Source organism: Liolophura sinensis, chromosome 1 (genome assembly GCF_032854445.1).
Source record: "Liolophura sinensis isolate JHLJ2023 chromosome 1, CUHK_Ljap_v2, whole genome shotgun sequence".
Lineage (NCBI taxonomy): Eukaryota > Metazoa > Mollusca > Polyplacophora > Chitonida > Chitonidae > Liolophura > Liolophura sinensis.
Genome location: NC_088295.1, coordinates 3,123,901 through 3,188,484, shown reverse-complemented (window position 1 = coordinate 3,188,484; position 64,584 = coordinate 3,123,901). Strand labels below are relative to the sequence as shown.

The window sequence follows — 64,584 nt, the reverse complement described above, 5'->3', positions numbered from 1 at the left end:
CTGCATTTAATGCTTTTCCTGTTGGCAGTTCAAATCCAGCTCTAGTCAGATTATTTAAAGATTTCATATTTGACATCTGCCTAATAAATCTGACAAATGTATAACCCAGATGCGTGGTCTATAAAGAAAGAAGACTCCTCACTGAGTAGATATACTTGTATATTGATCCCTGGCTGTATATAGGAACTATATGTACACAGCTTTTTTTACCTGCTGATTTATAAGTATAGGTTTATCAAGGGATGTGTTTCAGTGTCTCTGAGATGCCTTATTGTGACAAAATTAGCATGAGAGGGAAAATTGGGAATGTAAAGGGCAGTTCCAGATGTCGTGGACCATGCCCTACAGCTGTTAAGCCGGCACTGCTTGTTGGATGGCCTGCGTTAAGATTATCCTCGGGAGACAAGTCTGCCTTGTACGTGTACAAAGCCTTCGGCTTTGTGTACAACTTCAGTATTTTAAGATGGTTTATGTTTCTTGATTACCATGACCTTATGAACAGATATAGAGTGAAGTTGGATCTAGGCATGTCGCATTGTAAGTGTTTTCTTAACCTCATACAGATACAAGTTCTCTGTTTTTATTTCAGCTGCCCCAGGGGAGGACAGGTGCTACTGGAAGAGGGCGTGGCAGGGCACGAGGAATTTCCCTCTGCTCTGTTAGCCTAGATGTACAACAACCGGAGGTTTGAACCAGCTGAAATCGTCAAAGACCAGGCCGGTGAGAGACTGTGCTGTGTTTCAGTGCCTAGCAATGATTGTTACCGTTTGTTTGTGCTTATGTATGTATTTATGAAATGGAATAGAATTTATTCTTGAATATGTCTCATACAGTATATTATCACAGCAGGTACATGTATGTGTTCATGGAGTGAACTTAGCAAGGTGATGAAATGAGTATTTGAAGATGTAACTCCTTAATATAGCCTTTCTTTCACTTACTGGGACACACAAAGTATGGGCTCAATCCTATCCATGGGACAGTAGCGAATTTGTACATTCCTGTAATCTTATAATATGTGATGCTTTGGTGACAATAAAAGGTCAAAGATGCCGGTGTGACTGTTTGTGCTGTATAACATTGATTGAAAAGCACTTGTCTTTCACGAGTATGGTGTGTATATCTGTACATCAGAACTACATTGGTAACCTGCCAAAAGTGTGTGGTTTGTTCACTCTAGCATGTCCTACATCCTTAAAACTTTGTACCTCCATCATAGTGAAAAGCATTAAACAACAATCCATAAATAAATGAATTAGCGTATTCATGTATAGGTGTACATGTACACTTGTGTGAGTAGCAGATGCATATTTGTCTGCATGCACAGAGTTTTACATCGTACTTCACCTTGTTTACAGCCATGTGATGATGAGGATTTATTAGATATGTCTACATATGCTGTGTCTTCTTGTGGCAGGGGCGAGACCATGACACCAAAGCACTGCTGCCACTGGAGTATCATGCCAAAGACACCAGACATGTCACCCCCACCCAGTCACTTTATACTGACCCTTGGCCAACTGTCCTGTTTTCTTTGCTCTAAAGAAAAGAAAACATAGAAATGATATCAAAATGAGATGAAAGATCGTGAAAACTTACTTGCAAATTTAATGCTTTTTTTTTTAGATTTTTCTTTCAGAAGAAAAGGGTATTTGAAGATATTTGGTATATATACTCTTTGCATAATAGTGTTTGAAATAAGGATGTGGTGCATGACCAATAAATGTATTTGAATGTAAATTTGTTATTTAAACACAAGCAAATGCATTTACTCTGAAGTATGATAATATTTATGAATATATTTAAAATATATGAAAAATATGATCAAAATCCAGGTTGAACACATTTATTAGCAGAAAAAAAACAAAATCAGGTGCAACTATATTTATTAAACATCTGTTTTTATCCACAATTAAAACATTATTTCACAAAGACAGTATATACCAAGAGATGGTCCCAGATACCCACCATACAAAAAAATATTTTCATGTTCTTTTTCTCTTTAAAGAACAATTGGCACAAATATTGAATACCATATTTACCACTTTTTTGCACTTTTGTACTTATTTTGATAATATTTATGAATGTATTAAAAATATTAATATTATCAAAATCCAGGTTGACCCATTTGTTAGCTGAAAAGACCAAATTCTGGTGCAAATGTATTCATTAAACATCTGTTCTATCCACATTTGTAACATTTTTTCGCAAAGACATTTTGTTCTTTTTTGTTCAGCCTCTGCCACACCAAAGGCACACCTGATGAAGGAGAAGCGACTGTCATCCTCTAGTCAGACCGTGTCCACAGAGGGTTTTAAAGTAGAATCTGGAAACGGTGATAGAATGCTACGTACAGCCTCAGCACCCTGTGTTGCCATCCACAGCCTCACTGAATTTCCTGCCTTAGTAAGCTCCAGACAAGACAAAAGAGCAAAGTTTTCTCCTACACCAGCTTCCCTAGTTAGTAAGCCGAGGCGTCCTGGCCAACAGAAACGCCGTCCAAGTTCTAGAGAGAGGGCGAGGAACACTGACCCAGGTGTGTGTGATTCTGAGGATCAGCTCACATCAGAAAACTCTGGCCTAGATTATGCCAGTGAGAGTGATGACAGAGTGGAGTCTTCCGTGACCAGTAACAGTGGTGACATAAAGAGGACTCTGAGTTCACATGCTGCACACAGTGTCCGGGGCTCACAGAGCTCTCCCACGCCTCACTGCTGTGCAGGGGGTGACCACTCTCAGGCTCTGCTGGACTTGAGTCAAGTACCACTGGCGAGGGCAGGTGATACAGATGACACCAGCAGCTTTGTGTACGTGTCGGACAGTGACAGCATGTGTGCCTCAGACTGTGGTGACATCATACCGGTGAACAGCTTTGAGACTTTACCAGAGTTTAACACAGAGTTTGGCATATCATCACTGAGGGATGTGAGTGATGTGACTCACATAGAGAAAACCAGTCTGTTCTCAGACAGTGCCATCAGGACAGTTCAGTTCCATCTCAATGCGTCACAGTCCAACAGGGAGAGAACACAGAAAAGACAAAATAGCTCAGAGACCGCCAGAGCTGACTGTGATTTGCTATCTCTGGTTGGTCAGGAGGCGTTCATAGAAGATAACTCAGGTCTTACTCAGCTCTGTTCTGAACAGGAAGTGGTTACCTCCCGTGGCATTGGCGAGACATTCAGTAATACTTGGCCTCCAGACAGGCTGGATTCCGTGCAGATTGGTGAACAGTGCCCATCACATTTTAGCCAGTCAGTATCCCTTCCATTGACAAATAAATGCAGTCAGTTGTCTAAGGCCAGATTATTAACTGAACATTCTGATGTGAGGCCTGAAGGATCCAAGGAATGTAGGATCAGGGAAGCATCCGGTGTACCTGTAAAATGTGGAGGCTCCATTAAACTGAACAGATCTGACAAACTCAAGAGTATTAAAAGACCCAGAGGATATGAAAGAAATGAGCCAATCTTTAAACTTCTGACCAAGATCAGAACCATCAGACATGTAAGAAAAAAAGGATCCATTAAACGTGTGAGAAGTGCAGGACCCTTTGAATGTTTGAAAAGTGAAGGATCCAATGAACATTTGAGAAATAAATTTGAACATATGAAAAGTGAAAGATCAAGCAAACAGATCAGAAATGAAGGATCCAGTGAACAAGTTAGATGTGAACCTAGTGAGCCTTTGAGAAATGAAGGATCTAGTGAACAAGTAGGAAGTGAAGGAAACAGTGAACATGTTAGATATCAACCTTGTAAACATGTGAGAAATGAAGAATCCAGTAAGCTTGTGAGAAATAAAGAACCTATTGAACATGTGAGAAGTGAAGAATCCCTTGATGATGGCAGGTGTGAAGAATCCATTGAACAAGTGAAACGTGAAGGATCCAGTGAACAATTGAGAAGTGAAGAATCTGTTGAACAAGTAGAAAGAGAAGAATCAAGAAATCAAGTGAAGAGTGAAAAATCAGATGAATATACTGGAAGTGAAAGATCCAGTGGACATGTGAGAAGTGAAGGATCCAGTGGACATGTGAGAAGTGAAGGATCCAGTGGACATGTGAGAAGTGAAAGATCCAGTGGACATGTGAGAAGTGAAAGATCCAGTGGACATGTGAGAAGTGAAGGATCCAGTGGACATGTGAGAAGTGAAGGATCCAGTGGACATGTGAGAAGTGAAGGATCCAGTGGACATGTGAGAAATGAAGGATCCAGTGGACATGTGAGAAGTGAAAGATGCAATCAGTATACAATGGCTGAAGGATTAAATAAATCTTTGAAAAGGGAAGCATCTGCCGAACAAATTAAACATGATGGATCCAGTGACCATTTACCAACTGAAGGATTCAGAGAACATATAATAAGTGAAGGATGCAGTGAATATTTGAAAAGTGATGGATCCAGTGGGCAAACACAATCATTAGAAGATGCTAACTGTTACATCAAGGATGTCTACAAGGAGATACCAAAAACTTCAACAGCACACTGCACCAATCAGGAGGAGGTTTTAACACATGGAAATACCGAGGTCTTACCTGTACCAGTCACACCTGTGGCTGATAGAAGCAACAAACATTTCTCCAGCAACTCCAGAAACCTACAGTCAGAGAGTATAGATAACCTCACTCACAGTGAACCTTTGACCTCTGTTGGTATGAGTAAAGGAAAGATTCATGAGATTAAAAACTTTAATGGTATGACAGAGGGTGAATCTGCCGAAGTAGATGATGTGACTCAGGCAAAGATTCATGAGATTAAAGACTTTAGTGGTATGACAGAGGGTGAATCTGCCGAAGTATATGATGTGACACAGGCAAAGATTCATGAGATTAAGGACTTCAGTGATATGACAGAGGGTGAATCTGCCAAAGTAGATGATGTGACTCAGGCAAAGATTCATGAGATTAAAAACTTTAGTGGTATGACAGAGGGTGAATCTGCTGAAGTAGATGATGTGACACAGGCAAAGATTCATGAGATTAAGGACTTCAGTGATATGACAGAGGGTGAATCTGCTGAAGTAGATGATGTGACACAGGCAACGATTCATGAGATTAAGGACTTCAGTGATATGACAGAGGGTGAATCTGCTGAAGTATATGATGTGACACAGGCAAAGATTCATGAGATTAAGGACTTCAGTGATATGACAGAGGGTGAATCTGCTGAAGTAGATGATGTGACACAGGCAACGATTCATGAGATTAAGGACTTCAGTGATATGACAGAGGGGGAACTCTCAGAAGCAATTGATGGTGTTTCCCTCAGTGGCCAGGACATGTGTGAAGCAGTGGCTAATTTGGCTGGTTACAACTCTGAGGCATCTAGGGGAGTTATCCTTCCAGTTCAAGGACTGAGGAGTACATATCCAGACTCATGTATAAGTGAGATGAACTGGAGTATGAAGGAGGGACACCTGATCCAGCTAGAGGGGCTGCCGATTAGTGCTGACCTCCAGGTGCTCGAGGACTTGGTGGCATCCTACGGGAGCATTCTAAGACGGGAGGTGCTGTCAGTGAACGGACAGCTCTTTGTTAGATACAGGTAAGAGGGCACTATAGAGGTACAATTTGTCTACAAAGACAGGTACTCTTGGTTAGAGAAATGTGTATTGCATAAAATAGAGGTATACTGTGTTCAATAGAATTTGTCTGGCGTACACATAGGCCTTAAAGGCTTCAACTGTTTGTCAGGTGTAGATATATGTAAGGTACATGTATGTCAGATATGGGCATGATTTGTCAGGTGTAGGTAAGGTACATGTATGTCAGATATGGGCATGGTTTGTCAGGTGTAGGTAAGATATCTAAGATATTGGCATGGTTTGTCAGGTGTACATGTGGGTAAGGTATGTCAGATATAGGCATGGTTTGTCAGGTGTACATGTGGGTAAGGTATGTCAGATATAGGCATGGTTTGTCAGGTGTACATGTGGGAAAGGTATGTCAAATATGGGGCATGGTTTGTCAATTGTAGGTAAGATATGGGGCATGGTTTGTCAGGTGTAGGTAAGGTATGTCAGATGTGGGTATGATTTGTCAGGTGTAGGTAAGGTATGCCAGATATGAGCATGGTTTGTTAGGTATAGGTAAGGTATGTCAAATATGGGGCATGGTTTGTCAATTGTAGGTAACATATGGGGCATGGTTTGTCAGGTGTAGGTAAGGTATGCCAGATATGGGCATGGTTTGTTAGGTATAGGTAAGGTATGTCAAATATGGGGCATGGTTTGTCAATTGTAGGTAACATATGGGGCATGGTTTGTCAGGTGTAGGTAAGGTATGCCAGATATGGGCATGGTTTGTTAGGTATAGGTAAGGTGTGCCAGATATGAGCATGGTTTGTTAGGTATAGGTAAGGTATGTCAAATATGGGGCATGGTTTGTCAATTGTAGGTAACATATGGGGCATGGTTTGTCAGGTGTAGGTAAGGTATGCCAGATATGGGCATGGTTTGTTAGGTATAGGTAAGGTATGTCAAATATGGGGCATGGTTTGTCAATTGTAGGTAACATATGGGGCATGGTTTGTCAGGTGTAGGTAAGGTATGCCAGATATGGGCATGGTTTGTTAGGTATAGGTAAGGTATGTCAAATATGGGGCATGGTTTGTCAGGTGTAGGTAAGGTATGTCAGATGTGGGTATGATTTGTCAGGTATAGGTAAGGTATGCCAGATATGAGCATGGTTTGTTAGGTATAGGTAAGGTATGTCAAATATGGGGCATGGTTTGTCAATTGTAGGTAACATATGGGGCATGGTTTGTCAGGTGTAGGTAAGGTATGCCAGATATGGGCATGGTTTGTCAGGTGTAGGTAAGGTATGTCAAGTATAGGCATGGTTTGTCAGGTATAGGTAAGGTATGTCAGATATGAGCACAGTTTGTCAAGTGTATGGAAGGTATGTCAGAAAAGGGCATAGTTTGTCAGGTGTAGTTAAGGTATGTCAGATATGGAGCATGGTTTGTTAGGTGTAGGTAACTGTAAGCTAGATATGGAGCATGGTTTGTCAGGTGGAGTTAAGATATGGGGCATGGTTTGTCAGGTGTAGGTAAGGTATGTCAGATATGGGCATGGTTTGTCAGGTGTAGGTAAGTTATGTCAGAAAAGGGCATAGTTTGTCAGGTGTAGGTAAGTTATGTCAGATATGGGCATAGTTTGTCAGGTGTAGGTAAGTTATGTCAGAAAAGGGCATAGTAAGTCAGGTGTAGGTAAGATATGTCAGAAAAGGGCATAGTTTGTCAGGTGTAGGTAAGTTATGTCAGAAAAGGGCATAGTTTGTCAGGTGTAGGTAAGGTATGTCGGATGTATGTTAAATAATGAAGTTAGGAAGTGTTTTTGTTCATTGGAAGCTCGAAAAAGTTGCACTGACTTCAAAAGCTGTTTCAAGATTGGTGCATTGCATTTTCATCCTATGATTTTTCACTTACCTAGTTATGTGTAATTTACTGCTGGTTGTACTGTTTCAGGTTAGAAAGTGAGGAAGCGTGTAATTTTGCTGTGGAGTGTCTTCATGACTCGGACTGCATTTATCCAGGTAATAGTAATGGTTGTTTTCAGCATCCCTACAATACCCATGACTAGGACTGTCATCATCATTCATGGTAGATTTGGTATTGATTATGCTGTTTAGCTCAGCTGGGTTTATCAGTGACAATAATGAACTGCTTGGAGATGGATTGTAGACTGGTGAGTGGTGTATACAGGGGCTGGTGAGTGGTGTATACAGGTGGTGCTGGTGAGTCCTGTATACAGGGGCTGGTGTGTGGTGTATACAGGTGCTGGTGAGTCCCTGTATACAGGGGCTGGTGTGTGGTGTATACAGGGGCTGGTGAGTGGTGTATGCAGGGGCTGGTGAGTGGTGTATACAGGGGCTGGTGAGTGGTGTATATAGGGCTGGTGAGTGGTGTACAGGGGCTGGTGTGTGGTGTGTACAGGGGCTGGTGAGTAGTGTATACAGGGGCTGGTGTGTGGTGTGTACAGGCTTGGTGTGTGGTATATACAGGGGCTGGTGAGTGGTGTATACAGGGGCTGGTGAGTGGTGTATACAGGGGCTGGTGAGTGGTGTGTACAGGGGCTGGTGTGTGGTGTGTACATAGGCTGATGTGGTGTATACAGGGGTTGGTGTGTGGTGTATACAGGGGCTGGTGAAGGGTGTGTACAGGGGCTGGTGTGTGGTGTGTACAGGGGTTGGTGATGGTGTGTACAGGGGCTGGTGAGTGGTGTATACAGGGGCTGGTGACTGGTGAATACAGGGGCTGGTGAGTGGTGTATGCAGGGGCTGATGAGTGGTGTGTGCAGGGGCTGGTGTGTGGTGTGTACAGGGGTTGGTGAGTGGTGTGTACAGGGCTGGTGAGTGGTGTATACAGGGGCTGGTGAGTGGTGAATACAGGGGCTGGTGAGTGGTGTATGCAGGGGCTGATGAGTGGTGTGTGCAGGGGCTGGTGTGTGGTGTATACAGGGGCTGGTGAGTGGTGTATACAGGGGCTGATGAGTAGTGTATACAGGGGCTGGTGTGTGGTGTATACAGGGGCTGGTGAGTGGTGTATACAGGGGCTGGTGAGTGGTGTGTACAGGGGCTGGTGTGTGGTGTATACAGGGGCTGGTGAGTGGTGTATACAGGGGCTGGTGAGTGGTGTATACAGGGGCTGGTGTGTGGTGTGTACAGGGGCTGGTGAGTGGTGTATACAGGGGCTGATGAGTAGTGTATACAGGGGCTGGTGAGTGGTGTATACAGGGGTTGGTAAGTGGTGTATACAGGGGCTGGTGAGTGGTGTATGCAGGGGCTGATGAGTGGTGTGTGCAGGGGCTGGTGTGTGGTGTATACAGGGGCTGGTGAGTGGTGTATACAGGGGCTGGTGAGTGGTGTACACAGGGGCTGGTGAGTGGTGTATACAGGGGCTGGTGTGGGAGGTGAATTATGAGAGGGATGAGGCCTTGCGTGTTGCGGATCTGTCACTGCATGTATCTAGTGACATAAAGGAGGATTTTAGCAATGTAATATTGACATTTTCGTGTCAATGATCTAGTTGGCATACATAATATAACACGGGATACAATTACAGAGAAATAATAGTAAAAATTGTGCATGTGTATGCCAAGGATAGGAGTCAACCCAGATAATGGGAGTAAAAACTTGGCATTATTATTCTCCAGGTATTGACAGATAATGTATGAATTTCACCAGATCAGGACAGTTGTAGACTAGCACATAGTTAATATCACAAAAGTTAATGGGAACCATTTCAGGATAGGGTTTCATTTTTCACTCAGTGACTACAGCAGATCTGGATACTTTTGATATGTTCAACTATGTTCAATAATGTAGTAGGTTAAAGAATAAGGGCGTATCTCATTTTTTATTGAATTAAACCCTCTTTTCTGTTACTTAGAAGCCACATCCGTCTTGATCTGCATGCGGGTATAAGCTAGCTACCATAGAACCTCGCTACCATAGAACCTCCTTGCTGTGGAACCTTGTTACCATCGAATGTTGTCAACATGGAACCCTGTGTTGGTTCCCTGTTACTTGGGAAACCTGTCACTGTTGATCCCTCTCATCATGGAATCTGTGAAGCCTTGTTACCATGGATCCATGTCACCTGGAAATCTTGTCACTGTGGATCCCTGTCGTTGTGAATCCCTGTCACTTAGGAATCTTGTCAATGTGGATCCTTCTCACCTTGGATGTCCGCTGTCATGGATCCTGTCACAGTGGATATTTTGTCACTGTGGATCCTTATGACATGGGAATCTCGTCACTGTGGATCTTTCTTACCATGGAACCTGTGATCCTTTGTCATTGTGGAGCTTTGTTACCACAGATCCTTGTCACCTTAGATCCCTGTCACTTGAGAATTTTGTCACTGTGGATACCTTTCACCATGGATCCTTGTCACCTTGGAATCTAGTCACTGTGGATCCTTCTCACCATATGACCTGTGAATCCTTGTTACAACTGTTGAACTTTGTTACCATAGATCCCTGTCACCTGGGAATTTTGTCACTATGGATCTCTGTCAGCATGGATCTTTCTCACCTTGGATCCCTTTCACCTTAGAATCTTGTGATTATGGATCCATGTCACCTGGAGCTCTTGTCACCACAGATCCTTGTCACCGAAGATCCTTGTCACCGAGGATCCCTGTCTCCTGGGAATCTTGTCACCTGGGAATCTTGTCGTCGTGGATCGCTGTCACCTTTAATCTTTTTTACCATGGATCCTTGTCACTTTGGATCCCTGTCACCTGGGAATCTTGTCACTGTGGATCCTTTTCACCTTGGATCTCTTTCACCTGGGAATATTGTCACTGTGGATACTTGTAGTTGTAGCTGCCACAGCTATAACAGTTGTCACCGTTTCGCAACATTTCATTTCTGATGACTTCTTTCTGAAGGTAGATATCTGCCCACGTGTGGCACTTCTGTTCAGCCTGTTAATGAGTTATCCAGAGGATCCACATATCCACATATATCAGAGGAGAAGTACAGGATACCAGGTTACTGACCAGATCAGGAATGAGTGATTGTGCTTCAAGAAGAAATTGGATATCTACACTGATTTTAAAATTTTAAGATTTTAAAAACTTTTTCACATAGACACGAGGCCTACACAGTCTTAACCCAGTGCCTTGTACGGTATCGTTTTGATGAAATGTACTTAAAGCTGAAAACTTTCAAAAACTTTTTAATCCAGTTGTAAAGGTATAAAACATGCAGGGAAATGCAGAAATGGGTGATATTTATTGTGATATGTTTTTTTTGTATCTCAAGCTTGTCTGGCTCTCCAGCTACAAGCGGTTACATGATGTCCCATGTGGCATGCTGAAATAACAAGTTATTATTATCACTTTTTCGTGATTGAGTTGAATTTTACGAAGGTAACAGGTCTCCACCAGGTGTTAGTCATTAGGGTTTGGCATTTTTCTTGAGGTACCTTGTTTTTTCTGGTTTTATATGTTTAGGATTTCCTTATGACACTTTTGATGCTAACATAGACCTATAACAGCTGAGTGACTAGGATTTCATTGTTGTTGCTTCTGAAGAGCTTTATTTCGAGAGAGTAAACGAAAGTGTAAGGCCTGGTGCAGCAGTTTGTCTTATATTTGGATTGAGTGCTTGTAATATTTTTCTTCTTGCGTGAAAGCAGAAAATATGGGTGTACCTAATGGGATTTAAGGCTTTAGGCAAAGTCAGTTGCTGGAGAGTTATTACGGTGCTTTAATTACATCATTGGTTTAATGGTGTAATGTTAACAAATGTACAATTTTTTGTTATTATTTCTCTGTAATTTTATCCACATTTATATTATTTCATTTGAATCTGTACCACAGTCTGAAACAGACATTCATTTTGTTAAACTATATCCACATTGACCAATCTATCAGCCTTGTGGTATCTGGTGTGCATTTTCTCTGAAAATAAGGTCATTGTTACGACTGCTGCGCCGTCCACGTGTAGAAAAACTTTAAATACACAGATATCATTCAATAATGATGGAACGTTTCTGCATTATGTACACGAATAATGTTTATTGTTTGTTTGATTGATACTTTACACGATACTAAAGACTTTTTCTCTAATACCAGTGTGGAGTAATCTTCCCCCCATTGACATAGTCACCGCTAAGACCGGATTCGAGGCTGCGAAGTTAGAGGCCCATTGGATGCTGGCAGACTAAAACTTCACAAGTGAGCCGAAGTGACCAGCGCTTTGATTTCATGAACCAGCCACACTCCTCAGGTTTGCTGCCGTATGACCTTGTAATATACAATATATCACCCATGGTGCTCCCGAGAAAAGGCAGGTTTGCTGCCGTATATCCTTGGATTACTCGGCGTAACGCCCAAGGTGTACCCTAGAAAAAGGGGTTTGGTGACGTATGACCTTGGATTACACAGTGTAACACTCAAGTTGTACCCTGGAAAATGCAGGTTTGCTGCCGTATATCCTTAGATTACACAGTGTAACGCCCAAGGTGTACCGTGGAGAATGCAGGTTAGTTGCCCTATATCCTTGGATTACACAGCGTAAGGCCCAAGGTATACCCAGGAAAATGCAGGTTGGCGGCCGTATATCCTTTAAGGCACAATGTAACGCCCAAAGTGTACCCGGGTAAATGCAAGTGTGCTGCCGTTTGACCTTGGGATACACAGTATAACACTGAAGGTGCACCCGAGAAGAGGTTGACATGACTCTGGAAAATGCGGCATCCAAGAAAAGACACCCCAGAAGGCTACACTTCGACACATCCTGTCTTTTCTCCTTAAAGTTAGACAGTTCACTCATTTTGGCCTCTGGTATTACTTCAGTTCAGTGAGGGGAAGAAACTTCACGAGACCTTTCCACGTCAAACCCGTGGAAAATTGTTGTTGTCCCAGCTGGCAGCCCGTTCAAGTCGGTGAACAAAATCCAGCTCAAGTGATTTGACTGTGACTTTGGTCTGAATGTTTACCTGACACTTAGGGAAGTTTTCGTTTGCCTGGTTTAATCCAATCATAAACCTGGCCTCATAAAAATTCAATATTCTTGAGTATTGATCTCCGATGAAAAGAAGAAAAAAACTTATGAACATACATTTATAGAGCGTATGGTCGCGTTCAGCCAGTCCAAATTTCGTGACAGGTGTGTTTATATGACGCCTTTTAAACTAATGGACTTTTCCAGGAGTAAGGAAATGCAGGCCAGGCGTCTCTGTTTACCTGTCTGGGGTGGTACTCGTGTGTGGAGTGGTTGCCGCTCAGTGTGGCGAGAATAAGGCTTAAGCAAAATACTTCAATGCTTTCAGTGATACTTGTCGGCGACTCGTTTTTTTCCGTTTTAACCATACGTGATTTACGTGTGACATCGGCATCACAGAGCCCAGTCTGTCACAAGGACACCATTGTAGACACAAGAGATCACTCCTCGCGTTTTTTGCCAAAAATACACGTATTTCTTTTGACAGTGCACACTTAATGATGATTTATTGAGAAACACATTTTAATGTACATCCAGAGCAATAACAGAGCTCTGCAGTTATTTAAAGTTTGAAATATGAATGACTTTCCAGCTGTACAGGGTTTCTATAGTTGTTTGTAAAAACTTCTACCAGCACCAACAGCCCAATAAAGAAGGGTTTAACATGATGAAAGTTTAGTTCTATCTAATAGGACAAAGTGCCATGACCGATTAGGTCAGATTAAGCTGGGGCAATCTTGTAAGATAATCTGACAAGGCCAGTGGAAATTGGAGGACGTCATCACATAACGACCCAGTAGGGTTAAAAATAATCTCCACTCTGAGTAGTAAGATTTTTGAAAAGATGTTTAACTGGACTTGAACGTTATCTATAATTTGTGTACTGAAGTTAAATTTCACTCAAGTCTGAAATAAACATGTCGTTGTGAGTTTTTCATCTCTGCTCTCGCGTCTAAAAGGCAAACGAAATAAGTTTACGGAGAATGTCCGTCGGTTGGCACAGTTTATGTGAACACAAAGGAAGGGAGTTTCCGCATTACTTATTTTCCAAACGTGTAGTAAGCGACTGTAACGTCAGCCATTAAAATTCCAGCTCTCTAATGTTTAAATTAGATGATCTAATTCAGAAATCTGGTGCTGCATTTATGCCCGTTGTGGCATTATACATCTTAATTACATCTCAGTATTTTCCTTTGAATTTCGTCTAAATCCCCGAGAGTCCAACAACATAATTGCCCTCTTGAAATCGACCGGTCTTTGAGTTTGACGGAGGGTTGATTAAACAGATCGGGGGGTTCGCGCCAGGCTGAATCAACCACGCTCCAGTGTTAATTGACTTCAGGCTATCGCCATAGCAACAGCCACCTACAGAGTCGCACTGGTAGTTCATCGGTCTGAGAGAGACTCGGCTTTACGAGTAGGCGAAGATCGGAGGCACCAGGTGTTCAGGACCGTTAGCATCACGATTTCACTCGTAATCTTTACAGGCCCCTCACACCCATAAGTTCCAAGTCGTATTTCGGTCTTTTCCCGCTGCTTGGAGGTAGCCTGTAGGAGCCTCAAGTGGTATAGATTTTGATAATTTGTTTACTTTTCAACTTGTGGATGTACCTTACCAGAGGCACCTGACATGACAGAACCATGTGACTTGACGCGATCAGTGTGACACGGGCCGATGGGGTACCTGTGAGACCGATCTTTACTTGGGGCACCTGAGAGTTTCGGACAGCTGGGGAGGAGACAATAATGATATTCTGGTTGCTGTTTTCATGATGTTGGCATGATATAAATATGGAGTTACGCCGTCTTCCGTGCCTGATGTTAACTCTAACTTTGTACGGATACCTGACCACAGGTGGGTGATCTTTAATCCTTTGTTTTTTTTTTGTGTTTTTTCTGCTTTTTAGAAAAACACAAAGGGATATTTTATCATGACTAGAAACAAAGATTTTTTTGTTCGGTATCACTGGCTGAAATCTCAACCTACAGTAGACGTTTCTCACTAATAGAATGGACGAAGAACGGTGAACGGAGAAACATTTGGCTGATGGTGTTGAGGACAACGAAAATGAATGAATATAGAATGTCAGAATAAACAATTAAATCATACCAATGGTTCACGTGTCAGGTTAATGGTTTCACTGAACTGAATTCGCTGAAAACTTTCTGTTCTGCCTTTCATAAATCGCATGGCAGGACCTATTTGTATCAATGTGTCATTACAATATTATTTAGACAATGCCGTTACTCACATTTCTGTACTTAAGAATATAAAGACACACATATAGACTGCTCCTTGTCGTAGCAGAAACCATTTACAACACAGTCAAATTTGGACATGAATCTCTTCGCTGCGGGTCGCTTGGGTACTGGTCTGACGAAATATTACATACAGATAACAACTCTTATTTACTGTTGGTTTTGATATAGGACTATTTATTTAACTGTTGAGGTTCCTCGCCGACTTTAATGATTACAGCACAGGCCTGTCCGCCATTGGCTGCACCCGCTGCAGCACGGAGTCGGGAGTTTTGTCATGTAGTTGACGAAGTGCCACCGTTTTTTTCTTGTGCCTATCTCTGCCTGGTGACCTCCAATCATAATCCTGAGAGCCGTCATATTAGTGAAAATTAACAAACGTGTTGACTAAGATGTAAACGAATGATAAATTTGTTCCGAAAAGCACATTTAATTGTTATAAAAAAGATTTCATGAAGTACCCTAAGAATGTCTAGGACTAACTCAATGACAACACCTTTTGAGTATTATTATTTCATTGCTCATCGCCAAAATGCTATAATAAGAACGGTTTATGGGCATTTTCATTTACAAATAAAAACATTCATCCAAAATGGAGCTCCGCTCGAATGTCAAGCTTTTACCTCACAGTTTACATTATTTATCATAGTTAAAAAAAACAAAACAAAAAAAAATATTGTTTTTTCTCTATTTTACATGCGTCTGTTACAGCATTGCTTGGGGTGTTGAACACCGGTGTATTGGGTCAAACTTTGAACGTCACAGGTAAGTACATGCTTGCACGTACACCAATGCACACTTCTCTTGTCGTTGTATTGTGTCAAACTTTGAACGTCACAGGTAAGTACATGCTTCCACGTCCATCAATGTACACTTTTCTTGTCGTTTTTAGTTTCCTGTTATGTATTCATTCGCAAGTATAAGTACACTTATACAACAACACAGGTCGATGGATGGATGGAAAACTACACCTGGCTTACTGTAACTTTTGTCGGTATCGTCTATACATACAGCAACACAGGTCGATGAATGGATGGAAAACTACACCTGACTTACTGTTACTTTTCTCGGTATCGTCTATACATATAGCAACACAGGTCGATGAATGGATGGAAAACTACACCTGACTTACTGTAACTTTTGTCTGTATCGTCTATATATACAGCAACACAGGTCGATGGATGGATGGAAAACTACACCTGACCTAAAGTAACTTTTGTCGCTATCGTCTATACATACAACAACACAGGTCGATGGATGGATGGAAAACTACACCTGACCTAAAGTAACTTTTGTCGCTGTCGTCTATATATACAACAACACAGGTCGATGGATGGATGGAAAACTACACCTGACTTACTGTAACTTTTGTCTGTATCGTCTATATATACAGCAACACAGGTCGATGAATGGATGGAAAACTACACCTGATTTACTGTAACTTTTGTCGGTATCGTCTATACATACAGCAACACAGGTCGATGGATGGATGGAAAACTACACTTGACCTAAAGTAACTTTTGTCGCTATCGTCTATATATACAACAACACAGGTCGATGGAAGGATGGAAAACTACACCTGACTTACCGTAACTTTTGTCTGTATCGTCTATACATACAGCAACACAGGTCGATGGATGGATGGAAAACTACACCTGACTTACTGTAACTTTTGTCTGTATCGTCTATATATACAGCAACACAGGTCGATGAATGGATGGAAAACTACACCTGACTTACTGTAACTTTTGTCGGTATCGTCTATACATACAGCAACACAGGTCGATGGATGGATGGAAAACTACACTTGACCTAAAGTAACTTTTGTCGCTATCGTCTATATATACAACAACACAGGTCGATGGAAGGATGGAAAACTACACCTGACTTACCGTAACTTTTGTCTGTATCGTCTATACATACAGCAACACAGGTCGATGGATGGATGGAAAACTACACCTGACTTACTGTAACTTTTGTCTGTATCGTCTATATATACAGCAACACAGGTCGATGAATGGATGGAAAACTACACCTGACTTACTGTAACTTTTGTCGGTATCGTCTATACATACAGCAACACAGGTCGATGGATGGATGGAAAACTACACCTGACTTACTGTAACTTTTGTCTGTATCGTCTATACATACAGCAACACAGGTCGATGGATGGATGGAAAACTACACCTGACTTACTGTAACTTTTGTCTGCATCCTCTATACATACAGCAACACAGGTCGATGAATGGATGGAAAACTACACCTGACTTACTGTTACTTTTCTCGGTATCGTCTATACATACAGCAACACAGGTCGATGAATGGATGGAAAACTACACCTGACTTACTGTAACTTTTGTCGGTATCGTCTATACATACAGCAACACAGGTCGATGGATGGATGGAAAACTACACTTGACCTAAAGTAACTTTTGTCGCTATCGTCTATATATACAACAACACAGGTCGATGGAAGGATGGAAAACTACACCTGACTTACCGTAACTTTTGTCTGTATCGTCTATACATACAGCAACACAGGTCGATGGATGGATGGAAAACTACACCTGACTTACTGTAACTTTTGTCTGTATCGTCTATATATACAGCAACACAGGTCGATGAATGGATGGAAAACTACACCTGACTTACTGTAACTTTTGTCGGTATCGTCTATACATACAGCAACACAGGTCGATGGATGGATGGAAAACTACACCTGACTTACTGTAACTTTTGTCTGTATCGTCTATACATACAGCAACACAGGTCGATGGATGGATGGAAAACTACACCTGACTTACTGTAACTTTTGTCTGCATCCTCTATACATACAGCAACACAGGTCGATGAATGGATGGAAAACTACACCTGACCTAAAGTAACTTTTGTCTGTATCGTCTATATATACAACAACACAGGTCGATGTATAAAAAAGATGTACACTTATCTTACAGTCATGTTTTGTATATTCTCTGCAGATGCATTAATAACACAAGGAATTGAATGGAAGGACACTACACTTACTTTACTGCAGTGTTGTCTAGTATCCCGTGTGCACACAGTAAGACAAGTACATGAATGGAAGAAACTAGTTCTACACTTATCTGTACGTAATTATCCCTGTGCATTCAGCAACACAGATAGATGGATAAAAGGAGCTAGGCCTACACTTATCTATCGTTAAAGTTGGTCACTACCCTCGTGTATTCAGCAACACAGATAGATGGATAAAAGGAGCTAGGCCTACACTTATCTATCGTTAAAGTTGGTCACAACCCTCGTGTATTCAGCAACACAGATAGATGGATAAAAGGAGCTAGGCCTACACTTATCTATCGTTAAAGTTGATCAATACCCTTGTGTATTCAGCAACACAGATACATGTATGGAAGGAACTAGGCCTACACTTATCTATCAGTAACGTTGTTCCCTACCCATGTGTATATATGAACACGCTTACATGAATGGAAGGAACTAGGCCTACACTTATCTATCGTTAATGTTGGTCACTACCCTTGTGTATTAAGCAACACAGATACATGAATGGAAGGAGCTAGGCCTACACTTATCTATCACTAACGTTGGTCACTACCCTTGTGTATTAAGCAACACAGATACATGAATGAAAGGAACTAGGCCTACACTTATCTATAAGTAACATTGGTCACTATCCCTGTGTATTCAGCAACGAAGATACATGTATGAAAAAGGTAGGCCTACACTTATCTATTGTCAAAGTTGGTCACTACCGTTATATATTCAGCAACACAGATACTTGAATGAAAGGAGCTAGGCCTACACTTATCTATCAGTAACGTTGGTCACTACCCTTGTGTATTCAGCAACACAGATACATGAATGAAAGGAACTAGGCCTACACTTATCTATAAGTAACATTGGTCACTATCCCTGTGTATTCAGCAACACAGATACATGTATGAAAAAGGTAGGCCTACACTTATCTATCGTCAAAGTTGGTCACTACCGTTATATATTCAGCAACACAGATACATGAATGAAAGGAACTAGGCCTACACTTATCTATCAATAACGTTGTTCACTACCCTTGTGTATTAAGCAACACAGATACGTGTATGGAATGAACTAGGCCTACACTTATCTATCAGTAACGTTGTTCACTACCCTTATGTATTAAGCAACACAGATAAATGAATAGAAGGAACTAGGCCTACACTTATCTATCAATAACGTTGTTCACTACCCTTGTGTATTCAGCAACACAGATACATAGATGGAAGGAAACTAGGCCTACACTTATCTACCAATAACGTTGTTCACTACCCTTGTGTATTGAGCCTAACACATACATGAATGGAAGGAAACTAGGCCTACACTTATCTATCAATAACGTTGGTCACTGCCCTTGTGTATTGGGCAGAACAAGTACATGGATGTAAGGAACTAGGCCCACACTTATCTACCAATAACGTTGTTCACTACCCTTGTGTATTAAGCAACACAGATACATGAATGGAAGGAAACTAGGCCTACACTTATCTACCAATAACGTTGGTCACTACCCTTGTGTATTCAGCAACACAGATACATACATGGAAGGAAACTAGGCCTAAACTCATCTACCAATAACGTTGGTCACTACCCTTGTGTATTCAGCAACACAGATACATACATGGAAGGAAACTAGGCCTACACTTATCTACCAATAACGTTGGTCACTACCCTTGTGTATTCAGCAACACAGATACATAGATGGAAGGAAACTAGGCCTACACTTATCTAACAATAACGTTGGTCACTACCCTGATGTATTCAGCAACACAGATACATAGATGGAAGGAAACTAGGCCTACACTTATCTATCAGTAACGTTTGTCACTACCCTTGTGTATTCAGCAACACAGATACATGAATGAAAGGAACTAGGCCTACATTTATCTATCACTAACGTTGGTCACTACCCTGATGTATTTAGCAACACAGATACATAGATGGAAGGAAACTAGGCCTACACTTATCTATCAATAAGGTTGGTCACTACTACCCTTGTGTATTGAGCAGAACAAATACATGGATGGAAGGAACTAGCCTCACACTTATCTATCAGTAACGCTGGTCACTACCCTGATGTATTCAGCAACACAGATACATAGATGGAAGGAAACTAGGCCTACACTTATCTATCAATAACGTTGGTCACTACTACCCTTGTGTATTGAGCAGAACAAATACATGGATGGAAGGCACTAGGCGTACACTTATCTATCAATAACGTTGGTCACTACTACCCTTGTGTATTGAGCAGAACAAATACATGGATGGAAGGCACTAGGCCTACACTTATCTATCAATAACGTTGGTCACTACCCTTATGTATTCAGCTATAGAGATTCATAAATGGAATGAACTAGGCCTACACTTATCTATCGTTAAAGTTGTTCACTAGCCTTGTGTATTCATCAACACAAATACATGAATGAAAGGAGCTAGGCTTACACTTATCTATCGTTAAAGTTGGTCACTACCCTTGTGTATTCAGCAACACAGATTCATAAATGGAAGGAACTAGGCCTACACTTATCTATCACTAACGTTGATCAATACCCTTGTGTATTCAGCAACACAGATACATGAATAGAAGGAACTAGGCCTACACTTATCTATCGTTAAAGTTGATCAATACCCTTGTGTATTCAGCAACACAGATACATGTATGGAAGGAACTAGGCCTACACTTATCTATCAGTAACGTTGTTCCCTACCCATGTGTATATATGAACACGCTTACATGAATGGAAGGAACTAGGCCTACACTTATCTTAATTAAGATATCAAATTTTAATGCCCACTTCAGACAAAAGAAATTGGTTCATTACGTGTAGATTAATATGCAAGTGTTTTATTATAATACATGTGACGTACATTCCGATGTTCATTTCACTTGTTTTTCAATCCCCGAGTTTTGCGTACCTGTGAAGTGTCTTAGAGGTCATCCTGTCTCCACTCTCTTTACAAACCACCCAAACCCCACCCTCTCCAGCCACACCTGGTTTGTACATGTTTAGTTTACTTGTAATAAAAAGTGAACTACTCAAGGGTTGAGCAGAAAGGCCGTCGATTCTGCCTAATCTGAATACAGGGTATTTTATGGGGATCGGGAAGGAGCCGTTAAGCCCCTACATCAGTACAAATCATTTAGCTTTTGATCGATCTTTTCCAATAGATCTGTTTATCCAAAGCTGCTACTTTAACCACCGGGAACGTCAGCATTGCCCTTTGTTGATTCTCACTGTTTGCTCTGCTACTCTATTCTACTCATTTATTTTCAACCAATTAGAGTAATGGGTTGTATTGACTGCGTACCTCACGCAGATATCGACACATCTCTCTGGCTCAGTCTGATTGGCTTTTAATCGATTTTCTCTCATGCAGGTTTTCCTCGGTGATTTCGTGAGTCATGGCGCTGTGCATTTGGGAAACATTCCTGTAATGAACGACAAAGCGAAGAAAACACTGTTTCTTTCCATTCAGGTTAAAACAGTTTTATAAAGAGATAACTGGATTGAATAGATTCAGAGGCAGTGCTGTTTTGTGTTGTAATTTCTGTGATTTGTAACTTTGACCTATAATTTTTAACGTTGCCTCAAATCACATCAAACTGTCGTTTTTCTAGACGTATACCGGTACCTGCTAGGCCCGCTGTTGACTTTTTGACCTTGTGTGTCACAGAAGCAGCGGACAGAATCTACCATGTACCACTGTTCTCAGCGTGACTACACTAGAGGGCTTATATATGTGACGAGTTTTGTAAATACCACGGCCTATGATCGATACAAAAGTCTCCCATGGCTATGCGGTTGAGTGGTTTGTAAGCCGTCTCTCCGGTTTCCCCACTCACGGGCTCCTTTCCAGGTGTGTTGCGACCGGGTGTGTGAGCCAATGCAGGCCGGCGGGCGGAAATTGAAATGTTATGTTCAGTGTTACCCATCACAACTAAGCCGACACCTCTACCGATGTTATAATCAGTAATGTGTGAAAAGTGAGGCTGTTTGACCAACCTTGCTCTGTGTACACGTGTAGCGTCGGGATGATCATAAACGAAGTGAAGAAAATAGCCAGTGTTTTATTTTGTCGATTTGAATAAACCTGCTACTCTCTTACGCTGGTATTATGACATACTGGTTCTCTATGTGTGTCTCTGCTTCCTTCTGTTCCTCAGCTTATTCCAATCTATCCTGTTATCAGTGCATGGAGAGCTTCCATAAGAAGGTTTGGTATCCATACACCGACTGTCAGAGGTTTCCAACCCGACTACACCTCAGGAGGTGCGGATTTTCTGATCGCTACTGTAAGGTGAGTCGAAATGACGATGTTAATGTATATATGATTGGTGTTTTACGCCCTACTCAAGAATACATTCAGTTATACACTTATGATGACGGGACATAAGGGGAGTCTAAATGCCGCTGTATAAAATCGGATGCATTGAATATCGTTAGGTGGGTCTAAATGCTGGTGTAGGGCTGGTCCGATGAATACCTTAAGGTGAGTGTAAATGCCGGTGTATGGCTAGTCCGATGAATACCGTAAGGTGAGTCTAAATGCCGCTGTAATGCTAATGTGAATAATTACTGCAAGGCACGTCTAAGGCTGAATAAGTTATGAAGTTAATATAAGATGATGAGTTCAACAATATGACTTTCACAGCTAAGCCTACTTTAAAGTGGCTATGATCATATTAACTTGACTTACAGAACTACTTTAAAGTACACGTAGATGTGATGGATATCTTCGGTAAAATACTGACAGACGTGCCGACTTGACAGGCGTGATGACGTGAGAGGCGTGACGACTTGACAGGCGTGGCGACTTGACATGCGTGATGACTTGACCGGCGTGACGACTTGCCAGGCGTGACGACTTGACAGGCGTGACGACTTGCCAGGCGCGGCAACTTGACAGGCGTGGCAACTCGACAGGCGTGGCGACTTGACAGGCGTGACAGTAATGTGGCAGACCGCTATTGAGATGCAGCTGTGATGTCAGAGAGATGGGCTTTACTCTTTCAGCGAGACAAGCTACTATTGTTGTTGCTTGCGTTGTTGTTGCTTTTGTAACAACCAGATGACCATATTTATCGGTAACTACTCCACCACTACTTGCTGACTCTGGTAAACACTAGAGTATGAGAGTAATACACATGTGTTGTTGTTGCTGGTGTAACAACCAGATGACCATATTTATCGGTAACTACTCCACCACTACTTGCTGACTCTGGTAAACACTAGAGTATGAGAGTAATACACATGTGTTGTTGTTGCTGGTGTAACAACCAGATGACCATATTTATCGGTAACTACTCCACCACTACTTGCTGACTCTGGTAAACACTAGAGTATGAGAGTAATACACATGTGTTGTTGTTGCTGGTGTAACAATTAGATGTCCATATTTATTGGTAACTACTCCACCACTACTTGCTGACTCTGGTAAACACTAGAGTATGAGAGTAATACACATGTGTTGTTGTTGTTTATTGGCAGGTTGAGCGGGTGGAGTGGAATGGCTATGTGGTGACTATGGAGCGAGGTTGTACGGACCTGTGTTACTGGGGTTGCCGCTATGAAGGCTTCGGTATAACAAGATTACGATGCACCTCTTGTTGTAACCAAGCTAATGGCTGTAACACGGACAACGGAGTGCTGGGGTCTACCCCACAGGATAGGGGCAGGTTCATCCCATGTGTGGCTGCTCTGATGGCAGTATTGTTGTGGTAGTGGACAGCTGAATGGAGAAGTCAGTGTTCTGACAATATGGCTACGGTTGTAGACAGCAGGAACAGACAGTTGGGATTACTGTTCTGACAATATGGCTACGGTGGTAGACGGCAGACACAGACAGTTGGGATCACTGTTCTGGCAATATTGCTACGGTGGTAGACAGCAGACAGAGACAGCTGGAGTCACTGCTCTGACAATATTGATGGGGTGATAGACAACAGACGCATACAACTGGGGTCACTGTTCTGGCCATTTTGATGGGGGTGGTAGACAACAGACACATACAACTGGGGTCACTGTTCTGATGATATTGCTACGGTAGTAAACAACAAACAGCTGGAGTCAATGTTCTGACAATATTGATGGAGTGATAGACAACAGACACATACCACTGGGGTCACTGTTCTGGCCATTTTGATGGGGGTGGTAGACAACAGACACATACAACTGGGGTCACTGTTCTGATGATATTGCTACAGTAGTAAACAACAGACAGCTGGACTCAATGTTCTGACAATATTGATGGAGTGATAGACAACAGACACATACCACTGGGGTCACTGTTCTGGCCATTTTGATGGGGGTGGTAGACAACAGACACATACAACTGGGGTCACTGTTCTGATGATATTGCTACGGTAGTAAACAACAGACAGCTGGACTCAATGTTCTGACAATATTGATGGAGTGATAGACAACAGACACATACCACTGGGGTCACTGTTCTGGCCATTTTGATGGGGGTGGTAGACAACAGACACATACAACTGGGATCACTGTTCTGATGATATTGATGGAGTGATAGACAACAGACACATACCACTGGATTCACTGCTCTGACAATATTGATGGAGTGATAGACAACAGACACATACCACTGGGGCTACTGTTCTGGCAATATTTCTATGGTGGTAGACAACAGTCAAAGGCAGGTGGAGTCACTGTTTTCACAATATTAATTGAGCGATAGACAACATATACAGGCAGCTGGAGTCACTGTTCTAACAATATTGCTATGGTAGTAAACAAAAGACACAGGTAGCTGGATTAGCTGGTTCTGACAATATTACTATCGAGGTAGACAGACATTACAAGCACCATGCGTCTATTTTCCTGTGTTACCACGCTTTGCCGTACCCGTGACCTGCATATTTTTCAACGATTAATCCTGACTGAAACAGGATTTGAAAATGGCTTGGTTTTTCTAGTCAATAGACCCCATGCCTCGGGATCACCAAGAGATATTTAGACGTAGGTCTAAAGTTCAGTTATTAAACTTTGTATGGTCCTTTCCGTTATTTTAGCTGGGCATTGTTTTGGAATAACTCATCCAGAATTTACATCGTCACACAATATTTTGACCTTTGTTACGTAAGAAATATAAATTTTAAAAAATAAAAATTTTGAAATTTTGGCATATGTCTAAGATGGCTTCGTGACCCCGGGGCCTGTCGCTTTAAACCATTTTGTGAAATTGTCGGTTTTGAATTCAAGCGCATGGGCGTACCAACACCTAGCTGAATGACATACATGCGTATCTTAACAGAAGCCATAAAACGGATAAAAAGCTATATATGATTTATTTACTATTACAATCATTCAGCCATTCAAGATCTGTTCACTATATCTCATCAAAGTTTTCATCGTGATTCTTCATATAAATACTTGTTTCTTGTCACAGGTAATATTTGACATAATCATGAAAATGCCAATATAAACAAGGAATGTCCATGTCACGGTATATGCCACCATGTCACGATATATGCCACCATGTCACGATATATGCCATAGCTTATTCTCCGCCGACTTAATAGACATGTATACACAAGTAGAATTGATAGGAAAGGTAATACAACCACATCACATGCGAACAAAGAAATGCACCATTTGTATTCAGTTGCTTGGCGGATGAGAGCCAACAGTTGTGTCTGTGGTGAGAGGTTAGAAATGTTATAAAAGCGACATGTAATACTCTGGTAGTGTCTCCATGTCGTGTGGTGCACAAAGAGTATCCTGTCGCGGGCTAAGGTCCTAGCTTTAGAAGCATATAGCAGCGGGAGATTGCATTTGTCACTTGGATAATTCATGTGCACAGAGCTCACGAACAGTCTACATTCCACGGGAAATCACAGTATCCATCCTCGCTGAAGTACAAATTTCCACTGCATTTACTCTCGTAGCGTACTCCAGCCCAGCAGATGTAGTAGGCGGAGCAGTCGTCCGGCTTACGGAGGTACACCAGGCCGGAGCTGGGGCACGTGGTCTGAGGAGCTGCAGAGCAAAACAATACACACGTACATTATACATTTTTTATATTTTTGATTTCATATAACGCCATCTGCAGAATATTTCGTTTAAACGATGCCGGTGAGATTTATAAGAAGGATATATGGAAAACAATTTCGTGGATCACAAATGGCTCCACGAATAGCCAGGACGGGTAAACTACACGTTAGCTGACCCAAACTGGGTTTGAACCGTGTTTGTCCCAAACAATGAGAGGCACCTTTAACCACTAGACCACGAAACGCTTCACCCAGCTGTCCTACATTATACACATGGCAAAAACAATTGAGCCTGAGTTCTTCTCAGCAAGATATTCACCACTTATAAAAAGCATAACGTGAGAATCAACACAAATGTGTCTGACCCAAGGACAACAAAACAAACGTTGCTAATCGTTGGCTTCGATTCCAGTCGGTCGTACTCGGCATGTTCCGGAAAAAAAGATAAACCCGCAGAACGTTTGGATTGAAATTAAGAAGATGAAGACATATACTATTATTAAAAGGGCGACTGATAAAAGGTTTGAAAGTTTTAACATTCATTTTTGTTTTAATAATAAATAAAAGGAACCATAAGCAACTATAATAGGAAAAAAAATATCCGACTTTTGGAAGACCAGTCGAATCCAAACGAACAACGAAGTGACGTGATTCGTGTGTAAGGGTTCCGATGCCGTCCGCTGGGATTAAGTCTTTATTGTTTCTGCATAATGAGGTGGTGTGAATTCAGAATTACAAGCACCTTATGTGGAAGATGAGCTACGAGCACATACAACTCATCTTAAAGCTAGATTAGAACACATGCTGAAAACATCGGCATATTATACCATCAGATGGATCAAAGGATGAATAAAGCCATGTATTATACACAGGGCTGGAACACAAGCTGCTTATGGCCGTGTATTATATACAAGGCTTGAACATGTGCTGATTATAGTCGTGTGTTATGCACAGGGCTGGAACACATGCTGTTTATGGCCGTGTATTATACACATGGCTATAAAACATGCTGATTAAGACCGTGTGTTATGCACAGGACTGGAACATATGCTGACTATGGCCGTGTGTTATACACAGGGCTGTAACACATGCTGATTATGGTCGTATAGTATACACATGACTATAACACATGCTGCTTATGGTCGTGTATTATACACAGGGCTGTAACACATGCTGCTTATGGACAAGTGTTATACACAGGGGTGAAACACATGCTGCTTATGGCAGTGTATTATACACAGGGCTGTAACACATGCTGCTTATGGACAAGTGTTATACACAGGGGTGAAACACATGCTGCTTATGGCAGTGTATTATACACAGGGCTGTAACACATGCTGCTTATGGACTTGTGTTATACACAGGGCTGTAACACATGCTGCTTATGGCCGTGTGTTATACACAGGGGTGAAACACATGCTGCTTATGGCCATGTATTATACACATGGCTGCAACACATGCTGCTTATGGCCGTGGGTTATACACAGGGCTGTAACACATGCTGATTATGGCCGAATATTATACACAAGACTATAACACATGCTGCTAATGGCCGTGTAATATACACAGGGCTGTAACACATGCTGCTTATGGCCGTGTGTTAAACACGGGTGAAACACATGCTGCTTTTGGCCGTGTATTATACACAGGGCTGAAACACATGCTGCTGATGGCCGTGTATTATACACACGGCTGTAACACATGCTGATTATGGCCGTGCGTTGTACACATTACTATAACACATGCTGCTTATGGTCGTGTATTATACACAAGGCTATAACACATGCTGCTTATGGCCGTGTGTTATACACAAGGTGAAACACATGCTGCTTATGGCCGTGTATTATACACAGGGCTGTAACACATGCTGCTTATGGACGTGTGTTATACACAGGGCTGTAACACATGCTGCTTATGGCCGTGTGTTATACACAGGGGTGAACCACATGCTGCTTATGTCCGTGTGTTATACACAGAGCTGTAACACATGCTGGTTATGGACGTGTGTTATACCCAGGGGTGTAACACATGCTGCTTATGGCCGTGTGTTATACACAGGGTTGGAACACATGCTGCTTATGGCCGTGTATTATACACATGCTGTTTATAGCCGTGTGTATATGCACAGGGCTGTAACACATGCTGCTTATGGCCGTGTGTTATACACAGGGCTGTAACACATACTGACTATGGCCGTATATTATACACATGACTATAACACATGCTGCTTATGGCCGTGTAATATACGCAGGGGAAAAACACATGCTGCTTATGGCCGTGTGTTATACACAGGGCTGTAACACATGCTGCTTATGGCCGTGTATTATACACAGGGCTGTAACGCATGCTGCTTATGGCCATTTGTTATACACATGACTATAACACATGCTGATTAAGGCGTATATTATGCACATGACTATAACACATGCCGTGTATTATACACAGGGCTGTAACACATGCTGCTTATGGACTTGTGTTATACACAGGGCTGTAACACATGCTGCTTATGGCCGTGTGTTATACACAGGGGTGAAACACATGCTGCTTATGGCCATGTATTATACACATGGCTGCAACACATGCTGCTTATGGCCGTGGGTTATACACAGGGCTGTAACACATGCTGATTATGGCCGAATATTATACACAAGACTATAACACATGCTGCTAATGGCCGTGTAATATACACAGGGCTGTAACACATGCTGCTTATGGCCGTGTGTTAAACACGGGTGAAACACATGCTGCTTTTGGCCGTGTATTATACACAGGGCTGAAACACATGCTGCTGATGGCCGTGTATTATACACACGGCTGTAACACATGCTGATTATGGCCGTGCGTTGTACACATTACTATAACACATGCTGCTTATGGTCGTGTATTATACACAAGGCTATAACACATGCTGCTTATGGCCGTGTGTTATACACAAGGTGAAACACATGCTGCTTATGGCCGTGTATTATACACAGGGCTGTAACACATGCTGCTTATGGACGTGTGTTATACACAGGGCTGTAACACATGCTGCTTATGGCCGTGTGTTATACACAGGGGTGAACCACATGCTGCTTATGTCCGTGTGTTATACACAGAGCTGTAACACATGCTGCTTATGGACGTGTGTTATACCCAGGGGTGTAACACATGCTGCTTTTGGCCGTGTGTTATACACAGGGTTGGAACACATGCTGCTTATGGCCGTGTATTATACACATGCTGTTTATAGCCGTGTGTATATGCACAGGGCTGTAACACATGCTGCTTATGGCCGTGTGTTATACACAGGGCTGTAACACATACTGACTATGGCCGTATATTATACACATGACTATAACACATGCTGCTTATGGCCGTGTAATATACGCAGGGGAAAAACACATGCTGCTTATGGCCGTGTGTTATACACAGGGCTGTAACACATGCTGCTTATGGCCGTGTATTATACACAGGGCTGTAACGCATGCTGCTTATGGCCATTTGTTATACACATGACTATAACACATGCTGATTAAGGCGTATATTATGCACATGACTATAACACATGCCGTGTATTATACACAGGGCTGTAACACATGCTGCTTATGGCCGTGTGTTTTACACAGGGCTATAACACATGTTACTTATAGCCGTGTTTTATACACATGACTATAAAACATGCTGCTTATTGCCGTGTATTATGCACATGGCTGAAACACATTCTACTTATACCCGTGTGTTATACAAAGGGCAGTAACACATGCTGCTTATGACCGTGTGTTATACCCAGGGCTGCAACACATGCTGATTATGGCTGTGTATTATACACAGGGGTGAAACACATGCTGCCTATAGCCGTGTATTATACACAGGGCTGTAACACATGGTGCTTATGGCCGTGTGTTATACACAGGGCTGTAAGGCATGCTGCTTATGGCCGTGTGTTATACACGTGACTATAACACATGCTGATTATGGCGTTTAATATGCACATGACTATAACACATGCTGTTTATGGCTGTGTGTTATACACAGGGCTGTAACACATAATGCTTATAGCCGTGTATTTTGCGCAGGGTTGGAACACATGCTGCTGATGGCCGTGTGTTATACACAGAGCTGTAACACATGCTGCTTATGGCCGTGTATTGTGCACAGGGCTGAAACACATGCTGCTTATAGCCTTGTGTTGTGCACAGCGCTAGAAGGCATGTTGAGTATGGCCGTGTATTTTGCACAAGGCTGAAACACATGCTGCTTATGGCTGTGTATTTTGCACAAGGCTGAAGCACATGCGGTTTATAGCCGTGTATTATGCACAGGGCTTGAAGACATGCTGTTTATGTCCGTGTATTTTGCACATGGCTGAAACACATGTTGCTTATAGCCATGTATTATAGACAGGGCTGGAACACATGCTGATTATGGATGTGTATTTTACACAGGGCTGAAACACCTGGTGCTTATAGCCGTGTATTATAGACAGGGCTGGAACACATGCTGCTTATGGCCGTGTGTTATACACAGGTCTGGAACACATGCTACTTTTAGCCGTTTATTTTTGCACAGGGCTGAGACACATGCTGCTTATGGCTGTGTATTATACATAGGGCTGTAACATATGCTGTTTATGGCCGCGTATTTTGCACAGGGCCCAAACACATGTTGCTTTTTGCCATGTATTATACACAGGGCTGAAACATACGCTGATTATGGCCATGTATTTTGCACAGGGCTGTAACTTATGCTGCTTATGGCCGTGTATTTTGCACAAGGCTGAAACACATGCCGCTTATGGCCGTGTATTTTGCTCAGGGCTGAAACACATGTTGCTTATATCCGTGTATTATACACCGGGGTGAAGCACATGCTGTTTATGGCCGTGATTTTTGCACATGGCTGAAACACATGTTGCTTATTGCCATGTATCATACACAGGGCTGGAACACATGCTGATTATGGCCGTGAATTTTGCACAGGGCTGAAACACATGTTGCTTATAGCCGTGTGTTATACACAGGGCTGGAACACGTGCTGATTATGGCCGTGTATTATACACTGGGCTGGAACATATGCTGCTTATAGCCGTGTATTTTGCACAAGGCTGAGACGCATGCCGCTTATGGCCGTGTATTATACATAGGGCTGTAACATATGCTGATTATGGCCGTGTATTTTGCACAGGGCTTGAGCACATGCTGTTTATGGCCGTGTGTTTTGGCACATTATTATGCACAGAGCTGAAACATAGGCTGATTATGGCGTGTATTTTGCACACGGCTGAAACACATGCTGCTTATTGCCATGTATTATACACACGGCTGGAACACATTCTGATTATGGCTGTGTGTTTTGCACAGGGCTGAAACACATGCTGCTTATAGCGGTGTATTTTGCTTAGGGCTGAAACAAATGCTGCTTATAGCGGTGTATTTTGCTTAGGGCTGAAACACATGTTGCTTATTGCCATGTATTATGCAAAGGGCTGAAACGCATGCTGCTTATGGCCGTGTTTTCTGCAGAGGGTTGAAACACATGTTGCTTATGGCCGTGTATTATACACAGGGCTTGAAAACATGTCTGAAGGCTTTTCTGTTGAGGATAGGGTGTTATTCTCGAGAACAGGAGATGCTAACTTTTGACCGACACCTACATTGATGAAAATGTTTAACAATAAATTTAATTTGATTTCACCAAATGTGGTTATTCTAACTCATTTCAGATAAACTAAGAAGGCCTGAGAAAGCAAGGGATCATTTCGGTACAAGTTCGCCGACTTAGGCAGAAAGCACTGGGTGCACTTATAATAAACGTACCTTGAGTGGTTGTGACAGTTCTGCAAAGATACAAAAAATATACAAAGATATTTGGAGGAGCAATAGTTGTAAATGTTGCTGACGCTTTTATAGCATAGTTTTTAATTATTGTTTAGCTTAGTTTAATTTGTTGAAGTTAATTGATTATTTTGATATCATAACATCGATAAGCAGATTCTACCGATGAAATTATATTTTGGGATTTAATGACCCCAAGTGTAGCATGTGCGTGTAAGAGTTACATGTACGCTGAGACCTGGGATATTTAGAGGTCACGGAGGTTGGAGGTATTTAAGCTGCACAGATATTGCACTTGTACACAACTTGCATAGAGTTTGGACTCAGGTGTGGGATAGAATGGAGCTACAAATGCTTTGGACGTACAACAAAGTCAAACGAAAGGTGTCTCTGTTAGAACTTGTACAAAGAAACAAAGATGAATTACTCGAGCACATATGTACTTTTAGGTAACTGTCAGTTTTAGAAAAAAGTTGACTATACCTGGACATCGTTTACAACAATCATTACACACAGCGACAAGCAGTAAGTTTCGTTTTGTCTAGCTTAAGTAAAATCGACCTGTAAAGTGTTATTGATGGAGCTTACCCAGTGTTACACCTTGGGACCTTGTTCTCCCAGTCACAGAGTTCACCGTTAAAGGCCAGGTTAGCCGCACACCTGGTTAGAACTCCTCCGGCCACGCCGTCTGGACACTGTACAAAATAATGACAGTCCTCTTCGTATATGTAAACACCCACCGTTTTCCCGACACAAAACTGAGCCACTGAAAATAGAAGGTATGTACAGATAACGTCAATACGGACAAATAAACAAATAGTAACTGCTGAATAATAGAGAAAAGAAGGCGTCACGACGAAAAATTATTATAGTACATATAGTTATGTGGTACGTGGGAAGGGTTGCCAGCCACCTGTGGATGGTTGTGGGTTTCCCCAGGGCTCTGCCCGGTTTCCTCCCACCATTATGCTGGCCACCGTCGTATAAGTGAAATATTCTTGAGTACGGCGTAAAACACCAATCAAATAAATAAATATAGTTGTGGGTAGAATTCTCAAGAGACAACGACTCTATCCACGCACACTATCCCCTCTTCTCTGTTTACCATTCCCAGAGACTCTTCCAACAGCCTCACATATCGGACTCCACCCACTTTATCTTTTACTCTGATTCTGTCAGCACAACTGGGGTATCGTAGTTGATGTACTCAATTTTCACTGTTCTGCACACTAGAAGCAACGGCGTTGCCATGGTGTTCCCTTCATCTATTTTTCACTGTCGCAGACAATAGAAGCAACAGCCTCACTATCGTGTTACACCCCATCCCCTCCATATTTTTCTGTTGCACTATTAGCAACTGCGTTATGGTAGTTTTTGTACACAATTTTCACAGTTTTACCTACAAACGGAACGGGATTATCATCCTGCCCCCACTCCCTTTAGTATCCTCTGTCCCAGAGGCATCAGCATAACAGTCATGTCCCCGACTTTCCAGTTTTCACTCTACAAAAACTAGAGGCAACGGCAACACCAGTATGCCGCTCCCACCCTACCGCCCTACATCCATCCAGTTACTGTCCCAGATATTAGTGACAATGGCGTTACCATCATGTGCCCCACTATTTCTCAGTTTTCACTGTACTGAACACTAGTGTCAACATCGTTGCCCTTCAGCTTCACCTTTCATTGCCCCGGACACTATTGCCAAGAGCGTTAACCGTTGAAAACACCGTTGGCAACAACCTGGCAGGATCTAAAAGCCGATGACATTTTCTGTGTCCATCTTAACTTTTGACGGTTTATATTGATTGTGTGGTTAATAGATGACGGGGAAACCCGAACCAAGATTACAGAATCGCTGTTGTCAAAAAAGAAACCAGAAATATCCCAACTTAAAAGAAATATTACACTTCTCTTATGTATTAATGAAAGTAACTGAATGCAATGCAAATGGCCATACCACCATACTTACACGGCCCATTGTCCTGTGTGGTTGTGCTAAGTGGTTTGGTGGTTGTGCTTCTGGTCGATGAGAATGTGGTTGCGGTAGTGGTTGTGGTTCTTTGCTGTGAAGACGTTGTCGTTTCTGTACATGACGCCGCCCTGAAAAACAAACATGCTAAGTGTTTTACAGGCATATTACTGAAGGGAAATATTCCAGTAGACTTAACTGACCTGGCTTGAAGACAAGAGAATAATAGTGTATTAGCGGTTTGATACTATTCATGAAAAGAAAAAATATATATAGACTGCTGGTGGTAATGGGTGGTGACTATGCATATGTAAACAAGATATCTAATGGTAGCCTAATGAGTGGAGGCTATGCGTATGTAGACCAGACATCTGGTGGTAATGGGTGGTGAAGGTGCATGGGTAAATCAGACATTTGGTGGCAATGGGTGGTGAAGTTTCGAGCGTAAATCAGGCATCTAGTTGTGATGCCTGTGTTGACGATGCCTGTGTAAACCAGACTTGTGAAGGTCGTGCAGACAGAAATTAGTTTGTAGGGTGGGGTGAGTGTCTGCGTTACTTACTCCTGACAGGCAGGGACGTTCTCTTTGTAATCACAGGCGTTAGCCACCTCGTTATAGAAGAGTCCCGTGGGACATGGCTGCAAACCTCGGTAGAGATTGTCCAGGCAGGTGAAAAATTGGGCGCAATTCAGAGGATCCCTGTAATTCTTACTTAGCGTATCAGCACGCGCACAGAAAGTGGTATCTAAAAGAAAAAGTCACCATATACCCCTTATTTATTTATGTATTTATTTATTTACTTATTTCGTCGTCATATGACTGAAAACTTGTTAGGTACGACGTTAAACCCCAAGCAGTCACTCACTCACTTATTTATTTATTTATCTGGTGTTTTACGCCGTACTCAACACTCAGTATTTCACTTATGCGACGGCGACTAGCATTATGGCAGGAGGAAACCGGGCAGAGCCCGAGGGAAACCCACGGCCATCCGCAGGTTGCCAGCAGACCTTCCCACCTACAGTCGGAGAGGAAGCCAGCATGAGCTGGACTCGAACTTGCAGCGACCGCATTGGTGGGAGGCTCCTGGGCCATTGCGTCGTGCTGGCGCTCTAACCCTTCGACTCACATACCCTTTATAAACAGAAAGAGGCTTCCTTTGTTTCGCTGACTTATGAAACATCTGGGCCTCACTGACGAAAGTAAAATGTGTTGTAATAAATACTATTACTTGATGAAATCGATTGTACCGCAGATAAAGTAGTAATGTATACATAATGTCTAGATAGCAGTCCAGGAACACATGTGTGTCACAGTTAACTGTACAAATTTCCGACAAAGAAACTATGCTCTACATTTCTGCCTGATCCGTAAGGGTCTCTTGGATCTCGACAAGGATCACCACTAAAATTGAATGGATTGCTACTGGGCTCAACACCAAGATGGACACAAAATTTCAGCAATTTCAGGAAAGTTGCTGACAGACAGAAGGTATAAACTCTGTCGAGATTATAGCCTCATTGACGGAGGCAGTACATCGGCTGACGGCCTAAGATTAGATATATTCCATAGGTAGCAAACACTTAGTATTTCGTATACCGGTTGAATTTGAGGTAAAAGTACTTACAGTCGAAAGTTGTTACACATGCCGTCTTCGTCGTGGGCATGGTTGGGGGTGGCGAGACTGTACTGGGTAAGACGAAGTTTCCAGCCCTGTGAAGAGGAAGAATGTTCGCAAAACTGTCAAAGTCAAAATTAGTATAGATTGAAAATACTGAACACATGCATATGCATGGTATTAATGTACCACTATCAGCGTTAGTACTCACAGCATCTGGTTAATCCCTGTTAGAAGGGGAAAACTGCCCATCTGACACAAGTTCCCGAAGTCGTCCAGATCTAATGACCACAACATTGCTCCACCCAGTCCTTGTGATTTTATATAGGCTACCTGGAAGATAAGATTAGAATGTTACCCATGTGTGGTGAAGACAAAAACAGAGGAAATGAAACACATGTCAACAAATGTAAAACATTGACTATGGAGTACACTGTGCGATTACCGGTGCTGTCAAATTCGCACACCATAAGGATTCTCCGCTTTGAGCATAGTACTACAGAGTTTTTGCTCGTAGAGTGTTTGCTTACCTTCTGTTGTAAACTCTCCAGGTCATCATAGCCCACATACTCGGTGTTAAAATGGGCGTATGGAGTGCTGGTCGAAGGCCACCAGCGGCGCGTCCAACCTTGGGTTCTTATGTTGTTACAGATCTGAAAGAGACGAAACAGGGTTTCTAGAGTAAAGGTGTAAGTGATGACTGCGTATTGAGGATTTTATGTACGGATACTACAAGAGAGGATTTTACTTTGAATATCTTAGTGGAAGAGGAGTGTGGGAGGTCAAGGTGAAGGTGGCCTTGACAGTAGATATGACAGTAATTCAAAATACGAGTGTGACGAAAAGGCGAAACCCTGTACAATGTCTTTCGCAAATCATGCACCGAAGATAACAGTACATACATTTTGTGAAACGGCCCGCTGACATCGTCTGGCACGGCTCTTTACGGTTGAACTGATTCGGTGGTACCCTCTGGCCAATTCCGCAGTGGTAAAGTCAGAGAACATGTATATGGCGAGAGATTTGTTTGGTTACCTCGTAGTAAGCCAGGGATCCTGCCTCTGATGTGAACATCCCGGGACTGCCGCTGCCGGCGGTGGGGCTGCCAGGGGTGAATTGATTGGGGTTGGTCAGAAGAAAGGTCCGACCATATGAGGCGAGGCCCATGTGTAGCTTTTTTCTGGGAACACCACCGGCAATGTATTCGTCAATGGAGTTCATCTGAAACAAAACATAGACATACATCAGTCACAGACGAGACACAAACTCTTGGAAAAAGAGCAATACAGATGCAAAGGTATTCGTCTAAAAGTCAACGGTACACAACACTGGAATGACTTCCCTGTCGATATATGACAAGAACATTTCCAATATCCCTCTTCAAACCGTCATGGAAGTCAAACTGCTTCTATGCATGTAGTTAGTGTATGAATGTAGTGTTATAATGAATAAACTGAAACTGAATGATAGTTGATACTGAGCAGGTGTCAGCGCAATACGGTTAAGTTCTTACCACGTTCGGTAGAGGGGCATTGAAACCAGCGTACCGATTCCACGAACCTTCTATGTCGTATGTCATTATACCAATTTCGTCCAAGTAACTGGAAAGACAGATCGCAAAGCAAATGGTTATTCAATCTTGATTGGTTACCTACATATAAGCAACCAATTGGGAAGACAGGAATTCTTCAACAAGACTGTGTTATTGTACATGTATATAACAGTTGTGTTATGATGTTAGGCTAGATGTCATTCCGAGCCTTTAAATTACACACACACTATACAGGTGAAACATGCAGCTTGAAAGGTTGACATTTATATTCAGCGTAAATAATGACATAACACTGGTAATTCCACTGTGATGAGTTTTGTTGCTGATATAACCCATTGACCGTTATGATAATTCTAAAGGAACTGGACAATCGGTAATATATCATGAAAACAGCACACCAATGAGTGCTGGTCAAAGATATTTATCAGGTAAAAATTGCTAGTTTTTGCGTCAGAGCTGCCACTTACTCGCCGATTTTATCCAGTTCGTAGGCGTCATAGGCCGAGGGGAAGGCGTACACGGCAGCAGAGAGGATCAGGCGTTGACTTCCCGGCTGTAACGTCTCGGCCTGGAACGCCTGGTAGATAATCTGCATGGAAAAAGTGACAAGTCGATGATCGGTGTATGTCTCATTCTGGGCATAAAGAAATGGGTATACTAGAGCCGCGTGTACTTCCACAGCTGTTCAGTATAAGCGGTTTAAGTTTGACCAGAAGCCTTATACCAAGAATAAATCAGAAGTGATATATTTACCAGCATGATCCAGGCAACATAAAATAGTACCGGTACTGCAAATAAATCTACTACCGTATACTTGCCTTATTTATAACAAGTTACGTGTATGTTACATCAGCGTTACGACAGCACATATATGTGAAGTGACTTGTTGCACACTTTCCCGCATAAAGTTAGCCAAGTCTGTATCATCTACCACCAAAGTGTACATTCCTACCAATACTGTGTAGAGTAACCACACAGCATTGTTGTTGTTGATCTTGTCGATATGCAGACAGACAAGTGTCTCATTAAAGTATATAACTTACCCGTATGAAGCTGGTGAAGTCAGTTTTGTCACGTGCCACGCCTCCGCGATCAGACCGGCCCGGGAATTCCCAGTCGAGATCCAGACCATCAAATCCATTGGTTCGCAGAAAGCTGATTGCGTTTTGGGCGAACGCCTGAGTTCGGGTGGCTGAGCGGGCGGTGGCCTGAAACTCTGCCACTCCTGCGGTCCATCCACCCACCGCAAGCAAGACTTTTGCCTGAGCGTTCCGAGACTTGATTGCCACGAACTGATCAAATCTGGAAAACAAAGCCCAAACGGTCATATGATGAAAAACAACCAGAGGAGCGTCTTCTTATTCATTTGGCTCCACAACCTGTAGATACACAAATCGGTTTTCTACAATTCACGTGAAGTTAAGTATTGGTCACGTGGCTATAATAACTTACTGTGGCATTACATCAGTCGGGACTATGGCGTCGTTTTTCAGAAACACAAAGGAGTATATGAAATGCGTGCAGAGTGAGGCATCAATGTTGGCTGAGGTAAGTCGACCGGTGCCGGACCTCAGCTGCGCCCAGCTCCCGTAATAACATACTACGATTATTAACTCTGGGCACCTGCGGACAAAGGGAAATGGTAGATAGAGATCTGCACATAACTGGCTATCAGTCTCTCCACAAACTGGGTTTCATGGGCAGATGAACTTTAATCGTTCAAATGTAACATCATGTCAATATACCCATGCTGACGTCCCCTGTATTAGATCTGAACAATGTGTTTAAACAAAACGGTACGAATGAAAATAATGGGAAACCGGTCTCAAAATCACAGTCCAAAGGTCACGGGAATAGTTGAGGAATGGTCTCAGTCACAAGGTCACGGGAATAGTTAGGGGATAGTTTTAGTCACAAGGTCACGAGAATAGTTCAGGAATGGTTCAGTCACAGGGTCACGGGAATAGTCTGGAATGGTTTGGGTTGCAAGGTCACGGGAAAGGTCTTACTCACAAGGTCACGCGAATATGGTAACAAACACAAGGTGACGCGAATACGGTTTCGGTCGCACGGTCACACGAGAAGTGGGTTCAGCCGCACGGTCACGCCAAAAGTGGGTGGAGTAGGCAGTCACGCGAGAAATGGGTTAAGTCGCGCGGTCACGCGAGAAGTCGGTTCAATCGTGTGGTCACGCGTGAAGTGGGTCCAGTCGCACGGTCACGCGAAAAGTCGGTTCAGTCGCACACTCACGCGATAAGTCGGTTCAGTCGCACGGTCACGCGAGACGTGGGTTCTGTCCTATTCTCTGACAGAGTACATGTATTTCTGGCGTTGCTGTTTCCATTCTTCTCCGGAGCTTGATGACCATAAGCGGTGAGTGGTTGCTCCTCTTGTGTGGGTTTGCATGGCATTCGCTGCAGAGGAGCACTTCTAACAGAATGAGACATATCACGTCTCCAAAGCTCTTGTGCGTTACCCCGGGCACTGCAGTGTCGGTCACAAATGAGGCTAGCGCCTTAAGTGAAAGATATTTGAGAATCGTTATTCAATGATCAAATAAATGAATAGAAACGTTGTAAACGGTACTTTGTGACTGAATAGTAACACATAGATTGGCTGTATAAAACACTAACTTTCTCCAGGTTCATATAGCTGTAAACGGGTCTGCACGGCCGTTTTGTGCCATATTGGTTAGCCGTATCCATCACTGACTTTGTACAGGTTCTCATAACGGTATATGAGCTAAGATGGAGTGTGCTCTTACCTATTACAGAGAGGAGCCCAGTGGTGATCAGAAATGATAAAACTGTTCTCACAAGACACCGCAGGCTGAAACAAGACATCCGACAATTATAGGTAGTGTTTGGTGTGAAAAGGAAAACAATGTCTATACGACGAACACACGACAGAACTTTGACATCCACAGCAACATATGCTTACTTACCCACTCGCTCGGTACGGAAAAATATAGCCAACCTTCTTTTAACGTAATGAAACTGTCATTAGCTATATGATTGGAAATGAAGCCACATCGCTGAAGCATTATTCAGTGGATCTGAGCCAAAACCAACAGTGTGCAGATATTACATGTTGTATGTATGCAGTTTTCTCGTCTGAATCACGCAGTCAGCTAAACGCGCGAGGTTGTTATGTATTTACGAAAGGGAGGCTGGTTGTGTTTCTTTTCTGGGTGTTAATGGTTTTATAATAGGCAGAATTTTGTTCAGTACTTCGAAAAAAAACCTTTCAATAAAAACATATTTGGCCATGCAGGAAAACACGGTACAGAATATTTCATTTATGTGCGCCCATAGGAATCCACAACAAATGCATACCACACCATATTGACCTGTGCTTGACAAAACTCCTGATCTAAACCACGGCATATTAGCTGGTGGTTAACAAACTCCTGATGTAAACCACAGCTTATTATTCTGTGCTTGACAACGCTCCTAATGTAAACCACGGCATATCGCCCTGTGTTTGACAAAACTCTTGATGTAAACCACCGCATATCGCCCTGTGGTTGACCAAACTCTTGATGTAAACCACCGCATATCGCCCTGTGTTTGACAAAACTCTTGATGATAACGACGGCATATCGCCCTGTGCTTGACAAAACTCCTGATGAAAACCAGGGCATTATACTTTGTGCCTGACAAAAGTCCTAATGTTAACCACGGCATATTACCCTCAACTTGACAAAACTCCGGATGTAAACCACGGCATACTACCCTGTGCTTGACAAAACTGCTGATGTTAACCACGGAATATCGCCCTGTGATTGACAAAACTCCTGATGTAAACCAAGGCATATTACCCTGTGCTTGACAAAACACCTTATGTAAATCAAAGCTTATGGCCCTGTGCCTGACAAAACTCCTGATCTAAACCAAGGCATATTACCCTGTGCTTGACAAAACTCCTGTTGTAAACCACGGCATATCGCCCTGTGCTTGACAGAACTCCTGATATAAACCACGGCATATAATCCTGTGCTTGACAAAACGCCTTATGTAAACCAGAGCATATCGCCCTGTGCTTGACAAAACTCCTGATGTAAACCACGGCATATTACCCTGTGTTTGACAAAACTCCTGATGTAAACCAGAGCATATCGCCCTGTGCTTGACAAAACTCCTGATGTGAACCACGGCATATTACCCTGTGCTTGACAAACTCCTGATGTAATCCACGATATATTACTCTGTGCTTGACAAAACCCCTGATGTAAACCAGGGCATATTACCCTGTGCTTGACAAAACTCCTAATGTTAACGACGGCATATTACCCTCAACTTGACAAAACTCCTGATGTAAACCACGGCATATTACCTTGTGCTTGACGAAACTGCTGATGTCAACCAAGTTATATCACGTGGTATCTGACAAAACTCCTGATCTAAAACCATGGCGTATTACCCTGTGCTTGACAAAACTCCTAATGTTAACCACGGCATATTACCTTGTGCTTGACAAAACTCCTAATGTTAACCACAACATGTTACCCTGTGGCTGACAAAACTCCTGATGTTAACCACAACATGTTACCCTGTGGCTGACAAAACTCCTGATGTTAACCACAACATGTTACCCTGTGGCTGACAAAACTCCTGATGTTAACCACAACATGTTACCCTGTGGCTGACAAAACCCCTTATGTAAATCACGGCACATTACCTGGTGGTTGACAAACTACTGATGTAAACCACGGCATATCGCCCTGTGCTTGACAAAACTCCTATTGTAACCCACGGCATATGGCACTGTGCTTGACAAAACTCCTGATGTAAACCATGGCATATTACCCTGTGCTTGACCAAACTACTGATGTAAACCACGGCATATCGCCCTGTGCTTGACAAAACTCCTATTGTAACCCACGGCATATCGCCCTGTGCTTGACAAAACTCCTGATGTTAACCACGGCATACTAGCCCGTGTACTTGACGAAACTGCTGATGTAAACCACGTTATATTTCGTAGTATTTACAAGAAGTAAAGTCATTTTGGAATAAGTATTGTTGTGCCATAACCAAAAATTCAGGTGTCAACTGCATGTGAATTCTTAACAACTCCAAACGTCTTACAGAAGAACTCGATGCTCACATACATATACCGTACAAAGACGTATCCACACGGGATTTCTCTACTCTCTATACTACGATTCGTCACAAAGATCTTACTGAAAGAATATCGTCGTTTATTGTCTCGGTATTTTCTAAAACAAGTCACCTTTACATTAACGTCAGTAGAAATAAGGCTTTCTCTAGTTCTACTTTTTATAGAGGTTACCAGTCATGGGATGTTACATTATATATTGTATTACTTGAATTTCTCATTAATAACATCTATGTAAAATTCGGAGATACTATTTACCAACAGTGCATAGGTGTTCCAATGGGTACCAATTGTGCGCCTCTTTTGGCAGACCTATACTTGTTTTCATATGAATACGACTATATGCATAAGTGACTTAAAAGTAATATCTTTAAAGCTCGATCCTTTTCATTTACCAAGCGGTATATTGATGATCTACTGGCGTTAAATAATCCCCATATTGCTGAAGCGGTGAAGGAAATCTATCCGCCTTCATTGGATTTAAAGGAGACAACATATAGTCCTGATGGTACATTTTATTTGGATCTATATCTGTACAAAGACGAACAAGGTCTCCTTTCACGCCGCCTTTACGACAAAAGGGATGATTTCAATTTTGATATTGTAAATTATCCTTATTTAGATAGCAATATACCAAAGGGTCCTGCATATGGCGTATACATATCTCGCCTTGTAGCATTTGTTACATCTTGCGTTAATTGTGATGAATTTAATCTGCGTCAGAAGTTGCTAGTTCAAAAACTAGTTTGTCAAGGATACTCCATCAAACGCCTTCATTCTAAGTTTCTCAAATTTTACAATGAGTATAACACTCTCGCTGGCAGGTATGGACAAAGCGTTCAGAATCTCTGGCGATCTGCATTGTGATCAACCACATAGACGGCGCTGTTATCCCTATGTACATATCTATCACGTACATGGTACTTAACAACATAGATGTCGCTGGTTGCCCAGTGTAACCGTCTATCTTGTATGTCATGTGTAAAATCATAGATGGCGCCTCTTGTAGCATGAGATCTTTACATATTAACGGGAAAGACGTAATCGTCCGTTACTTTTGAATCACAATCTGATCGGTCAGGGTCTGTAACGCTCGTCATTTTCAAACTGTATTTAATACCGCTTAACCTGGGGCTAGGGGCCGTAAAGGTAGCCATGCTAATTACATCAGCATGATGCCTTTATAAACAGTTGCATTTAAAGCGCGACTGAGATACTTGTTTAATTGTTATTTGACATGGAACTCATTCACTGACTACGAATTTGAACTTTGATATTGTATTCATGCCTGGAATATTCATTGTCTCCCCGGCAACATTGAAAACTGATGACCACTTCTCTCTTGTGTGTTACCCGCTTTATTTTTTATTTGTATAATTTCTTACATACCTTTGTCTTTGGGAGTTAGTGTTAAACGTTGTTTTGGAATGGATCTTGCGATTATCGACTTGGAACGCCTTTTACGGACTACAAATGCTACACGAATGTCGAACTTGACGCTTATATTTATATTGACAAAACTCCCAATGTTAACCACGGCATATTACCCTGTGTTTGACAAAACTCCTGATGTTAGCCACGACATGTTACCCTGTGCTTGACAAAACTCCCGATGTAAACCACGGCACTTTTAATGGTGGTTAACAAAACTCCTGATGTTAACCACGGCATGTTACCTGGTGCTGGACAACACTCCTGATATGTACCAAAGCATATCGCCCTGTGTTTGACAAAACTCCTGATGTAAACCACGGCATATTACCTGGTAATTGACAAAACTCCTGATGTAAACCACGACATATTACCTTGTGTTTGACAAAACCCCTGATGTTAACCACGGCGTATTACCTTGTTGTTTGACAAAACTCCCGATGTAAACCACGGCACTTTTAATGGTGGTTAACAAAACTCCTGATGTTAACCACGGCATGTTACCTGGTGCTGGACAACACTCCTGATATGTACCAAAGCATATCGCCCTGTGTTTGACAAAACTCCTGATGTAAACCACGGCATATTACCTTGTGTTTGACAAAACTCCTGATGTTAATCACGGCATGTTACCTGGTGCTAGACAACACTCCTGATATGTACCAAAGCATATCGCCCTGTGTTTGACAAAACTCCTGATGTAAACAACGGTATATTACATTGTGTTTGACAAAACTCCTGATGTTAACCACGGCATGTTACCTGGTGCTGGACAACACTCCTGATGTAGACCACGTCTTATCGCCCTGTACTTGACAAAAGTCCTGATGTAAACCACGGCATATTACCCTCAACTTGACAAAACTCAAGATGTAAACCACGGCATGTTACCTGGTGCTTGACAAAAGTCCTGATGTAAACCACGGCATATTACCTTGTGTTTGGCAAAACCCCTGATGTTAACCACGGCGTATTACCTTGTTGTTTGACAAAACTCCTGATGTTAACCACGGCATGTTACCTGGTGCTGGACAACACTCCTGATGTAAACCACGGCTTATCGCCCTGTGCTTGACAAAAGTCCTGATGTAAACCACGGCATATTACCGTGTGTTTGACAAAACTCCTGATGTTAACCACGGCATGTTACCTGGTGCTGGACAACACTCCTGATGTAAACCACGGCTTATCGCCCTGTGCTTGACAAAAGTCCTGATGTAAACCACGGCATATTACCCTGTGTTTGACAAAACTCCTGGTGTTAACCACGGCATGTTACCTGGTGCTGGACAACACTCCTGATATTTACCAAAGCATAAAGCCCTGTGTTTGACAAAACTCCTGATGTAAACAACGGTATATTACATTGTGTTTGACAAAACTCCTGATGTTAACCACGGCATGTTACCTGGTGCTGGACAACACTCCTGGTGTAAACCACGTCTTATCGCCCTGTGCTTGACAAAAGTCCTGATGTAAACCACGGCATATTACCCTCAACTTGACAAAACCCCTGATGTTAACCACGGCATGTTACCTGGTGCTTGACAAAAGTCCTGATGTAAACCACGGCATATTACCTTGTGTTTGGCAAAAGCCCTGATGTTAACCACGCGTATTACCTTGTTGTTTGACAAAACTCCTGATGTTAACCACGGCATGTTACCTGGTGCTGGACAACACTCCTGATGTAAACCACGGCTTATCGCCCTGTGTTTGACAAAACTCCTGATGTAAACCACGGCATATTACCTTGTGTTTGACAAAACCCCTGATGTAAACCACGAAATATCGTCCTGTGGTTGACAAAGCTCCTGATGTAAACCACGGCATATCGCCCTTTGGTTAACAAAACTCATGATGTAACCAGGGAATGTTACCCTGTGCGAGACAAAACTCCTAATTTAATCACGACATATCGCCCTGTGCTTGATAAAACTCCTGATATTAACTACGGCGTTTTCCCTTGTGCCTGACAAAAGTCCTGATGTGACCCACGGCATATTGCCCTATGCTTGACAAAAGTCCTGATGTGAACGACGACATATTACCCTGTGCTTGACAAAACTCAAGATGTAAACCACGCAATGTCACCATGTGCTTGACAAAACCCTGGTCTTAACCAAGGCATATTACCCTGTTCTTGACAAAACTCCTGATGTAAAGCACGGCATATCGCCCTGTGCTTGACAAAACTCCTTATGTAAACCACGGCATATTTCCTGCTGGTTGACAAAAGTCTTGATGTAATCCACTTCATATTACTCTGTGGCTGACAAAACTCCTGATGTAAACCACGGCATATTACTGTGTGCTTGACAAAACTCCTGATGTAAACGACGGCGTATTACCCTGTGGCTGACAAAACTCCTGATGTAAACCACGACATATTACCTAATTGTTGACAAATCTCCTGATGTTAACGACGGCATATTACTCTGTGCTTGACAAACTACTGATGTAAACCAAGCAATATCGCCCTGTGCTTGATAAAACTCCTGATGTAAACGACAGTATATCGCCCTGTGCTTGACAAAACTCCTGATGTTAACCACGGCATATCGCCCTCTGCTTGATAAAACCCCAAATGTAAACCACGGCATATTACAATGTGCTTGACAAAACTTTTGATAAACACTAAAGCATATCGCCATGTGCTTGACAAAACCCTTGATGTAAACCACGACATATTACCTAGTGCTCGACAGAACTCCTGATGTCAACCACGGCATATTACCCTGTGCTTGACACAACTCCTTACGTACACCAGAGTAAATCGCTTTGTTCTTGACAAAACTCCTGATGTAAACCACGGCATATTATGCTGTGCTTGACAAAGCTCTTAATGAAAACCACAACCACAGTATTATGAGAAATCATGTTTCTGCTTTTATTTAATGTGTTACCAGCGGTCATATATTTGTGTTTAATTGATAAATGAAAAGTTTAACACAATAGTCTTACTTTTCTAAATAAAGAGCCATTTCCTTTGCTCATGGTTTAAACATTGGTGACGGGTTCAGAGATTCTTTTCACAAGGTATTTTTGTGGTTTTTAGACAGTTAACCCGACCTTGCCCCGACGTACTAAGGCCAATCAGGCGGGGCGGGGCGTTCCGGGCCAGGCAAAAGGTGGGTGTTGTGTTCGTCGGCTGAGTTATAGAGGAGACTTCAAAGAGATTTTCTGGCTGGTAACAGCTGAATGACGAGCACAGGTAAATCCTTCACAACAGAATCGGCTGAGTGCCGGTCACATATAAACACTACCGCTTAGTTTTCTGAACAAGTAAATCTACTAGATCCGTAATATGTCCTGATGTTTGTGTTATATACATGTATGAAGGATTAAATAAGGATTTATCTTTTTACTCTATAATATTGTGCAACAAAACAACCCATTCACTGACGAGAACAATTCCAGAGGCCCTTGGTAAGCGGTATAAACCTAACACCGAGGGACTTTACCAGGATTATCCACATGGCCTTGAAAGCTGTACAACTCACCAATATTAGCCATTCACTAGATGTTAATACTGATGTTATTAATAGTACGTGACAAGTTTTCGTGATTTTGGTGTAAAGGAGAAGTATTGATCTTACCTCGTCATGCCAGTCTGAAATACTTTAGTATTTTCATGTAACTCTAGTGGCTAAATTTATTTCTTTATTTATTTGATTGGTGTTTTACGCCGTATTCAAGAATATTTCACTTATACCACGGCGGCCAGCATTATGGTGGGAGGAAACCAGGCGTACCCCGGGGAAAACCCACCACCATCCGCAGGTTGCTGTCAGACCTTCTCATGTACGGCCGGAGAGGAAACCAGCATGAGCTGGACTGGAACTCACAGTGACCTCACTGGTGAGAGACTACTGGGTCATCACGCTGCGCTAGCGCGCTAGCCAACTGAGCCACGGAAGCCCCCCCATCATTGTATGGGTGAATTCCAAAACACAGAGAGCTGATAGATAGCTGAAATTGCCACACTGCGCCCATTACTCAAGCTTGCACCTGAATAACGGTGGGGTCGTTGTGAAAAGGTGGGTGTATAATTGACACATTACTGAATATTTCCCACAAAAACGCGTATGAATCATCCCTGGTTTTCCAGCCACATGGCCTCTGAGGATACATATCAAATTTTCCTGAAGATAAGCATCGCCTGTTCTATTACAGGCAAATAAAGGCAACCGAAATCATGTTATTGCCACGAAGGGCAGAGGCGTAGTATTGAGACTCGATCGAGCATGTTACATACATACGTGTAATGTAGGCAGAGCGGTACACGTGTCAGCACTACTTCCGCCCACAGTGGAGGCGGCAGGTAGACATTGTGGGACGGGTTAACCGTACACTATATACACCTGTATGTAGGCACATTTACATGTACTAAATGGCGTACATATATAATACACCAGGCTCTGCTATTCTGCATGTCCCACAAAGCGCTGTATTTACTTGTGTATACTTAGCGCATTCACAACCACCTAGACACTTGTAGCTTATAGGTTGGCGGGGGTCGGGTAATGATGGTCCTCTCTCCATTCACCCAAAAGGGGCAGTCAAAGGCATGCATTACCGTCTAACACTAAAGTTCTGGGGAAATCAGAATATGAACTGTGGCAAATGTTAAAAACAACTAAATAAAAAGTGTCCCAAGTCCAACACTTGAGCCCTTGTTTTATTTATAGCACTATCATCAGAATACCACTAACGTGTAATTAAAGGAAAATCGGCTGTCTGAAAGCGCAGTTATCAGCTGTCAGCAAAATCTGGAAGACATTTAAGTGGTGTTCTCCGCGCTGCGAAGTCCATAACACCATAATTCAGATTTTCCTGACCATAAAGCATGTGAATAATAAAACAGAGAAGCTATATTAGTTGTATTGTGACAAAATGTCATAAAGTGGTGACAGTAAAACTAAACCATGCCAACAGCTTTAGGTTCGTGCGCAAAATTAGATTCGTAGTTACAAAACAGGGTATCACAGAACCTCTATAGTATAGACTCTGCTTTGCAACTTGTGTAAGTATTTTAGAAATTTTTGAATGAGGCATTGGGTTGTTGGGCTTAGAAGTGTCTCCCAGGGGATGTTTAAATTGCTATATTTTTGAAGAATTTACATGAACAATTACAACGAAACCCTAAATGAGGTAAACTGACGAGAGACTGTAACTCACTGATTTCATGTAACCATTTGCCAGCTATTACAATGTCGTTAGTCTATGCTGTAGTCATTTATATGGTTGAAGTCTTTGACGTAATAGACTGAAATACTTTAGTTGAAAGCTAAGGAATTCGTGATGAAAAGTGTGTTCCTCATTTGCAGCGCACTGGCGGATATCTATCGAGTCGCAGTGCTCTTGGAGATATAGCTACTCATGAATGTTAGCAGGTTTAAAACGTGATGATTTTGCTAGTGTTATGTTGTACGTAAAGATACTTCACATCCACGACGGCGGCAAGATTTAAAGTAGGAAGTAATTAGCTACAGTCCAATGGAAACTGCAGCACCTAGCCAGGTATCTGAATAAGCTCTTACGCAGAGCCACAACCCAACCGACGGGAGCAGCTTCAACAGTCGATTTCAGACAATACAGGTATGCTAAATCGGCATGTCAGGAGTAATAATGATTAATAGTCTATGATGGATGTGTAAGAAGCTTTAAGCATGAGTGCTGACGTAAATGTCTGTTGACTTGTCAAGGTATTACAGGTATAAATCAGTGATGTCTATCGTGCACACAAAGAAAAGGCGTTTTGAAATGATAGCTTTATCCAAGATATTCATAAAGGCTGAAAGAAATCTTGAAAAGGATAAACGGCATTTAAACGCAGTGCGCTATTCATGAACACAAAAAAGTTAAAACTGATGGGAATTATATGATCTGAAAGTTTGTCCAGATACAGTATTTTACTGGATCGCCAGCTGCCTGTATTCACGTACACGGTAACAACAAGATGTGAACGCGTCTGTACTTACCATGATCTCGATGTAGTTCCTGGAAGTTGCTGTCGTGGCGTATATGAACCGCTCTACAAGTGTCGGTCTGCCTGCTATGTTCGTCAACAACCACCTGTCACGGACAGCTTGGGCTGCAAACTTTGGCCTTTATACATTCTGCCGTGAAGCGGACGTAGTGACGTTGTCTAGCATTGAGAAGTTTGTGAAAGGCTGCAGCATAGTGGGTGTGAGAAGTGATTTGTTAGCGTGCAGTGGGGCGTGGAACAGAAGATTGAGCAGCCATTCTCACTGCGCATTCTTCACTCTCGTGACAAGACCTGTCTACAAAACTGACTGATCTCGTCAACACAGATATGTATTAACCGAATTTCGGAGATTTTTATTGTACCCTACATAATATTGTTTCTAAAAACGTAACTGACCCTGGCTCTAACTTCTCCAACATTAGACGGACAGTTCTTCCGCGTTCTGATGACCACCAATCTCTCTCGCATTAACATTATGCAATGTATGTTTCGGCAATCGTAGTGTATAACTTTAGTTGTTATTGATTCCTCCACACGCCCCTTTGAAGCCTTATGATGGAAATTAGTTGTCTACACGCACTTTAAAGGTGAGATATTTAATCGGGTAACATATGATATTGACAGTTATAAAGACAGTCTTCACACGCCTTTTCCAAATGCCATTGTTAAATGTGCATAGTATACCTGAAAAAAAAAATGGCGATGTTCTGACTCAGTGAACCCTCGAGCTTCTCTAAATATCACTTGACCGTCAGTGGATTTGTAAAGAGCACTTATATCTACATATTGTTTCTATTTTACTATTTCTCTATTCTCAGCAAAGCGAGGGGTCATTAAAACCCTAGAATTGATGCTAGTTCACCCAGTGCACAATCAACATTATTGACGTTCATCTAACAAAAGAAGATCTGACTTGTATGTTGGATGTCGGCCTAATCCGTCGGATTTATGGCCACATTAATACTATGCACAATGTAGAATCACCCGCGCAATGAGGTACACATGGTTTCATGTACCTGAATGACCCCGTTCTTCATTTCACACCCGGCTGTACCGTCTATCTGTTGTAAGCTGGTGGTAATGTATCCGTGTGCACGTCTACGACTCATTCCCCCAAAACGTAGCTTTTCCGTTCAAGAGAATATTGCAACATATCCGTTGGTCTTTTTTTCCTCAAGGCTGTGATAATACCCTTGATAAAGGCGAAGTAATGCCCTATGTTGGCTACTAAAAGCTCCAATGTGTTTGTGTGTCTCACAATAAAAATACCAGATGTCAGTGACGTATCATGTCCTAGACATTAACACATAAAATCAATAAATGGTTTAAAAATAAATGTTTTCATAATTAATTAGCAATATGCAAATATTTGCCCCATTAAACTCATACCATCTCACATCAGACATTAATTGTAAACCCAACATGGATAATGTAGCCTTCAGGGTTGTCACAGTAATCATTATTTAAAAAGAAAAAGCACAGAAACTATTCCCGTTTACAATACCAGTCCTTGCGTCCAACCTTGGACATGTGATCTAGTAAATTGTACTTACGCTGTTATTTTTAAAGTTGTCTTGATACGATGTCTTCATAAGGGTTTCATTAATGTCACTGGTGTGATTGTATAACCTTGTATAACAATTTTACATGTTTGATTGTTTTTTTTTCCATTTCCCCGACTTTGGTCTGTATATTATTGGTATAGCACTCACTGATGTAATCATCAAGAAGAAAATCTAGTTATCCCATGCTTTTTTTTCTTCACATGGTGAATACGGACAGGCAATATTTGTACAGACAGAGAAAGTATCCTGACTGATACCGACTTCAACGTTTGTACAGAGAAAACATTCCGGCTGATTTTGACTTCACCATTTGTACAGACAGAGAAAACATTCTGACTGATTTTGACTTCACCATTTGTACAGACAGAGAAAGTATCCTAACTGATACCGACTTCAACGTTTGCAGGGACAGAGAAAGTACCCTGACTGATATCAACTGCAACGTCCGCAGGGACAGAGAAAGTATTCTGACTGATTCTGACTTCAACGTCTGTACAGGCAGAGAAAGTGTCCTGACTGATTCTGACTTACACGTTTGCATAGACAGAGAAAGCATTCTGGCTGACTTTGACTTCATCATTTGTACAGGCAGAGAAAGTGTCCTCACTGATTCTGCCTTCATCATTTGTACAGAGAGAGACAACATTCTGATTGATTCTCATTTTACCGTTTGTACAGAGAGAGACAGCATTCTGACTGATTCACATTTTACCGTTTGTACAGAGAGAGACAGCATTCTGACTGATTCTCACTTTACCGTTTGTACAGAGAGAGACAGCATTCTGACTGATTCTCATTTCACTGTTTGTACAGAGAGAGACAGCATTCTGACTGATTCTCATTTTACCGTTTGTACAGAGAGAGACAGCATTCTGACTGATTCTCATTTTACCGTTTGTAAAGAGAGAGACAGCATTCTGACTGATTCTGATTTCACCGTTTGTACAGAGAGAGACAACATTCTGATTGATTCTCACTTTACCGTTTGTACAGAGAGAGACAGCATTCTGACTGATTCTCATTTTACCGTTTGTACAGAGAGAGAGACAGAATTCTGACTGATTCTCATTTCACCGTTTGTACAGAGAGAGACAGCATTCTGATTGATTCTTATTTCACCGTTTGTACAGAGAGAGACAGAATTCTGACTGATTCTCGTTTTACCGTTTGTAAAGAGAGAGACAGCATTCTGACTGATTCTCATTTCACCGTTTGTACAGAGAGAGACAGCATTCTGACTGATTCTCATTTTACCGTTTGTACAGAGAGAGACAGCATTCTGACTGATTCTCACTTTACCGTTTGTACAGAGAGAGACAGCATTCTGACTGATTCTCATTTCACCGTTTGTACAGAGAGAGACAACATTCTGACTGATTCTCACTTTACCGTTTGTACAGAGAGAGGCAGCATTCTGACTGATTCTCATTTTACCGTTTGTACAGAGAGAGACAGAATTCTGACTGATTCTCATTTCACCGTTTGTACAGAGAGAGACAGCATTCTGACTGATTCTGATTTTACCGTTTGTACAGAGAGAGACAGCATTCTGACTGATTCTCATTTTACCGTTTGTAAAGAGAGAGACAGCATTCTGACTGATTCTCATTTCACCGTTTGTACAGAGAGAGACAGCATTCTGACTGATTCTGATTTCACCGTTTGTACAGAGAGAGACAACATTCTGACTGATTCTCATTTTACCGTTTATACAGAGAGACACAGCATTCTGACTGATTCTCATTTTACCGTTTGTACAGAGAGAGACAGCATTCTGACTGATTCACATTTTACCGTTTGTACAGAGAGAGACAGCATTCTGACTGATTCTCACTTTACCGTTTGTACAGAGAGAGACAGCATTCTGACTGATTCTCATTTCACTGTTTGTACAGAGAGAGACAGCATTCTGACTGATTCTCATTTTACCGTTTGTACAGAGAGAGACAGCATTCTGACTGATTCTCATTTTACCGTTTGTAAAGAGAGAGACAGCATTCTGACTGATTCTGATTTCACCGTTTGTACAGAGAGAGACAACATTCTGATTGATTCTCACTTTACCGTTTGTACAGAGAGAGACAGCATTCTGACTGATTCTCATTTTACCGTTTGTACAGAGAGAGACAGAATTCTGACTGATTCTCATTTCACCGTTTGTACAGAGAGAGACAGCATTCTGATTGATTCTTATTTCACCGTTTGTACAGAGAGAGACAGAATTCTGACTGATTCTCGTTTTACCGTTTGTAAAGAGAGAGACAGCATTCTGACTGATTCTCATTTCACCGTTTGTACAGAGAGAGACAGCATTCTGACTGATTCTCATTTTACCGTTTGTACAGAGAGAGACAGCATTCTGACTGATTCTCACTTTACCGTTTGTACAGAGAGAGACAGCATTCTGACTGATTCTCACTTTACCGTTTGTAAAGAGAGAGACAGCATTCTGACTGATTCTCATTTCACCGTTTGTACAGAGAGAGACAGCATTCTGACTGATTCTCACTTTACCGTTTGTACAGAGAGAGACAGCATTCTGACTGATTCTCATTTTACCGTTTGTACAGAGAGAGACAGAATTCTGACTGATTCTCATTTCACCGTTTGTACAGAGAGAGACAGCATTCTGACTGATTCTGATTTTACCATTTGTACAGAGAGAGACAGCATTCTGACTGATTCTCATTTTACCGTTTGTAAAGAGAGAGACAGCATTCTGACTGATTCTCATTTCACCGTTTGTACAGAGAGAGACAGCATTCTGACTGATTCTGATTTCACCGTTTGTACAGAGAGAGACAACATTCTGACTGATTCTCATTTTACCGTTTATACAGAGAGACACAGCATTCTGACTGATTCTCATTTTACCGTTTGTACAGAGAGAGACAGCATTCTGACTGATTCACATTTTACCGTTTGTACAGAGAGAGACAGCATTCTGACTGATTCTCACTTTACCGTTTGTACAGAGAGAGACAGCATTCTGACTGATTCTCATTTCACTGTTTGTACAGAGAGAGACAGCATTCTGACTGATTCTCATTTTACCGTTTGTACAGAGAGAGACAGCATTCTGACTGATTCTCATTTTACCGTTTGTAAAGAGAGAGACAGCATTCTGACTGATTCTGATTTCACCGTTTGTACAGAGAGAGACAACATTCTGATTGATTCTCACTTTACCGTTTGTACAGAGAGAGACAGCATTCTGACTGATTCTCATTTTACCGTTTGTACAGAGAGAGACAGAATTCTGACTGATTCTCATTTCACCGTTTGTACAGAGAGAGACAGCATTCTGATTGATTCTTATTTCACCGTTTGTACAGAGAGAGACAGAATTCTGACTGATTCTCGTTTTACCGTTTGTAAAGAGAGAGACAGCATTCTGACTGATTCTCATTTCACCGTTTGTACAGAGAGAGACAGCATTCTGACTGATTCTCACTTTACCGTTTGTAAAGAGAGAGACAGCATTCTGACTGATTCTCATTTCACCGTTTGTACAGAGAGAGACAGCATTCTGACTGATTCTCACTTTACCGTTTGTACAGAGAGAGACAGCATTCTGACTGATTCTCATTTTACCGTTTGTACAGAGAGAGACAGAATTCTGACTGATTCTCATTTCACCGTTTGTACAGAGAGAGACAGCATTCTGACTGATTCTGATTTTACCATTTGTACAGAGAGAGACAGCATTCTGACTGATTCTCATTTTACCGTTTGTAAAGAGAGAGACAGCATTCTGACTGATTCTCATTTCACCGTTTGTACAGAGAGAGACAGCATTCTGACTGATTCTGATTTCACCGTTTGTACAGAGAGAGACAACATTCTGACTGATTCTCATTTTACCGTTTATACAGAGAGACACAGCATTCTGACTGATTCTCATTTCACCGTTTGTACAGAGAGAGACAGCATTCTGACTGATTCTCATTTCACCGTTTGTACAGAGAGAGACAGCATTCTGACTGATTCTCATTTTACCGTTTGTACAGAGAGAGACAGAATTCTGACTGATTCTCATTTTACCGTTTGTACAGAGAGAGACAGCATTCTGACTGATTCTCATTTTACCGTTTGTACAGAGAGAGACAGCATTCTGACTGATTCTCATTTCACCGTTTGTACAGAGAGAGACAGCATTCTGATTGATTCTCATTTCACCGTTTGTACAGAGAGAGAAAACATTCTGACTGAATCTCACTTAACCGTTTATATAGACAGAGATAGTATCCTACCTCGGTTGGTTGGTCACGTTTACAAGAGAGGAGAGACAAGTGGCAGCGTGCCTACTTTCCTCTCCGGAAAAAACAGCTGAAGAATATTTGATACATATAGTTACGATGTGCATGTGGTGATCCATCACATGCTTCTGCAAATTATCAAAATATCAGCAACAAGTAGAATGTCAGTAAAGCACATGACATACGCCGAACCTTCTCCACTCTGTGTAGCTAACTCATGGTAGCCATTGGCTGTTATATGATGTCTTCACCGTGCCTAAAGAAGCACCCTGCAGAACACTTCTGTAAATTACGAAATGGAATGCAAATTTTAAGCACTATACTGTGTGGAAGATTTTCTCTCACGAGGTCATTGTCACTCAAGATTTGAATTTTCTCTCAAATTCGTTTTCCTTATATCTTTTATATGGCATAAAATCTGCTTTCATTCGTTCATGATAGTCGTTTCACCTGTCTCTCAGTTATAGCAAAACTGTTTGCCTAGTACACTTGAATGAATTCGAGCTATTACATGTATTTCCATAATATTAGCATGAGAGTAATTCCGCCTCATCTCACGCATATTGACACCTCAAGACTTACACCGGGAAGTGGGCGAGAACGAGGCCTACGTCCGCACCCAGGGGTACAAGCTGATATTTATATGGGAGTGCGAGTTTCTTCGCCTGCGGAAAACGAACATGGCCTTGCGCGCCTTCCTGCAGCTGTACGGCTTACCCCCTTCACAGAGACAGCCCAAGGCGCAGGCTCAGCTGGTGGAGGCTGTCGTCCAAAGCCAGTTGTTTGGCTTCGTTGAAAGCGACATCCACGTGCCGGACCATCACATAGCGGACTTTGCGGAATGTCCACCCTTACATCGATGTGAGCCGGGAAGACATAGGCTCCACCATGGCGGACTTCGCAGAGGTAAGCGAGATCATGGCTCATGGCTTACTTCCATCTGGACAAGGGCAACCCCCAAAACTCCGAACACCAGGCTCGGGGTTACCACCGCATTTATATGGAGGCGTTGGAGACAGAGGTATTTCGCCGCTTCCAGGCGAATGCTCATCTAGAGTATATTTGACACGGAAATTCTGCTGGCCACCCCCTTGCTCCAATGGTATCTCGCTCACGGTTTGGTAGTGACCTGCGTCTACCAAGTGATGGCGTACACGCCCGAGCGAACCTTCCAAACATTCGCGGACGCCGTCACCCAAGCCCAATGAGAAGGGGGACGCCAAGGCTCTTATCGGGGAAACGCTGAAGGTGTTGGAAAATTCCGGCTATGGCAAAACCGTGACAAACCAAGACTGGCATGTGGATGTGAAAATCTGTGACCGGAAGAAGACGCGCAAGTTACTGGAGAGTGTATGGTGGCGTGCCGCGGACCAAATCGATGACGACACTTTCGAAGTGGTGAGCAGCAAGAGGACCATTCATTAAATCTTCCCTGCAAATAGGATGTATGGTGTGTCAGTATGCCAAATTCTGTATGCTGGAGTTTTACTATGATTTCATGACACGTTCTATTTTTAGTCGGACTGGCAGTACTACGGACTCCGCGTACATGGCCTGGTCTGACCCGGACTGGGAATCCTAGGTTAAAGGCGGAGCGGGACAAATGGTTGCCTCGACGCGACCACTACGACTTTGACAAACGTAAGCCGGGAGTCTTCAAAGTTGAGTGGACTGGTGACGCTATCGTCAGTTTGTGTTCGAAGACATGCTATTGCTACGGTGGGGATTCGAACAGTAAAGACAAGCTCTCCTGCAAGGGCGTTAGCGCTCGGAGCGTCTACCTCTCCGTGTTGCGCGACCACCAAGGCGCAAGTGGTGTGAACCGTGGCCTGCGGATGTGGGGGAATACCATGTTTTCATACACCCAGACGAAAGATGCTTTTACATACTTTTATGCCAAATGTAAAGTACTCCCAGAGGTGTGAGCACCACCTACCTGGATATTTGACCGGCCTATCTCCGACGATTTTTTTACCATGTCTCTTCTAATGTGTTGCCGTTGAAGGCTAAAATAAAAAGTCAAAACAGCACTGTATGCGTGTGTCATTTTCGGGGGCTGGACCCCAAACTGGTGGTCCACCCAATCCAACACCACTAAGTTGTTATCATATGTCGCGCCCAAAGTGTCCAGCGGATGTACAATAGCGTTCATGGGACGACTTCGAGCCCGCTGGGTTAAGTAATACACGCAATATTGTCCACACACAGCCGTGTTCAGACTCTGCAGCCGCCGATCCAGTGCAGTGGTATGTCCTCCAATTGAGCCAAGCGGTGATATCGGGGTGGAGGCGTGGAAATCTAAATATTCTCTCCAGAGGCGGGCTGGGTCTGGGCACACGTCTATGAAGATGGCTACCCAGTGTTGTCCCGGGCTGAGGCACGTGTATGTGTTGATGATGCAGATGGTCAATTGGTGAGGGAGGTGGTCTCGAGCGTAGATATCCCCTAGCACGGCGCGGGTAAATAAGGTCCGCCTGTAGCACACGTCGCAATTACACCGTGTCCATGTTGTTTTGTTTTTTCGACTAACAAAAAGAGCACATTTCGACTTTTGTCCATTTCTTTGATATCGTTGAATTCGGCGTAGCACACCACGTTAATGGTTTCCGGCACTGGCAAACCGCATCTCCAAGCGCAAATCACCTTTCTGGACCAGGTTCAGTTGGTGATCGTCGTGGAGTTTGCGGGTCAAGTCGAAAGAAAACAGCGTGTTGACTTTGTCGAACGTGGTGCGAAGGATGGAGTTCCCCTCGTCGTGAAATACTTTTCCCGTGTTGGTAAAGAGCTTCATGTACGTTTTCACGAAATTCCCGGTCTCGAAGTCGGATGTCAGGGGTTTGACAGTAATTTGACGTCCGCCGACATCCAAGTGGACGAAGTTTGTGTAGAAGTGCTGGAAATGAAACGGGTTTTTAACTTAGCTGCCGTCGAAAGCTGTGCTGCTTACACATCCCACCACTAAACTGTCGGTAAGCTGGGTTGATGAGGGTGTGGCCTTTTGGGCACGGTTTGTCGTTCAGGTCCAAGTAAGTGTCCAAGTAAGTCCAAGTAAGTGTCACCATCCGCAGTGGTGATGAGAAATCCCACGGGCCGTCGCTTATGCTGGCGATTGGACTGTAGGCTTCCCAACGACCTCTCGACCTCGATCTGGTGTCGGTAGGGTGTAAGGTCCACAAATCAAAGTCACTGCTGACGGAAGGGTAACACTTGGCGTGGGGAAGAGCCATGGCGTTACCTAAAAATATCCGGTGCGGAGTGGGGTTTGGTGCGTCCAGGTTGGGGGAGCGTACGTCTTCTGGGCCCAACGGGCAGGCGAGGACGAGCGGAATCGGCGCAACTTCTTGGTCATGTGTGTGGGTGACGAGTGGGAGCGGTGCGTTGGACCTTCCGTTTTCAGCTGGTCCAGCATCCTGCGCTGGGTGTAGACACCGACTTTGACCACCAGCTGTTTTTACCCTCCAGAGCGCGTCGTTTCAAGGCCTGGTTCACCGGCACTCCCACGTCCCACACGTTTGTCCATGACTTTCAGTCCGGCACGTTACGCAGTTTTACCCAACGCTTTCACAGCCGGCTTTAACCATTGCTGCGCCATTTTGATAAAACTGCCGAGCAAAGACGTGACCGCGCTGTACAACGGGATTCCGAAACACAGGTAACCCACCTCCGCCGGCTTGCTAAGTGTAATGGTCGATGTAGGATCGGCACATGGGAGGGGGGGATTCGTGTACGACGTTCACTGTAAAGGTAATGCACGCCGCTGTCGAAAGTGAAGTGTCAGCACCAGTTTATCGCGTTCAAATGCGACGGGTGTCGTCCCAGATATCAGTTTCCACCTGCTGGCGGTGTCTCGAGTCGGCGTAGTGTGGTGGTAGTGGTTTTGCTGGTAGTGGTTTTGGCGGGAGGAGGAGAAGGAGGAGGAGAAGGAGAAGGAGAGCGAGACCAGGCAGGAAGAAACCGTGATGTGGTAGGGGATTTTTTCGCCTTGTGTCCATGCTGGTGTGCCCATCTTTTCCCGTACCCAATCACGCCAGCCATCGTGTGATCGCTCGGTGTCGACTCAGAGCAGAGGAGCCTTTCGCCGTAAAACGACGGGGACGCTCTCTAAAATCTCCCCCTCGATTAAACGACAGGCTTGGTGAGAGCGCTGTATCTTTTCATCGTCCGGGTCGTGATGGATCGATGCCATCCCTTTGTCGAGCGCGTTGAGGGCTTTGACAATACTGGGCACAGGGTACGACCATTGCCATTTTCTTGTCATGCTGCATTACCTCCCAGCAATGCTCTTAATAATGTCACCGGTGAGGGCTGGTGCGGTGGTGAGGAGGGCGCCGAGGGCCGCCCCAAGGAGACCACCGTGTGGAACAATCCGTCCTTTCTTATGCAGGGTAACACTTTTCTTGACCAAGGTTCGAAGACCCGTTTTGTGCCGCTGTAACTTCTCCTTCTGAGCCGGGGATAGTGGAACGTTACCATTTAACACATTCTTGGCACATTCACACAAACACCGAAATAAACCTGGATCGTTGCCGCGCAGCGTTGTCGAATGAAGGGGGTGGTTCGAGCCAGCAGGGGCAGAAAGGGGGACAGTAAAGTTGGAGCCGGCGTGACATCATGGTTGGTTGACGTGGAAACAACTGATTAGGCAGATCGTGCAGATCGTGCGTACGAAGTTTTATGACTTGGGGAGGCAATCTTGCTGAACCTTCCCAGGGAAGATGTGGGTGCGAAGTCGCAGGTGGTCAGGTGTGACTTGCTTGAAATCCACCAGCATTAACAAATGAGGTTCGCGGTGGCATCCTGAAACGCCTCGCGCACGTACTGCGTCCTCTCCGGAGCCATCTGTTTAGCGATGGTAGTAATTTGAGACGCGTCTCGCGGGTTTCTAAACAACACCAAATAGTGTGCGTTCAGACTGATGGTGCGATGATCTTTGGTTTTGTTGGCCAAGTTCTGCACGATGTACACGATGATATTGCGGTGTTTGGTGCCTTTGGCAAAGAGTTTTGTCTCTCGTTCGTCCGTTTCGGTCATCAATCGTCCACGACGACTAACGTCCGCTCCCCCAGGTCGAATGCTGACGGGCTGGGCACACCTTCTTCAAACCGAACGTTGGGTAACGTGGTGTACAACGGCTGCCACTCCCTGTAACACCAGACGACGCGTTGCGGGGGTGGGTAAATGAGAGCTTGAGCATGCTCCACCAACCGTTTCACAAACACAGACTTTCCACACCCCGTCTGTCCGCTGATGATGCAGGTAAATGGATGCTCCCATCTAGTATCCATGGATGGAGAATCTGGGTGAGTCAGTTCGGCTGGTCGTACATGTGAGGGTGATGTACAGTGCGGGAGGCCTCTGCGGTCACCACCACTGTCCCTGTGGACGGGAAGAGCGAGGTAGACGGACTGCTACTGCGACTGCTGCTGCTACTGCTGCGGTGCCGGTAACACACAAGAGAGAAGCGGTCATCGGTTTTCAATGATGCCGGGCAGACAGACAGTCTTGGAGGAGCTGCACGCTGAGTTTCCGTGGACAATCCACCCACTAAATCTCCGATGTACAAGAGAACTCGGAGCACGGTTGCCCCGGTGCCTTTATTCTCGCGCAATCCGTGTACCCATTGGTCCATCCCTTGAGATAGGTTGATATGCAATGACATTTACACCCGTCACCCTTGGGTTAAATACGTTTGAAGTCCGTGGCCGGCACCTAAGAATTAAAGCTGAGTGGATAGCCTACCCCACTTCACCCAATAGTACAGTTTTCCTTGCAGGACGTTCCCCTTTTAAGATCTTCGCCACCTGATAAATGTTGTCTGCCGCGGCCTTTGCCGGTTGCAGTTCGGTCTCGTAAAACGTTCCAGCATGTCTTCCAGTGAGTACACGACAGGCTGTCGACGGTGGGTGCGGATGATGCGGAACATTTCCGTGCTCCAGTTCGCGAGGTTTTTTTTTTTTGATTTTCGAATTTCCCTTTCACTTTACTTATACGCACGGGATCGCCGGGGAGATAACGGTACACCGATCGTTTGGACAAGGCGTGACGCACTTCTTTCTGGTTCTGGGTGGTGACTTCGATGGATGCCCCGCCGTATACTCCGGTGATACGGTCGATAGTAGTTGTAACACCGGTATGGCGTCGAGATACCGCCGAGTGTTGTGAGCGGTGAACCGAGTGTTGTATATATATATATATATATATAGTTTTGGCGCCTGAATTTTGTCGAGAAATGCATGTACACTGGAATATATTCCAGTGTACATGCATTTCTGAACAAAATTCAGGCGCCAAAACTGACCACATGATCACCCATGGGTCAGCTTAGGCGCCAAGGAGCTGAAGGAGCTGAAGGAGCCGCACTGAAAGAGTTGCTCTCGCGCGTGGTGTGAATGGAGTTCACCCATTAGTCAGTTTTGGTGCAAACCAATGGGTCCGTTTTGGCGCGACATGGAGCTGAAGGAGCTGAACTCATTGGTCCATTCGCGCCTGACGTCACGCGCATGTACTGACTCCCCAGCCTCCTCCCCAATGCGACATGTTTGAAACATTCTTTACTACTTGTGATACTTCTTTCTCCGAAATTTGCATGTCCCTTTCTGCAATGTATAGACCTAAACCTTCCGCTGACACAATCTAGGTACAATCTATCAATTTGGCTGGGGCAAAAAAAATATCTGTAACTTTAAAGATTGTAGAAGGTTACAATGGTAAATTATGCTTTTAGGCAAAGTGGTTGTGTCTTTTGGGATTTGTCGGTTCTAACCTGACGGCAACGCTGCATTTTAACATACTTCTATATGAATCATACATGGTGCTTAGGGGCGTTTAAGTTTGTTCCCTGACTATTTAAAATAGAGACACCACCAGACAGAACGTTTAAATACCTTGTTGAAGAATATCCCATAGAAAGTTTAGAAAGCATACAATTCGTATTTTTGACAGTAATTTGCTGTTGCGGTTTACCTCAGGCACTCTAGTTGCCTCAACGTATAAAATTGACATCAATCATAAAAATGAAATATGCTTGAGTACATGTATGGTGTTATGTGCGCGACTGCCGTCAGTTTCTAAATATAGCTTGCCACTGTTTACATATGCTGAGTTCAGGGAGTGCTGTCTGCCTCTACCTTAGAATATTCCAGAATGCGCTCAGTTCGGTTCCTGTTTGTTTACATCAAGTGTTCAGGAATTTTCTTATTCTGGACAATTCCACCAGGCTATATAAGACGGGAGAGAACAGAGAGGAGATAACAGAGAACATAGAATTACTGAGAGTTTGGATGCTTTCGCTGTGTATTACTTTAGTAGGCCTTTTGTGCTGAATTTTGGTGTCTCTATATCCTCTGGCTTTGTTATATCCTATCTCCACAGAGCACTTGTTCAGTCTGAACTCGTATGTTTAATTTGTGCTCTTGTATACACAGTGCTTATTAGTACACGGACCCAGTCTGTGGAATTTTGTGTATATTTCGTCATACACTCAGTTATACTGTGGATTTTCCCTCTTGTGAATTTGCCTCTGAGCATTTATGCCTGTGTGGTATATATTGTGGAATATATGCGTCCGTTTGGACTTGACACCGTAAGTACTTTAGTATTTGTATAGATACTGCTATCCTTTCTTGTTAAACTTGATTACTTTAGTATTTGTATAAGTCTTATTATCTGTTCTAATAAATTGTTGTAAAATAAAATCTGCTGGTTTTGGTTACCTTTTTGTGCGGCTAAACTGTCGTGTATTTCGAACAAGCCATCCCTTTATAATACAGGCAGTTTGGGTCGTAACATATGGACTTAAAAAATCAATTAATCAATGAATTATTCATTGAAGCATATAGGTAAAACACAAGAAAGGACATCGGATCACTGTTTACTCTAGTCTTATATGAAAATATTTAGCCATGCAGACAAGAAGTGCATCCAAGTCTTTCGTTTATGTTTGACTTTCATGTAGACAAGTAAATCGTCCGACTAAAGCCTTGGTCTCGCCCTCATTTTGAAGACCCAACCCCCACCACACCCCCATCCGACCCCCTCAATCTTTGACGTCTCTCCTCTATTTTGAATGCGGTTTAAAATCAGGAGATTTTTCAAGTACCCAGCAGAAAGCAGTAATTCATTACGGGAACTTGCCCCAACACAATCCGTTAGTCTACACCGCCTTTGTGTAAGAAAAAATTCTTTAATGCGACATTAAGTAACAAACAAATAAAATAAAAAAGGCGTTAAATGCCGAATTGAGCAAAAGGGATGTATATATTTGGTTATACACGACGAGACATCAAAAAACAAGTCATTATCAGGAGACATAACATTTCGAGTGAAAAAAATCACAAACACTTATAGCTGAAAACATACACTTATAGCTGAAAACATACATTCATGACAAGACGCTGTCTTATTACTTCTCTCCGCTTCAACACATTACTGGAGAAGATCTAAATATAAGCTTTCAGTTTTATCTGCTTCCGCAATAATCAAGTACATATCACTATTTTTAACAAATACATAACTGAACATATTAAAACAAAGCAGCAATGGTATACAATTAAAAGCTGTGCAATAAATATACTGTGGTATGCATGTTATTAGTCTACGGATGGTCGTGGGTTTCGACCGGGCTGCGCCCTGTTTCCACCCACCAAAATGCCGGCCGCCGTCGTATAAGGGACATATTTTTAGTACGGCGTAAAACATCAATCAAATAAATAAATAAATATTTATGTTATATTCTATGCCATGTTCTTAATTTTAGTACAGCCTGTTCGACATGCTAACTGATTTTAGTACAGCCTGTTTGACATGCTGACTGATTTTAGTACAACCTGTTCGACATGCTGACTGATTTTAAAACAGCCTGTTTGACATGCTGACTGATTTTAAAACAGCCTGTTTGACATGCTGACTGATTTTAGTACAGCCTGTTTGACATGCTGACTGATTTTAGTACAAGCTGTTTGACATGCTGACTGATTTTAGTACAGCCTGTTTGACATGCTGACTGATTTTAGTACAACCTGTTTGACATGCTGACTGATTTTAAAACAGCCAGTTTGACATGCTGACTGATTTTAGTACAACCTGTTTGACATGCTGACTGATTTTAGTACAGCCTGTTTGACATGCTGACTGATTTTAGTACAACCTGTTTGACATGCTGACTGATTTTAAAACAGCCTGTTTGACATGCTGACTGATTTTAGTACAGCCTGTTTGACATGCTGACTGATTTTAGTACAGCCTGTTTGACATGCTGACTGATTTTAGTACAACCTGTTTGACATGCTGACTGATTTTAGTACAACCTGTTTGACATGCTGACTGATTTTAAAACAGCCTGTTTGACATGCTAACTGATTTTAGTACAACCTGTTTGAGATGCTGACTGATTTTAGTACAACCTGTTTGACATGCTGACTGATTTTAGTACAACCTGTTTGACATGCTGACTGATTTTAAAAAAAAGTCTGTTTGACGTACTGACTGATTTTA

General features: G+C 42.8%; 4 protein-coding genes across 6 annotated transcripts in view; 2 read left to right on the top strand and 2 right to left on the bottom strand.

Moving 5' to 3' along the window:
- The first annotated feature begins 4,026 nt into the window (after positions 1–4,026).
- Positions 4,027–12,449, top strand: LOC135482360 (uncharacterized). Of its 2 annotated transcripts, none has more exons than XM_064762301.1 (3): positions 4,027–5,546; positions 7,470–7,537; positions 11,589–12,449. In XM_064762301.1, exons 1-3 carry the CDS (start codon positions 4,255–4,257, stop codon positions 11,678–11,680), a joined length of 1,452 nt encoding a protein of 483 aa, XP_064618371.1. In that variant the 5' UTR covers positions 4,027–4,254; the 3' UTR covers positions 11,681–12,449. The 2 variants fall into 2 exon arrangements, with proteins under 2 accessions (XP_064618371.1, XP_064618373.1); XM_064762303.1 differs by having other exon boundaries at positions 9,393–12,449.
- Positions 11,992–24,916, top strand: LOC135461739 (uncharacterized). The gene is made up of 4 exons (XM_064738963.1): positions 11,992–11,997; positions 21,156–21,231; positions 21,920–22,053; positions 23,244–24,916. The coding sequence occupies exons 1-4, from the start codon at positions 11,992–11,994 to the stop codon at positions 23,475–23,477; spliced, it is 450 nt and encodes a 149-aa protein (XP_064595033.1). The 3' UTR covers positions 23,478–24,916.
- Positions 24,917–25,043: 127 nt separating this feature from the next.
- On the bottom strand, positions 25,044–38,449 carry LOC135461606 (chitotriosidase-1-like). The gene is made up of 13 exons (XM_064738781.1): positions 38,177–38,449; positions 37,768–38,026; positions 37,192–37,313; positions 36,686–36,773; positions 36,208–36,393; positions 35,703–35,825; positions 35,384–35,505; positions 35,182–35,267; positions 34,116–34,299; positions 33,554–33,684; positions 32,170–32,347; positions 31,564–31,583; positions 25,044–25,751 (listed from the first exon to the last, which is right to left on the bottom strand). The coding sequence occupies exons 1-13, from the start codon at positions 38,182–38,184 to the stop codon at positions 25,579–25,581; spliced, it is 1,680 nt and encodes a 559-aa protein (XP_064594851.1). The 5' UTR covers positions 38,185–38,449; the 3' UTR covers positions 25,044–25,578.
- A 24,888-nt stretch (positions 38,450–63,337) lies between these two features.
- The window catches only part of LOC135461607 (chitinase-3-like protein 1), a 14,901-nt gene continuing 13,654 nt past the window's right edge, over positions 63,338–64,584 (bottom strand). For both annotated transcript variants that reach the window (XM_064738782.1, XM_064738783.1), the window contains one exon: positions 63,338–64,584. This exon is cut by the window's right edge and continues 686 nt beyond it. The gene's annotated coding sequence lies outside the window, so the exon portion shown is untranslated.

Excerpts from the sequence above, each read along its gene's own strand:
- LOC135482360 (XM_064762301.1), top strand. The coding sequence starts at position 4,255 with ATGGCTGAAGGATTAAATAAATCTTTGAAAAGGGAAGCATCTGCCGAA. Across the intron at positions 5,547-7,469 it reads CAGCTCTTTGTTAGATACAG|GTTAGAAAGTGAGGAAGCGT; the intron begins GTAAGAGGGCAC and ends GTACTGTTTCAG. Across the intron at positions 7,538-11,588 it reads CTCGGACTGCATTTATCCAG|TGTGGAGTAATCTTCCCCCC; the intron begins GTAATAGTAATG and ends CTCTAATACCAG.
- LOC135461739 (XM_064738963.1), top strand. Across the intron at positions 21,232-21,919 it reads CACTGTTTCTTTCCATTCAG|CTTATTCCAATCTATCCTGT; the intron begins GTTAAAACAGTT and ends TCTGTTCCTCAG. Across the intron at positions 22,054-23,243 it reads TTTCTGATCGCTACTGTAAG|GTTGAGCGGGTGGAGTGGAA; the intron begins GTGAGTCGAAAT and ends GTTTATTGGCAG.
- LOC135461606 (XM_064738781.1), bottom strand. Across the intron at positions 31,584-32,169 it reads GTCCCAAGGTGTAACACTGG|AACTGTCACAACCACTCAAG; the intron begins GTAAGCTCCATC and ends GTATCTTTGCAG. Across the intron at positions 25,752-31,563 it reads AACTGTCACAACCACTCAAG|CTCCTCAGACCACGTGCCCC; the intron begins GTACGTTTATTA and ends TTTGCTCTGCAG.